Here is a 72089-nt window from a genome sequence, read left to right on the forward strand (position 1 = left end):
TATGCAGCCGTTAAAAGCACCGATCCTTTGACTACGAAAAGGTGGCAATTCTGAATGAGCTCTACATAACAGATTTCCTAAATCAAAGGCTAACTCACTTTTAAAAAAGCATGATTCACTACACTTTGAATTACAGCCAAAGCTAACCTGCTTATTAGATTAAAGAACCTGTTTTTAAGTACCCTTTCACATTCAAAAACCTAACTGGCATGCAAAATAATAATCTTTAGAATTCATGCAAGTTTCTCATACAAGCGGTTTTGCAAATCAACCCTACAGCCCAGTTTACTCAGAAGTCCTCTCCTCTCCCCCCCGCTCCCCACATTTTGCCTGTGGAAGATGTCTTGCCGCAGAAGAGCAGGGCGGTGGAGCACCTCAATCGCCCCATTTTCCCATGCCGTATGCCTCTTTAGATCAGATTCTCAAAGAAGTATATGCATAGGAAAAAGGAACAACGAGCAAGTATGGACAGGAATCCTGCAGCTTGCAACAGAGGTCGCCAAGAAACCTAGAAGAAAAACATACATGAAACACACACAAATATATTCCCTATGCACCCATTTACATTTCCACATGAGGCAACATTAATTTATTTGCAGTGCCCCCATTCACTGCTTCTTTCAACAGCATCTAAAACACAAGAACTAGATATCTCAAAGAAAAGACACTCACATATGGACCAACGTGCGGCAGGAAGAAAAAGACTGAACAAAAAGTGATTTCGTTGCTTTAAAGAGTGGCACAATGCAAGAAAACTCCTCTGTAACCCCAGGAAATCTCTTACTAGTGCCATAGCGTTGCAAGAAAAAGTAGAAAAATCTCCCCAAAAAGTGCCCGGAACACCGAAGGCGCTGGACTTGTCTCCTGCTCCCAATGTGAAGAGGAACTCCTTGCAATGAGTCTTACCTGATCAGTTGCCGGGGCTCCTCTGTGCTCCACGTCCCTCTCCCTCAGAATTTATCCTTTGGCCAAGACCTTGAGGAAGGATTACAAGACAGTGTTGCTGTTTTCCGAAGCGATAACCATCCTTCCCCCTTGCCAAGGCCTCGGCTGCACCTGCAGATGGGGGCCACGCAAGAACTGTGCTTTTCTGAAGGCTTGGGAAGTATCACTTTTGCAAGAGAGGGGAGGAGGGGAGGGAACGCAGCTGGCAAAGGGGGAGCTGATCCGAGCCATGGGAAGGCACAGACCAAGGTGCCCCGTTATCGCCTGTTTTTCATTCACGTACGTCAGCAATTTCTGAAATGTTAGCCTGGGAGAGGACTTTCAGTTCTGGGAAAAGTTGTTTTTCATTTTCTTCCTTTTGTAAAAAAAGAAAGGCCTTTCTTGCTCACATGTCTGTCAAGGCCAATGCTTCCCCCTGTTTTTCTAAGCGCTAGTCAGGATCCCTGAAATGTTATTCTTTATTGCTAATGAAGGAAGACATTCTTTACTTTGCACAGAACTACAGTTCCTAGAGTGGTATAATAATCAACCCCCTTTCCCAGGGAATGCTGGGAACTGCAGTTCTCTGTCAGGAGTAGCGGTCTCCTAACAGCTCTCAGCATCCTGAACAAACAACAGCTCCCAGAATGACTGTTTAAAGTGGTTTCAAATGCATGGCTTTAAATTTGTGTTGTGATTGTGGCCTATGGTGCCCCTACTCGTGAACAGTTGGTGAAGGATTTTAGGCAGTCTGAACGTGACTTTTGTGAATGATATGCAAATTCCAGAAACTCTAATAGTTGGTGATAAAGTGAGATTTGACTAGGAGATCCTTATTACAAAGATATCTTTGGGCTGTGGTTGTTGTTTTTAACCAGCTCTTGAAACATGTTTATGAATTTATATACAGCAGACCCTCCAAGTGTCCCTATTTTCCAGGGATAACCCAAATTTACAGATGCCATCACAGTTTTTGATTTGATCCCAGAAGGTCCTGCTTTTCCTTAGGATGTCCCTATTTTCATTGGAGAAATGTTGGAGGGTATGGAGTTATGTGACCCCAGAGCCAAGGAGATAAGTAACTATACAACCTTTAGAAGATATCTGAAGGCAGCCCTATATAGTTTTATTATGGTTTTAAAGTGGTACCTCGGGTTAAGTATTTAATTCGTTCCGCAGGTCTGTTCTTAACCTGAAACTGTTCTTAACCTGAAGCACCACTTTAGCTAATGGAGCCTCCTGCTGCCGCCGTGCCACTGGAGCATGATTTCTGTACTCATCCTGAAGCAAAGTTCTTAACCTGAGGTACTATTTCTGGGTTAGTGGAGTCTGTAACCTGAAGCGTATGTAACCCGAGTTACCACTGTATATGTGTTGGAAGCCACCCAGAGTATCATCATCATCATTATTATTATGAAATAGGACATCCCTATTTTCATTGGAGAAATGTTGGAGGGTATGTATACATACTTTTCTAATTTTTTTGGTAAGCTGTTATGGGTATTTATTGCAGAAGACCAAGATATATTACCGTATTTTTCGCTCTATAAGATGCACTTTTTCCCCTCCAAAAATTAAGGGGAAATGTGTGTGCATCTTATGGAGCGAATGCAGGCTCCATGGCTTCAGCGAAAGCAAAGCAAAGCCTCCAAAGCACAGCGGGAGCGCTCCCGCCACGCTCCGGAGGCTTCCCGTTGCTTTCGCTGAAGCTTGGAGAGCGAGAGGGTTCGGTGTGCACCGACCCCTCTCGCTCTCCAGGCTTCAGGGATAGCCACCTGAAGCCTCCGGAGCACAGTGGGAGCTCCCGCTGCGCTCCAGAGGCTTCATGTTTCTTTCGCTGAAGCCAGGAGAGCAAGACTCTCCTGGCTTCGCTTCACTGGAGAAGCGCTGCACAGCTTTCCCTCTCTGCGCAGCACCCCTTCAGCGAAGTGGGAGGAGAAATGGAAGGGGCTCCGTTTCTCCTTCCACTTCACTGAAGGGGCGCTGTGCAGAGAGGGAGAGATTTTTTCCCCTTGTACTCCCCCTCTAAAACTAGGTGCGTCCTATGGTCGGGTGTGTCCTATAGAGCGAAAAATACGGTAAATGGCATTGTCATTATTGCTGCAATTATATACCCACTTATCTGGCTGGAACTAAAATGTATTGAACTCTGTGGGTTTTTCTTCTAAGTGGACATGCACAGGATTGCACCTTTCTTTCATTGAGCTCAGGGTAGTGTCCATGGCTCTTTGGCCCCTATTTTGTCATCACAGCAGCCCTGTAAGAAAGGCGAAGGTCAGTAACTTTTTATCCAGCTAGTATTGAAGTGCTTTTAACCACATCTTGATAGGGTAGATGATACTGTTTATCAGCCTGCTGTGGAAAGTTTCATGCAGCTGCTAAAGGCCAGGTGGGCTTTTCTCCAACTTGGCAGTATTAGCTGCAAACTCTATCTCAGAGAAAGACCTACTGAACTTAGGAGAACTTTCTTCTGGAAAAGATATGCATGGAATTGGGCTGGAGAGATTTTAAAGCAGTCAGAACTGCGAAGTCAAAACGTTAATATATGGTGGCTGCGTACACAAAGACTACATAGGCAGAGAAGACTTCCTGGGATTTCAAGCTCTAAAGTGGAAACATGTAGGGACCCTCTGTAACATATAAAGTACGAGAATCATATAGTGCCCGTAATGATCAAGTTCAGTTCTCACAAAAGATGATTTTCAGAACTTAGCTCTGCAACTGTCCCTTCATGCTGTCTTGTGTGCATTGCAGGGTTTGTTTACTTGTTGGTGGCAACTTTAGACATATTAAAATTATGTCCCTTGGAATGCTGGGGGTATTATTCAGCCAATAAGATGCCAAGCTTCCTCCACAGACACCTAAAGGGAAAGCAGAGGTTTCTTTTAGTACCCTTTTAAAAATTACCCCATAAAAGCGGCCCTACTGTTAGGCAGATTGAGGTGGCACCTTGGGGGGCAGGTGCTGGGGGCAGAGGTGGCACTTGCCCTGGCTGTTCCTCCTGATCTCTATGACTGTTCCTTCTCTTGGAGGAGAGACCTGGGTGTGCCAGACAGCCTGTCCTGTGCTCTATAATAATAATAATAATAATAATAATAATAAATTTTATTTATATCCCGCCCTCCCCAGCCGAAGCTGGGCTCAGGGCGGCTAACAACAATAAAACAATACAAAAGTACAACACAAACAACGCTCTAAAATCATTCATTATAAAATTAATTAAGTTCAAGCCACTGGCCACTATTGGGCCAGAGCTCCGCGAAGATTGCCGAGGGAGGGAGTCAGGCTGTGCCCTGGCCAAAGGCCTGGCGGAACAGCTCTGTCTTGCAGGCCCTGCGGAAAGATGTCAAGTCCTGCAGGGCCCTAGTCTCTTGTGACAGAGTGTTCCACCAGGTCGGAGCCACAGCCGAAAAAGCCCTGGCTCTAGTTGAGGCCAGCCTAACTTCTCTGTGGCCTGGGACCTTCAAGATATTTTTATTTGAAGACCGTAAGTTTCTCTGTGGGGCATACCAGGAGAGGCGGTCCCGTAGGTACGAGGGTCCAAGGCATGCTGTCCTGAGGTGCAGGAGAAGATGTGATTCCTTCACTTTTGTGGGACAATTCAGGAAAAGGCCTCAAGCCTCTTAACCAGGTTTGGGAAACTGGGTCCCTTCAGACATTGTTAACCCCCATCAGCCCCAACCAGCATGGCCAAAATGGTCAGGGATGATGGGAACTGGAGTACAACATCTGGAGCGCCACAAGTTTTCAAACCCTGACATAAAGAAAGCTCAGATATTTTAAGTTGTTTTATTCTGCCCTTCCTCCAAGGAGCTCAGAAAGGCATATACTATATGCCACATATAGTTCTTCAAGTCACCTTTAAATAATCCTGTGAGGTTGGTTGGGCTTGCTTTATAGATGACTGGGAATATCTTAGACCGCCACGCGAACTATTATAACCATACCAGCTCTTATTTGGGGGAAGCTGGCACTTTTCTTAGCACTTCCAGGTGCCCCAATGTCTTACCTTTTGATTTCTGCCTGCAATGAACCAAATATTATGGGCTAATTGATTTTTTTAAAAGCATGCCCTATCAGACTGTACATTTTTTTGTGCTGCATAAGGATGGCAAGGTAGTTAAAGGCGGGCCAAAGACTTTCAGCACTCCTGCATTTGTGCACCAAGACACCCGAGCCACAAAGTTCCCAGGAGAACAATAAATCACACCAACACAGAATATTTTAGTTTATGGGTTCAAATAGGCCACAACTTTATTGATTGCAGATGTGCATGGTTTGGCTTAGGCATTGGGGTGAAGCCAGGCTATATCTTGACTCCTGCCCATCTGCAGGGAGTCCACGGAAGGGTAAACCACGGATAGGGGGTGCCCTATAACTTACATCAGATAGTGGCACCACCTCGAGGGGTCCCCATAGGGGCTGTGACATGGCCCTAGCCCACACCCAGGCTTCAGACAGTACTCACACCCCAGATCCCTTTAACAGGGTACCCTTACTGAGGAGGGGCAGGAGAAGGCAACAACCTCCCCTCCAACCAAACAAAGGCATACCCAATGCCTAACCTCACAAAAGTTGTGACGATTGCTACTAGGTAGGTGGGAACCAAATGGCCGGTGCCAATTTGCCAAGTGGAAAAAATTCCTACCCGGCCACAACAACATGGCGACTGACAATTGCCATAGCAAGGTCATCTCAGAGCATAGCATGAAAAGAGGGTGGGTGGGCAGGGAGACCCGACGAAGAGGCAAGGAAGAGGTAGCTGGCTGGCAAGCTGATTGGCTAGGGCTGTCCATCAACACAGGTGAAGCGGCCGGCCGTTGCATGGGGTAAGGTGATGTATCTCCACCCCTACACCGGAAAACTATTGAGGCATGGTCGCCTGTGTGCAATGCCGCCCACTGATATAGAGGTGAGCAGATTTATTGAAGTCATGAGCAGGAAACAGGTTGTGCCCACACTGCCAGTATACTAGGTCTTAAACTGAGTTAGACTCTTAGTCCATCAAGCTCAGTATTGCCAACACTGCCTGGTAAAATCTCTACAGGGTTTCAGGCAGGACTTTTCCAGCCCTACCTGAAGACGCCAGGGACAGAACCAGGGACTTTCTGCATGAGAAGCAAGTGCTCTAACATGGAGCTACAGCCCTTTCTCTTAAATCCAGGTCAGTGAATAGGAGTGCAAACCTAGACTGTGGTAATTGGTCTTAGTTCATTAATTCATAGTTCAAGGGGCGAATCTCACCTGTATAGCACATGATCTTTAAAAGAAACCCTGGAGAAAACGAGACCTTTCTTTTGTTTATGAGAAATGGAAGCCTAGCCAAAGGGGGGAAAATGTGTGTGTGTTTAGAAAAGGCTTCATATCTTTGTGTACATACAGTGTGAAATGTGAGGAGTTTACCAGCTTGAAACTGTTCTTTGTTACATGCTTATCAGAACATTGCTTTCTCACTCTGGTTTTCTGTTAGATCATCTAAAGCTGTGGAGGCATGGAATGCATAAACAAGTGATGCCCAGATCTCTTTGTAAGTAGCACAAATGCAGATGGCCCGGAAGCGCTGGGGGGGAGAAAACAAAACAAGCAAGGTATTGTGAATCTGAAGTGTAACAGCTAGAAGAATGCAAAAATATAATCTGTATTCTCTTCCATCTGCATCCCAGAGAAAGCCTGTACAAGAAAGGGGCAGACAAAAGAAAAGGGGAAGCTCAGCTAAACTGTGCTTTGAAAGAATCAGAAACATATTAAATGCTCCCTGTGACAACGACAAGTTCCTATTAACTATAGGATGTATGTGACTCACTCCTCAATGCATATTCTGGCTAGGACAGTAGTTCCCAACTGGTGGCCTGGGGACCCAAAGGTGTGTTCATGGCACCAATCACAGAGCAAAAACTACGATAGAGATATCAACATTTTCAAAAGTAGGGGGTCCATGGCTTGGCTTTTGAAAAACAAGGGTTCTGCAGTACTAAGTTAATTGGGAATCACTGGGCTAGGATGTTCAGATGGATGCAGTGGTGAGCTTCTTCTTCTATTCCTTTAAATCCTCATCTATGGAATAAGGCATTTCAACAACTTTGGCTGGTCATGCAGCACTGGCAAAAATGGCACAATCTTACCTTGGCTCCTTTACACAACTGTAAAAGACACACAGAACCTAAGGTATCCCTGGCACTAGGGTTTTTTATACCTTGTCTCATTGGGGGCATGGTCCGCTATGCAAGATCAGTACTGCATTGTGCACTGCATTGCATCGGCCATAATAATAATAATAATAATAATAATAATAATAATAATAATAATAATAATATGGGTAGCTTCCAGCATATTAAAAAAAATAGTAAAACATTAAACCTTTAAAGGCTTCCCTATAGAGGGCTGCCTTCAGATGCCTCTTAAAGGTTATAGAATTACTCATCTCCTTGACATTTGATGGGAGGGTGTTCCACAGGGTGGGCACCACTACTGAGGAGGCCCTCTCCTGAATATTACAATTAAGGCTTCAAACAGCTTTCACAGCTCCTTACAGTAACAACTGCACCCTGTTGTCTGAGCTTAAGCAAGAGCCTTTTGTTACTTCTAGGTAACAAGTGTGTAGCCTGGCAAGACTATCCATCAGGCAGATGGGCCAGGAGGTGCTAGTGCTCTGCTCTACATCTCTAGGTAGGACCGGGAGAGACACGTGCTTGAAACCCTGGAGAGCTGCTGCCAGTCAGGGTAGACAGTGCTAAGCGAGATGGACCAGTGGTCTGACTCAGTAGAAGACAGCTTCCTATGTTTCTGTGTTCCTATTCTAAAAAAGGTTCGTGCCACCTCATCCCATCCGCTGCCAGCACAGAAATTGACCCAGCCACCATGCCCCACTGTTCTGAAGTAGAGAGAGCCTTCTTCCCCTTCCAGAGAGGTGTTATGTGTTTGGGGAAGGAAGTGCCATCCAGCAGCTTCTAGGCTAACCTTAAAGGCAGCCCCACACAGGGTGAACTATGATAATCCGATCTTGAGGTTCATAGGTCACTGTGGCTAGGCCATCTGGGTCAAAGAACAGTTGTTGTCTGCACACCAGCAGAAGCTAAGAAAATGCACTGCTTTCCACTGCAGCCACTTGAGAAGGGCTGATGGCAAAAAGTTAAAAGGTAAAGGTAAAGGACCCCTGGACAGTTAAGTCCAGTCAGAGGTGACTGTGGGGTTGCAGTGCTCATCTCGCTTTCAGGTCGAGGGAGCCAGCGTTTGTCCACAGACAGCTTTCCGTGTCATGTGGCCAGCATGACAAAACCAATGGGACACCGTGATGGAAACCAGAGCGCACAGAAACGCCGTTTACCTTCCCACCGCAGCAGTACCTCGTTATCTACTTGCACTGGCATGCTTTTGAACTGCTAGGTTGGCAGAAGCTGGGACAGAGCAACAGGAGCTCACCCTGTCGCAGGGTTTTGAACCACTGACCTTCTGATCAGCAAGCCCAAGAGAGCACTCCCAACCTGTGCACTTGCTCCATTTGGGGTGGCTGTAGTACAACATTGTCCAGAACAGGCAACCACAAGGCTTCCATTTGGCTTTCATCTTGCCAGGTTATGGCTGACCTGTCAGAAATGGATTTCTGGACTAGATGGATGTTTCTCAGAACCCTTAAGACCCATAAGATCATAAGTGCCATCCAGCAGAGACTACGTTTTACTTACTGTAGTTTGCTCCTCACCAAGCTACACTTCCCAGCACCCTTACCACACTACATTTCCCAAGATTTTTTGGAAGAAGCCAGGTGCTTTAAAGCCAGCTGTGATTCCTACAAGGGGTTGGACTGCATGACACTTGGGGTCCCTTCCAGTTCTATCTTTCTTAGATTCTGCAATGTTATAGTTATAAAACCAATGATTCATCTGTTAACTAAATGACATATGCAAAACTTATTTTTGCTTATTTTTGGAAAAATTATTTGAGGGAAAATACATAGTAACTTTCATGGAAGCTGCAATTTTAATTCATAGGAGCTCAAATAAGGAGACCGTTTTCTTCTTTTGACCTTATTTTGAAGGGGAGTTCTGTACAGAGGCGATTTAGCCTTCAAGAGAGAAATCTAAACCGGGGACCTTGATGAGAGAGGAAGAGTTCACATAGCCTTGATGCAAGTTACAGATATCAAACAGGTGGAGGAGGGCGGAAGACACGCAGGCGGAGGGAGAATTATCTTTTAGCTCTTGATGTGGGAGTATCAGGAAAACGAACCTTGGAGAAGGGAAAGCATCTGAGCGAAAACACAGTGACACAGCTGCAGAGTTATGGATACAGCAAAGCCAAAGGCCTGTAACTGATGAAGGTCACTTGCTTCACAAGCTGTGTTTTCGTAAGCGATTGCTGAACATGTAGGCTCCAAAGGCAGTGGGAAAGAGAGAAGAGCTTGTGCAGGGTCTAGCGGCTCAAATGGGGTTGGGGAAACTGTGCCCCTTCAGGTGTTCTTGGACTCCTATCAGCCCCAATCAGAATGGTCAAAGCTCAGGGATGATGGGAGTTGTAGTTCAACAACATCTGGGGGCTGCAGATTAGCCACCCTGGGCTAAAAAGAGAGAGCCATGAACCAGGATGTCCCTGGGTAAAATCTCCCCTTCCCTATGAACACCAGAGACAAGCAGCGATGAGATCAACTCGGGGTGCCTTAAGTTGGATATCCATTTACCATGTCAATGCCCATGTACTTTTTACATGTATGATGCCATGCTCTTCTGTACCTTTGCTAGTAACATCCAGGCACTTGTTCTTCCTCAGCACACAGGCACACGCACACACCGCCACTGCTGTACTGCTGCTTTTCCTGGGAATGACAACAAAACAGCAAATGCGATTCAATGCATGAAGCACATTGCAGTAAATAGAGATGCACACATGCACACACACATCCCAGCTCCACATATACTGTACTCTGATGGGGTCTGTGTTGGTGGTGAATGACCAGGAAAGGGATCTTGGCGTTGTGGTGGATCGTTACGTAGATGCACGTAGGGACTCAGCATGCAGTAGCTGTGGAAGAACTGAAGTCACCCCAAAAGAAGGTATTGGAGCACCCCAAATTGTTTGCTCATGTGCACGCACCAAAGTAGGTCTACTTGAAAGGCAACCCATGAAGGTCTACATTGTTGCATACCCCTGATTATTATTTTTGCACAATAATAAGGTAGAATAGAAGACTGTCTAATCATAAAGGGGATGTGGGTGTGAGGGGGCTTGGCTGCCACTACAGTAGCAAAGGAAGGCAGGGCCAGAGGGCCCAGGGTGCACCGGAAGCTGGGGGGGGGGGATTGTAGGGAGGCAGTGGGAGCTGCAGGGCTGGGAGTTGCTGGGAGTCCCAGGCGTTGCAGGAGGGAGGAGCCTCAAAAGTCCAGCAAAGGAAGTTTTGACGCTATTTCCCTAAAAAGCTCAACAGCTCTCCATCAAAGCTCTGCCCCAGCCCCAGGCAGAGTCCCGCACTTCTGAATTTGGGGGTCCCACACTTCTGAATTTGTCACCACTCTACTATCCATAAACGCCAGGTGTCCAATTGCGGCCCTAGTAAATAGGGAAACAAAAAGTGCTGTGAAAGAAGATACGTTTTTGCTTTTGTTCTTGTAACTGTTGCCAAGGTCTTATTAATGACAAGATTCAACCTATTGGGTCATGCTGCAAATTAGGTGTAAAATGGAAGAAAAGCAGGCGAGTGGGGAGGAACCGAGTCAGTTTAGCTGGATGCGACGAGTGCATTTAAAATAATGATCAGAATGGCCAAAACTTCTGAAGAATAGGATCAAGCAGATAATGAGGGGAAAGTGTCATTAGGAAAATGTGATGAGAATTAAATTGCTTTTTAGCAACGGGCGTACTCTGGAAACAATTTAATACTCAACTGCAATTCCCACCTGACAATCTATTCGCTTTATCTTGCTTGATCCTGCGTCTCAGGATGGTAATTTGAAAATGTCCTCAGCCCTTCTGATGTTTCCTGGACTGGATGTGAGATTTTAAAAGTTAAGAATGAAACGCAGCTGGTCCAAATAACAAAAGCACTTCCCTTGGAGCCTTTCTGATCCATAAATGCAGCAATGCTTCTGAATACCAGTTACTGTAAACCATCGGAGGGGACGGTGCTTTTGTGCTCAGGTCCCGCTTGCTAGTTTCCCACAGCTTTCTAGTTGTCCACAGTAAGACCAGGAAGCTGGACTAGACGGGCCACTGGCCTGACCCAATAGGCCCTTCTTATGTTCTTAATAACAAATATGGTGAAGGCAGAATATGGCTACCCTCAGATAGGTGAATGGACGTTCTGTTCCCAGAGACGAAATAGGCCTTCTCTCCCAAAAGCGTTGCTGATATCCAGGGCAAAAACTGAATGTTTTAGTCACTGGAAGCCAGTGGCCACTTACAGAAAAGCATCTTGGGGATTATTTAGCACAGACAAACAGCAAGTCAATAGTGGGGATGCTCACTCTCCTCCACACAGTACTAATTCCTCTCCAAAATGTGGGTTAACACTGTTGAGAGGAGGAGCTACAACACGGTCTCTTGCTTTTCTGTGTCATAAGAAGCTTGTGCAAGGGTGGGGAACCTGTGGCTCTCCAGACAATGCCAGACTTCAGCTCCCATCATCCCTAGCTATTTACCATGCTGGCTGGGGCTGATGGGTGTTGAAGTCCAACAACAGCTGGTGCACCACAGGTTCCCCATTCCTGACTTAGGATGGACAGTTCCAGCTTTGAGGAGTCTCTGGGCAAAGCACCCTTTGATGTCACCTTCCTTCCCTGCAGGGCCCTGTTGAACTTACTTTGCAATTACGGGCAGCAGAGACAAATTTAAGGCAGCATTACTAATAACTTCCCACTCACCCACCATCAATGTTTGTAATCAAAATTTCAGACAATTGCATTTTATAATCCCACCAAATCCATTTCCATCCTCTTTAACAGGTTTCTTAATATGTTCTGCTATTTCCCCCCTTAAACTTCAAACCCCGCTGTGGACTTCACATACGGAAAGCAACTTCACATATGGAAAGGTTTCCAGTCCTCCTTAAAGGAATCTAAATTTGTGTCTCTTATCAGTGTTGTAGGTTTTGCCATTTCTGCGCACTCCAAGGATTTCATCAGCTATTCTTCCTTTGAGGGTATTCCCTCATCCTTCCACTTCTGTGCATAGAGATTCCTTGCTGCTGTGGTTGCATACATAAATGCAGTTGAAGCATTCTTTGACATAGTGAATTGAGCAGAACGGAAGGCAAAGAGGTAGGGAGTGCTGAATTTTGAGCTCGCATAGGGCGCGGCTGAAATTTGAAAGACGGAAGTCCGCCCCTGTGGGTAGCAGCTGTGCTGGGTGACTGGGCTTACTTGCCATTTTAATTTCCCCATTTTAATTTCCCACAATGGCTCACATAGATCATCCAGGGGCACTGTGGGAAATAAAAATGGCAGCTAGATCCAGCAACATGGTGCTGCTTGGAGATTAGGAGGTTAGTTTAAACTTGGAGGTTAGTAGGTTTAGTTTAGTTAGGAGGTTGGAGGTTAGTTTAAAGGTGGATTATAGAGCTGCTCTCTGTGATTGACCTGCCAGGTGCTGATGTCACCCTGCAGTCAGGTCAACTCAACTTGGGCTAAAGGGTTTGAGTACATAGTCAGTCATGCGACTTCTCAGACAAAGGCTGTACTCCTCCTTTTTTCCTTTTTTTAACACTTCTGCTTATCTGGGAGTAAGCCCAATTGTGCAGGATAGGACTTTTGAGTAAAAATGCCCAGGACTGCATTGCACATACTGGATAATAGCTGAAATTTCAGGTTTCTGTGTGTGAAAGTCAGCATCTCATTAGAAGTTACCAACATCTAAAGTCTGGGTAGTGGTTGTGTCCCATCATTTTCTTCTAGGGCTTTCGCCAATGCCATTTATTTATTTATTTATTTTTAAAAAAGAATCTTATGCTTATTATGTATTAATTTTCATTTACTGATAGCTGCTTTGAACGCCTGTTAGGGCCATGAATATTTAAAATGAAAATGAAAATAAAAGCAAACTAATGAAGAAATGCTAATCTTCCTAAAATGTCTTTCCTTTCCCTAAAGTACCTCCTACACTAGTTTGCATTGTTCAGTACAGATACATCTGAAGATGCCAGTGAAAATTCTCCTTCCCCCAATACGAAGCTACTTCAAGATTGAAAATAAGGGTGCTGATCTTCCCAATCCCTGTGATCTGTCACATGTGTGGTTTATCTTGTGCGGACTAATACATAATTATGACATAGAGTTCAGATCATTTCAAAAGGGAGATGGCAAACTGTGAACAAGATGACCTCTGTTTGTGTGTGTATGTACCAAATTTTAATACACAGATGCATGCTCATAATTTTGATGCCCCCAGTAAGCAATGCCCAACAGCCTTTTCTGTGCACAGATCTACACCACTAATTTCCCTCTCTTTCTCTGTATGTGTTAGTGGTTTTCAGATGATATGTGCACACCATAGCAAAAGAAAAATGGGCATATTGCAGGGCTGGCCCTATCATTAAAGTGAGTGAGGTGGCTCCCTCAGGCAGCTGAACTTGGGTGTCATGAAAAGGCAGCAAATGGTTTGTTCCTCAACTTGTTGTTACTGAGTTTTTATTGCCAGGTTGGGAGAGAAGTGCTTGTGGGTTTTCTGTCACAAAATAGCTTGAAGGGTCTTCTCTACTGTACACCTTGACTTGTGGTGCTGATGGTACTATTTGCTGCTCTGCCTCAGACAGCGAAATGTATTGGGCCAGCCCTGATAGGCCTAGTGTGTGAAGACTGGCACCACAAATAAGCAATGCACAAATCAGCAATTATATAATGTGAAAGTTTGGTCCAATGCCAACTGGTTCAGTTGCATCATTACCCTAAGCACGTCCACTCAGAGGTAAACTACTCTTAGTTCAAAGTTAATGCCATTTAATACTAGGTAAATGGGTATATTTAGATTGCAAAAACACCATGGCATAGTTTGAGGGAAGATCCGCAGGCCACGGGAGCAGATTCTAAAACTGCTAAAACCCAATAAATTTAGTTTATGATTCATGGAGACTCATCCATGAATCTTAAACTGAATCTAAATATCTCATAAACTGAGTCTGAATGTCCACGTGGCAAGTATAGCCTTGATATGTGGTTTGGGAAGCTGTTCTCATAACAACTAACTATTTTTCTTTCTTTGAAGCAGATTGGGAATGTTGCAGTCTAAACTGGCAAGCTTGTATATATTTTTCTCAACTTTTCTCAGATTGTTGTCCCTGGCGCTATCTGTGTTGGCCTGCTTGCATTATCAGTTTCCCAGCGATTTCTGTAACGGCAGAAAAGAGACAGGGCAATTAAAATTCCTGCTTGTATGAGGCTGCCTTTAAGAGTGCAGTTGAAGGCTAGAACTGCAAAAAGCTTGCTTGACAATATTTTTTATTGATTTATTGGTTCTGTATCCCTTTCTCCTTCCTCTAGGATCCTAGGATCTAGGCTCACAGCAACCATAACATATCTGAAACAACAATTAAAATCATTATCAACAATAAAATACAATGCAGCAGACATTAATGAACTCTTCTCCAAAGACCTGAACGAACAAATATGTTTCAAGTTGTTACCTAAATGACAGCAGTGTAGGAGACAGTTGGATCTCCATATTGAAGGAATTCAGTAACCAGGGTGCCACCACTGCAAAAGCCCTGTGGGTACTGAGGAAAACACTACTATAAGTACTTGGGTCCCAAGTAAATCAGAGTTTTGTACACCAGTACCAACACCATGAATCGGGTCTGGTAGCTCTCAGGAGATATGAGTGGCTACAGAATTCATCATAAGGGAACTCCCAGACAATCCAGTTTGAGAGTTCCCATACGGCTGCAAAATTCTTTGTGTGATTTGAAGGTCAGATTGTTTGCATATCTTCCCTGATGGATCCAACCCAAGATTATATAGTCCAGCATCCTGTTTAACACAGTGGCCAAGCAGAAGCCTATGAGGAGCCCAAATACAGGACATGAGGACAGTAGCTGAGTGCTGCTCTAGTAAAAAGGCCGAGGGGAAGAAAAGAGAAGACAAAAAGATGGTTTGCCCCATCATGCTGGGTGCTGATGTCAGGCCAGAAACCCACCATCCATATACAGTGGTACCTGGGCTGGCAGACTGCAGTCCTGAACACCCTCCGGAAACTGGGTTTTGCCCCTCAAGCCCTTCTAAGTCTGGGCTTGGGCCAGGCAAAAGCTATGGTCAGGCAAAGAATATTAGACACCGAGAGACAGCAGGACTGTGCAATTGGAGAAATTCTATAGTCTGCACCGGCAGTATATCTCTTCTTTCTCGTATCTAGGGATGCAAGAAGGGCCTTTACACTTGCCAGAAGCTCGGCTCTTCCCTCGCCGGTCCTGGATGGAGCCTTTAGAAGGGTCCCGTATGCTCAGAGACTTTGCACCTGCCCATTGGGAGAGATAGGAAGCCCAGAACACTTGTTCTTTAGATGTCCCTTTTATAAAGAGGCATGTAGTAAGATCTTGGATCCCCTACTGGTGAGGCTCGCCGACCTACCGCAAAAGCAAAAATTTGACCTTTTGCTGTTAGGCAAAGGTCAGAAGATGACCTGGATGGTCGCCAGATTCTGTGTACAGATCTGTAGGCGCAGACCATCGCCCAACTCAAAATAGTCCGGCATGAAAATCCCCAAACACGGCTCCATGCATGATTCTGAGTCAACTCCCTGGGACAGTTTATTGTTGTACATTGTTGCTAAATTTAGTGTTGTACATTGTTTTAATTGTCTGTTTTAACCATATCTGCACAGCAGTTTCTAATGTTGTGAGTGTCCTCTATTTAAGACACTCTATTTAAGAGTGTCCTCTATTTAAGAGTGTCCTCTATTCTACTCTGCAGCCTCTTATAGTTGTTTTAACTGCGAGTCTTTTAGTTCTTTTGCTCTTACAGTTGTTTTAACTGCGTGTCCTTGTTTGTTTTTAGTTCTTATCTGTTTTAATTATCAGTTTTTTATCCATCCACTATCTGTGTTTAATCTTGTATTTTATCCAGACGTTTTATCCTATGCCTGTTTCCTTGTCCTCATTTGCTCTAACAATTATCGGTTAAAAAAATTCTAACTGCTATTTTATCTATATGCTTTTTTAATCCTGGTCTGAGACCGTAATAAAGTTCATTCATTCATACAGTGGTACCTTGGGTTACATACTGTCAGGGCTGCCCAAGGTCCCAGCTCACAAAGGACCAACGCTGCTTCTTTGTTAAGTACAAAAGTCTTTATTGAAGTTCAGTTTCACTTCCAGAGCCGCAGCGCGCAGCTCTACGTCTCAACTGTTAGACCGCTGATGCTCCGTCTGAGTCTCCTCCCCCCTGACACCAATTTAAGATTCTAGCCTTACTCCACCTCTTCCTCAGTTCCTTCTGCCTCTGGTTCCGCCTGGCCGTTGGGGTCTCTCCCTTTCTAGCCTCTTCTGACGCTGAGTCCCCTGAGCCTTCCCCCTCCCTCCGGCGGGCTTTAGGAGCTGGTTCCCCATCCGGGTCTCCTGCTGTTCCCCGCGCCTGTACATTTGAACTTGGCGCGCGCGCCCAGCCGGTAACTTTCCTCCTGACTGTTTCACTGCTGCTGCTGTCACTGCTTCCCCCTCTGGGGGGGCTAGCTGCAACTGACCTCCCCTCCGTTGGAGGCGTGGTCAGCCCTGACTCACTCTCTCTCCCCGCTGGAGGAGACGCTGGCCCTGACACATGTGACTCTTCCCCCCCACTACGCTCTGGTGGGGAAACTGGTCCCAATCCCCCACTGCTGCTTTGGGGTTCCCCTCTGTCTCCTTGTTTCTGGTGCGTCCCCCCTGGGACCCCCCTTGCCCTGACCATAGGCGCCCCCTTCTGGGAATCTTCTGATTCGCTGGAGAAGCTCATGGAATCTCTCGGGCCACTGTCATACTCCCCTACGCTGCCCTCGGATTCTTCCCCTTCGCTCTCCATTTCCTCTCTCCCCAGAGCTCCTGCTCCTGAGTCCCTGACACATACGCTTCGGGTTACAGACGCTTCAGGTTACAGACTCCACTAACCCAGAAATAGTACCTCGGGTTAAGAACTTTGCTTCAGGATGAGAACAGAAATCGTGCTCTGGCAGTGTGGCAGCAGCAGGAGGCCCCATTAGTGGTGCTAAAGTGATGCTAAAGTGGTGCTTCAGGTTTCAGGTTAAGAATGGACCTCCGGAACGAATTAAGTACTTAACCCGAGGTACCACTGTACTGGGGAAAAACAATATTTTCAAAAGCAACTACAAAACTTTTTCTGACCCTCCCCCCCACTCTCTCGTTCACTAAAAAGAATCATTCAACAGACATACACAGGCTATTGTCATGCCCAAATGCGCATGCATATTTTAGATATGCTTCTAGGAACTAATGTCAGAGACTTCAGCTCAAAACATTGCAACACCTTGAAAAATGGGTGTGACCAGCAATCAGAGCAGGCCACATGTGTGCACAGCAGGGATTAAGTCTCTACAATACAATCTCCAAACATCTGGGAGCTACGGTGCATGCTGAGCCATAATGATCTCTCCTGTGAGCATCAGTGCCGATGCCCTTGACTCCCCAGGGGAAAGACTCTGATGTCGATACAGTTCCAATCATTCTGAAGCATTTCCCTCCAGCTGTTAAATGATTTGTTACCCATTTCTGAAATGTTAACACCAGATATGTTGCAAGACTGCGGGTTATGATGAAAAACACCGACCTCGATGACAAATCTGACACATGCGTCGCAAGAGATGGAGGCCCCATTATCCACTTTTTCATAAGCGCAAGATTAAGAAAGGTTTGAAATTCGAGTGGACTTAAAATATAGCTGGGAAGGGACAGATAAGACAGCAATCTCCCTTGAGGCTTTCACCTACTTCTTCTCCTTCTGAGCTTCAAGCTACCCCTTAATGTTTGGGGCTTAATCTTTAATGTGCTTTTTAGACTCCAGACAGAATGAAGTCCCTGTTCTGTGCAAGATAAAACCCAATTCCACACTAAGAGCAGCTAAATTGACTATATGCAGGTGCACAATTGTGCATCTCTTGAGAGGAATGAAAAGCAGGGGAAAAGGAAGGATGACACAGAAATCGACTGCTCACTTGCCATAGAACAGCCCACGCCACTGCAATGCTCAAAACATTATTTGTGTGTGTGTACACACACACACACACACACACACACACACAATATGAGCTTTGAAGGCTCAGAAGACCAGACTCAAATATTTTGCAAGCGGGTCACATGTGGCATAATTTAAGTCCTGCTCAAAACAGAAGCAAGTTAAGTGAGAATTGCAGTCTGTGGCCTTGGAGGTACTTGGTCCATGTGGGATGAAGCAGGGGAAAACCAGACTTTTCTGAGCTCTTGCATCCGTCTGGCCTTTGCCAACTCCCTTGCTTCACCTCTGTGGGGCGCCCCAAGCCATTCCAGAAGGTCCCCTCTACCCTAAGGTATGTAGGTGCAGGGGGAGTATGGCAGAAAGGAAGAGAGAGGAAAACCCTGTTTAGTGAGTGGGGTTCCATTTGTGAGAAATAAGGCCCAAGCCATTGCCTTTGCTGCAGGCAATCTCTGTGCACACAAAAGAGTGGATGGCCCACCACCAAATCTCAATTTCACTGGAAGATCATCAGGGGGTTTTTTGCCCTGCATTTCCTGCAAATAGTCTGGGCTGATGTACGGATCCTCTCCATCTTGCCCTGAGAATCATTCTTAGACCCTACACAATAGCCACCAGTGGGATGGAGCTGCTCTTGTGGTGCTCTGAAAACGGTCAGGTCTGCTTTCCTGACACCGACACAATGTCCATTTGTTTATTTATCTTACCATTATATCCTGCCTTTCTACAGTCATGGAACCCAAAGGGCCTGTGATTCCAGGCACTGGCCATATGCAGTCATGCTTAGCTTCAGCAAAATGGTGGACCATATCTTGGGACCAATCATTTAAAGCAGGATGGGGAACCTCAGGCCTTGGAAGCCAACACACAGTCAGTGAGAGGTGCGTCCTGGAGAGATGGGGGGTAGCTGGGGAATGGGGGTAGCCTGGAAGGAATCCTAGGGGTCATCTTTGAAGTCCAAGCTACACTCACTCCCCAGCCAACCCCCATCCCTCCAGGCTGTAGCTCTCACTGACTGTGTGTTGCACTCTTCTTGGTTGTTTTTTTCCTGCCCAGATGGTGTCCTTGAGCCCTGATAATGCCTCTTGGTTGCCTGGAGAACAGAGAGGAGTGAGCGAATGTGTTTTAAAAAAACAGCTTGGGTAAAATTAACATTCACCGCTCTGCCTCCTTTGCATCTGGCCCTGGAGACCACTGGATTGTGGCCCCCAGAAGGGAATGTGGCCTTCCGGTTGAAAACAGTTCCCCATCCTTGATGTGAAGGCAAAGCGCTCTGCACAAGCTTTAAAAAGCAAATGTGGCTCCCTGCCCCCTTCCTAAGCACAGGCTGATCCTCTCGCTGCAGTAACACAAGCTTCTGCTTATGTAATTTCAAGCGGAAACAGTGGTGTTGGGTCAGATGCTGTGACACAAGCTTCCAAAAACATTTGCATATATATATATTTAAAAGGTTTCTGCTAACCAGCAACACTTAGTTGGGCATGACTTCTGCCACTGATGAGTCACACAGAAATTTAGCTGGCTGATCCCTGACCCATGGGTCGCTGGAATTGTAATGCTTGGGGGGGTTTTGGTTCTTTTTTTAAAAAAAAATGCTTTCCAAATAAATGGTTTCGAAATGAATTTGTGCTGAAAAGGGTATTTAGAATGGGGGTTGTCATTTTTTGCATTCTGCTGAAATGCTTATAACAAATGGGAAATTAGTGCAATAATGGGTTCATGGCATGATTCTCTCTCTCTCTCTCTCTCTCTCTCTCTCTCTCTCTCTCTCACACACACACACACACACACACACACACACTGGGATAAGGAATTTAATTACATTGTATTGGAGGACAGAACTTGGCTTTAGGGTCCTGTTTTGTTATTATCTTGGATATGGTTCCCCCCCCCCCTCTAAAGTTCTCCAGCTGACACTAAGAAATCAATCAGTTGTGATGGACTGGTGGGCAGCTCACAAGACAATGGCCTGGAGACAAGAAAGGTCAAGGCTGAAATTATTTTTTGGCAGCTGATACGTTTCTTCTTTACCAAACAATATAAAAGGTAGCTTGGCAAAGCAACACGAGTCATTACTTCTGAAACGACCGTGGAATATTTGCCTACATTGTAGATGCTTGCACATAATTTCTTTGTGTTGGTTTGTCAACTCCACCTTTTCTCCAAAGATCTCAGGATGGCATTCATGGCTCCTCCACTTTATCATCACAATGGCCCTGTGATGCTGACATGGGACCTGACTGGAGGACTGGACTAAGCAATGGAGGGCAGTAAACAAAATGGTGGCATTGGCACTGTGGAAGCAGCAGCAGATTGGCTGAGGAGGTGCCAGTCTGCCACCCCCTTCCGATCTGCCACCCGAGACATAGGGCTCAGCTTGGTTAATGAGATAAACTGGACCTATCTCAGCTTAATCTACCTGAGTGGATTGTTTTTATGGTAATGGAGTGGGGGCACAAATATCTAGCTCTGGGCTCCTTGAAAGAAGGACAGGATAAAAACGGGCTCAAAATTGGTTCCAGTGCAGGGTAATATTAAAAATACCCTCAATATATATTTTAGCAAACTGATGCCTTGAAAGGAAAGAGCCAGCTGCCTTTTGATTACAAAAGCTTCCCTGCTTACTTGGTGGAATAACCATTCCCTACTTACTACTGGCAACCAGTAAGGAGGTGGCTGTTTCAGTCCTGTTAAAGTTAGCAGGAATGCTCCATTATTCAGTTCGATTCTATTCCACAGAGCATCTCATAAACATGGTCAATAAACACAGGGAACTATTCGGCAAGAGGTAGTTGGAAGTTGCAGCAGGTTTGTTGAAATCAGTGAGACAGAAGTGTCCAGTTAAATGCTTACGTAAGCCCCACTGACATCAATGCAACTTAAGCCTGTTTCTCACATCATAGGTCCAGATTGGTTCCTGTTTGTCTGCAGCCCATGGTAACTTAACAATATAGAAACCACACAGATAGGGGTAGCGTCATGAGAGTGAGGGAGTTTGTGGCAGTGGGTGAGTGAATGTATGGGGGTGTGGAATTTGTATGCATCTTGAGTGTGTGGAAGTGTATTGGGTGAGTCCAATCATATTTTATTTTATGGATGTGGAGGTTTTATTTTATATACTGTATTTAACTTTTATTGAGTTTAATTTTTGTTTGCTCTTCTTTTTAGACCTTTTCCGGTGAAAAGCATAATATAAATACTTGAAATATTACTACTACTGTTGTTGTTTAGTCGTGTCCGACTCTTCGTGACCCCATGGACCAGAGCATGCCAGGCACTCCTGTCTTCCACTGCCTACCACAGTTTGGTCAAACTCATGCTGGTAGCTTCGAGAACACTGTCCAACCATCTCGTCCTCTGTCGTCTCCTTCTCCTTGTGCCCGCAATCTGTCCCAACATCAGGGTCTTTTCCAGGGAGTCTTCTCTTCTCATGAGGTGGCCAAAGTATTGGAGCCTCAGCTTCAGGATCTGTCCTTCCAGTGAGCACTCAGGGCTGATTTCCTTAAGAATGGATAGGTAATAATAGATAATTGGCACTTGCAAAATTGAGACCACTGTTTCATATTACGACTGTTATGTGAAGCATTTCTTGAACATGTCCTACAGCACTAGATGGCAGTATTAGCTAACTAAAACAGATACTTTCCCTTAGAGTTTATTGTCAAAAATGGAACCTTATCATAATTTACTGTCTTTCAACCATTATTTAACAAGAAGACAGAAACAAGGAATTCGTTGAATCACTTTGCTCTGAAGTCTGGGAACGTTACCGACCACATCCTGAGAATTCAGCCTTGATCGAACTGCCTCATTAACTTTAGCAAGATGTCTGAAAACTGAGCATTTGGGATGGGGTGGGGGAAACATTCCTTTCTCTGTAAGTTTAAACTGAATGCAACATGAGATATTAGATGCTTTATAAAGTTGTAGTGGAACGGGGACAGTATAGGATAAGTTATAGACAGGTACTTGCCATGTGCATTGATTACTTACGTACAAGTAACACATCAAAATAAAAAGCACTTGCTGCTATCAATAATAAGGTGTTTCTCATTCACTCCGTCGGTGAATAATGAAGCCAAAATGGATGCAGCAACAACAACAACACACTTGGAGTTTGTTTTTTAACAAGTAGATCAAGCTGCCAAAAACCCCCAAAAGTCTAGCTTTCCCCCTGTCGATAGCACTCTTGCCAACAAGATGTTTGTAGCTGGGTAAAGATAATGGGTGCCACTACCTCATTTTGCCTCGTACTGTTCCTGTGCCTTTTTAGATGCAGTCTAAACTTTGCAGGAGAAGCTTGCCCAGAGTGGAGAGAAGACATGAGAAAAGGCTGGATTTCTATGTGCCAGGTCAGGAAAGGGGAACCAGGTAGCAACCCCGATAATGGGGTAGGGCTGTAGCTCAGGGGCAGAGGATCTGCTTTGCATGCAGAAGGTTCCAGGTTCAGTCCCCAGCATCTGCAGGCAAGATTGGGAGAGGCTCTGTGTCTGAAACACTGGAAAGTCATTGCCAGTCAGCATTACTGGATGAGATAGACCAATGGTCTGACCTGGTATTCTATTTATTCTAAAATACTCCTAGACTTCTTTAATATTTTTAAGTTCCAAAGTGGTATACAAAGAAGCAAAAACAGACCATGAATAATATAACCAGTTTAAAAAATAATATAATACACAGTTCCAGACTTTCTGCCGTGACCAATAATCTACCTGTCCTATATCATTACTTTGATAATGCATGAGTAAATAAAAAGGTCTTTAGCATATGCTGGAAACATGAAATCATCCAAGGAGAATGTTTTGCATGGCCTCTTCAGATGATCTCACTGTCTAGGCAACTCTTTATGGGAGAAGGTCTGTCTCTCAGGTGTCTCTCAGGCCTACCATTCTCAGGTGTAGACAATGGTAAATTTCCTTTATGTCTTGCTTGACTCAGGCTATGAGAACAGGTAGTTTAAGATCTGTGAGTTTGCTGGTTGATGATAAGGGTTCTCACAGATTCCATCTCCAGATATCCCACCACATGGCTGGACTGGAACAGGCTTAATCTATCAGGTAGAAAGAGCTGAAGATTTGCTCACCCCCTGTCAGGTAGATCCTATCCATACCTTTCTTCCAGAGACTATCTGAAAAGGAAGTGGAATTGGTGGGAATATTAGGATCAGACATGGTCTACTGGGAGGTTATTTCCAGGGCAAGGGCAGAGGTGCAGAATTTATTTAGACTGCATGGACTTGGAATGAGCTTGCCTCCAGTGGACCTACCATACTAGCAGCCCATTTTCTGATACTCCTTTGTCCATAATAACTTCTTCCCAGTTTTACTGTAAAATGTTGAACTTTGACATTTGAAGATAGAATCCTCATGCTGTTCCAGGTAACATATTAAAAATGAAGCTTTAGAAGCATCCAAAAGCACAGTGGAAGTATATGGACTTGTCAATCGATATCTATTCCTGCCATGGTCATTGTTGTTCATCTCACCATCACCACCACCTCAGCTTAAATGATCAAGGAACAGCATCTTCCCTTTTCGTTTTCGTTTTCTTTCCATTTCTTTCACTTCATTTGCCCACTAAAATTTTTCCATAAAATATAAATATTAAGAAATCTTCCCAACAGCCCATTTCCTTCTTTAGATTATTTACTAATAATCACTATGATGAGTAGTCAGATCTAACCATAGTGATGTCTGCCTTGGTTATGCACCTTTGAAGATGGTTTGAAAATTGTGCTGGTACAGAATGCGGTACCTCAAACACATTTGTGAGTTGTGCACTCATTCTACCAATCTTCACTAACATGGTGCCTTCCTGATGTTTTGGACTACAATTCCCACCAGCGCCAGTTATCGGAAGGGTACCATGATGGTGAACGCTGTAGTCTACTTATTCTGTTTTGGTTATTTTGGCTGTCTAGTCATTGACTTGCAACTATTGATTGGCTGAAAGTTGAAGGCGCTGGTTTTTTACTTTTGCCCTGAACAGTTTGGGACCAGGTTATACAAAGGACCACCTATTTGAGTCTTTCTCAGTGATGGCCCCACACATTTGAACTCCCTTTATAGGGAAATATGTACAGTACGGTCTGATCAGTGCTGATCTCTCTCTGTGTGTGTGTGTGTGTGTGTGTGTGTGTACAGTGCTTTTTTCTTTTAAAAAATGTACTCTTATTTTGACTCAAGAAAATCACAATTTTATAGTTCAAATCAGGAAAAATAAATACAGTAAATAGACAAAAGTACAAAGATTCACAAAATGTTTCAGGGTATGCGTACCTCTGTGCTCCCCCAGAAAAAAGCACTGTATATATAGCATATATATATATATACTTTTTTATTCCTCTGTTTTCCTAAATTAGGCTGTACTTAAAGAATAAGTAAATTAGCTGTCATGCTGACATGAATGACTGCATTTTTAATATGATGTGCTTTAGAGACTTGTAAGTACAATGGCACCTCAGTTTAAGAAACTCTGGAAAACCAGAAATAGTGTCTTGGTTTAAGAACTTTACCTCCGTCTACGAACGGAAGCCGAACGGTGGAAGGGCACCGGCAGTGAGAGGCCTCATTGGGGAAAGCGCGCCTCAGTTTAAGAACTGATTTGGTTTAAGAATGGACTTCAGGAACGGATTAAGTTCGTAAACCAAGGTACCACTGTATTAGGATATTGCACCCTGAAAAGCGAGTTGCACATCTTTTAACAAATAAATAAAGGTATAGACTCTGCTGGGATCTTTGGGCAGTAATCCATGCTGATCTGTAGAGTGTTTATGTAACTGTGACCAAGGGAGGTAGGGCACATTTTGTTCCTAAGGATGGCTTCTCCCGCACACACCAAATTATTATTAATAGTACATATTTTATACTCCATCTTTTTCTTGGACACAGCAGCTGTTTCTACACTATCGGAGATTATGTTGGACACCCAAAGAACTGCAGGGATATGGGTGTGCTGCGATCATGGGCTGCTATACTTATTCATTGGGGAGCAGAAAGGCAATTCGAAGCAATTTTGCTCAGCAAACTCATAGTATAATACCAGAAGAAGACAGGAGACCATTAGTTACTGTCTCAAACCCTTAGGGGCATCTCGGAGAATTTTCTTCCTTTCTTTTTCTTTTTCTTGTCTGACTGAACTAATAACATTTGGAAAGGCAAAAAGGAAGGTCAGCTCCTGCCCTCAGCTGCAATATAAAATGCTCCTTATCAGTGAAAAATTGCCAAGCAAATACCTCTGGCTATTAACTACTCAGGGTTGCATTATGTCTTGCTACCACTAATGATCTCTCCTCTTCAACTTAAATCTTTAATGTTTTTATATATATATAAAAAACCCCTCTGTCTTAACTTCAGTTGCATTGGAGACTACCGTGGATGCTACATTTTTAATCAGTTATTCTCCCTATGAGTAAAAGACCCGCCTGTCAGAGTATAAATTATAGCTCAGGAGAAGTCCAGGACATAATTAATGCCTTCTTATGAGAGAGGGAAGAGTTCCAGCCACTCTGAAAGAGGCAGTTGTTCAGAAAGATTTTTTGGATCATAATTATTGGCCAGTCACAAATCTGTCCTCCTTGGTATTTGAGGTAGCACTAGCCATGGTACAACTCTAGATGATTTTGGATGACATGATTTGTCTGGACCCATTCCAATCCAGTTTCAGGCTTGGTTTTGGCACCGAAATAGTCTTGATCATCCTGAAGGAGAGAGAGTTGGTTCTATTAGACCTCTTGGTGGCATTTGATGCCATTGATCATAGTACCTTTCTGGACTTATCTGGGACCATGAACATTGGCCCTGATAATGGGAAATCGTTCTCAGTTTCACCTCAGCGCCCAAGATCCAGCGCTGGCTACATGTTTTCAGATCTATGCCTCCTCATTGCAACAAGGGCAGACCACCTTATTTATTTTTCTTATTCTTACATGTATACCCCACCTTTCTCCTCTCATGGAAAAAAGGCAACATGTATGTGGTATATTGTGAATTGCCCTGAGACCTGTGGGTATAGGAAAGTATCCAAATTTATAATAATAATAATAATAATGATGATGATGATGATGAGGATGATGATGTACCCTGGTGGTTACCAATCCAGGCATTTACTATAGACCTCCTTAGTTTCATCAAGGTGGTGGACCCATGTGCCTTCTGACATATCCTGGGACTTTGATGGTTTTCTTTTTCTTTCTTTTTTTAATTAAAGATTTTCTTGTTTTACAGAAGTATGTGTAATGTCTCTCGTATTTTTTCCATGTAACATTTTTACAAATCAGTTTCATTTGTTGAGACATTAGGGGAAAATAAGGGGTGGAGGGGGGGAAGATGGGTGGGGGTGGAGTCGGGTGGTGATGTTTCTATTTTGCTTAATGTATGTAGGGTTTGATGTCAGCGTTGCTCGTGCAGGTTCTCTGCTGTTCATTTGTGTTTCTTTGGTGGTGAGAGAGGTTGGAGTTGGCCTAGGGTGTGGTTGTTTGTTTGTGATTGGCTGTGGTGATCTTTGTTTTCGTGTTTGAGTGGGGTGGGTGGGTGTTTTGGATCAGGTTAGCCATATTGATTTGTATGCTGTTGGTGGATTATTGTCATTGTCTTGTTGGGCTGTGATATGATAAAGGGGAGCCTTCTTCTGTTTGTCCCCGTGTCAGTTTCAGTTTATTGGTTAATTTTTCTAGTAGGGCTGTTTCCCATACTATTTGGTACCATTGGTCCATGCTTACTCCTGACAGGTCTCTCCAGTGTCTGGATATGGTGTTTCTGGCTGCTGAAAGTTGATGGTTTTCTTTTAACCTTTTTCTCTCTGTCCGCTTTTCTTATTTTCTTTTTATCTGCTCTTATAAAGCAGTTGGCACAATGTTGTTGCTGTATACCATCAGGTGTGCTGGTTGACTATTTGCAGCTGGGGAGAGAGGAGTGGCTGGAGATGGACTACACCAGGGGTCAGCAAACTTTTTCAGCAGGGGGCCGGTCCACTGTCCCTCAGACCTTGTGTGGGGCCAGACTATATTTTGAAGGGGGGGGGAATGAATGAAGTCCTATGCCCCACAAATAACCCAGAGATGCATTTTAAATAAAAGCACACATTCTACTCATGTAAAAACACACTGATTCCCAGGCCACCCATGGGCTGGATTTAGAAGGCAATTGGGCTGGATCCAGCCCCCGGGCCTTAGTTTGCCTACCCATGGACTACACTGAGCTTTATCTTGAGAGTGGAACAGCTTCTGGTAAAAGTTTATAACAGCTCTCCCTTCTGTGGGTGAGTCATGTGGGGTTGTGGGGATGTGGGTGGCACTGTGGCCTAAACCACTGAGCCTCTTGGGCTTGCCAATCAGAAGGTCGGCAGTTCCCAGTTCCTGCCAACGTAGCAGTTCGAAAGCACACCAGTGCAAGTAGATAAATAGGTACCACTGCGGCGGAACGGTAAACAGTGTTTCCTTGTGCTCTGGAACTCTTTGTGGTGTCCCGTTGCGCCAGAAGCAGTTTAGTCATGCTGGCCACATGACCTGGAAAGCTGTCTGTGGACAAACACCGGCTCCCTCAGCCTGAAAATGAGATGACTGCTGCAACCCCATAGTCGCCTTTGACTGGACTTAACCGTCCATGAGTCCTTTACCTAACTCAGAAGAGATTTGCCCCTCTGGGATATCACTTCGGAGACTAACAGGGACTCACACTCCCCCCGATGCCACCCATTGGGAACTGGAATATTGGCCAGCTTCTGAGAGAGGGACAGGCCTGAGACCCTGACCTAGGAGGAGTGCCTCTCTGTGGGAAGTTGGGTATGTGTGGCACCCCCTGAAATGAGAGATAAGGAGAGGCATGTGACTAATTAGCTAATATCTTCTGACTGAGCAGTGGGTGGGATCCATTTGAAAATTGGCTCTTATTTACTACCAGTGGCCCTAATTACTGGATTTTAGTCAGTCTGGAAGAGAATTAATGCCGCTCGCACTATGGCCCCTTAATCTTTATTAATTGTTCCGTGCGGAAAAGCTGGCACTCTATACTCAAGTGTATTGGAAACCTGGCACTCAATGCTTAACGGCAATTGGCTGCTATAAAATATCCGTTAGGGATGCAGTCTGTTAATTGCTGTTATGCTGGTGGATTTGGCAAGAGGAGGGTGCCCCGTCCCTGGAGGAGGGGGGAGCAAGTCATGGGAGCTACAACCTCAGCTGTGATGGGTAGGGGGAGGCATGGCAATGGACGGCAGAGAAGGAGTGTTAGATACAGTGAAAGTATCACTCCTTCTGGCCTTCCCTCCAGCCAGCAGAATATTAACCTCCAACTTGGAAATGCCAGGGACTGAATGGTTTGGAAGCAGCAACTAAAGGAGCAGCAGTGGTACAGTGGTACCTCGGGTTACAGACACTTCAGGTTACATACGCTTCAGGTTACAGACTCCACTAACCCAGAAATAGTAACTCGGGTTAAGAACTTTGCTTCAGGATGAGAACAGAAATTGTGCGGTGCTGGCGAGGCGGCAGCAGGAGGCCCCACTAGTTAAAGTGGTGCTTCAGGTTAAGAACAGTTTCAGGTTAAAAACGGACCTCCGGAACGAATTAAGTTCTTAACCCAAGGTACCACTGGCCCATATAACTTCAGCACAAACAGCTGGGCCTGGTGAGCATTTAAGGTCCCCATCCCTAATCTGTGGATTGCCATCTGATTGGATTTTATTCTGATCCTGATCTGATTTTAGGATGTATTTTAATTGATTGCCTGCTTTTATGTTAATGTGTTATACATTTGACATTAGCTGCTCTGAGCCCAGTTTTGGCTGGGGAGGGCGGGATATAAATAAAAATTATTATTACTATTATTATTACTGCCTGGATGGATGGATGACAGAGAGGTGTGTGTGTCAAAACTGCCTACCCTGTACAGGTAAAATGCACTTTCATTCCTCCATCCACTTTTGCCCCTGGCCCTGCTCAGCATTGGCATGTGGCCCCCAGAAGGGATTGTGGACTCCTAATACCATCAAAAGCCCCTCTTTCGAAAGGATTTCCAGAGGAGCACAGCAAGGCTTGTGCTTGCTTGCATTCGAGCTACCCTGCAAAGCGTTTGAGAAATTAAAGCAGGAGAAGAGCAAATCCCTCTCTTGCTGGAGTCGTTCACATTATGCCAGCCAAGGGATCCATTTATTGGAATTGTCTGTATAAATATCTCATCACCATAGCCCTGCATTTTATTTGGCTCCGAAGTGAAGTTTCCAGCGAATGGAGCGCTCTCTCTCTCTCCCTCCCATAGTTGCATACAATTATTACACCTCAGGCTCATGCCACACTCACCCAGGTTCTGCTCTTAACTACAAGCCACCAGGAAATGAATTCAATCTGTTTGTTTTATTTAAAAGAGTTTCATGTGAACATCTCCTATGGATGTCTCTTGAACTCAACCTAATTTTAAGAGAGAGAGAGGGGGGGAGAGAGAGAACGGGCTGGGGGTGGGAGCTAAGACAAGAAATGTGGCATGACCCTAGTCAAACGACCTAAATAAAAATGAAAGTGCAGCAAAGCAAACCTTTGAGAGGGCAGTTCTATAGGGTTTTTTCTTTAAAGGTTCTGCCAAGTTTAGATAAGGCAGCTATAAGCTGTCAAGATACTCTCCTCCCCCAAACTGTTCCCTCCAATTCTCCCATCCTAAAGAAAAACAGAGTAGTAATTACACTGTTGAACCCAGCAGCAGGGAAGTTAACATCTCACAGCTTTTCCAACTGCACCTTGATTAGCTTTTCAGTGCTAAAATTAAAACTGTGAGAGCTCAAGATAAACTGCCTACTCAGCGAACCCTCATTTTTGTTTGCTTAAGAGAGAGAGAGAGGGATGGAAAGAAGGAAAGAATGAATAAATCACCCTGATCTTAGGAAAGTCCATTAAAAGTTAGACAATATGCAAGATCGCTTTGGGCATTGCAACTGCAAGGCTGATGGGGGGTGAAGAGGAATGTGCTCTCTTTCACAGATTGCATCTTATTCCCTAGCAAAGAGACAGGATATTGGAGCCAGGCTGACAAAATTCAAAAAAACGAAAACAAAATTCCACCCCGCTTTCAACCAATTAACTTTAATTCTGGAATATATGTGAACTTAGTCTGATGCATATGTCAGTGTCTGAAATATGATTCCCCCCTCCCTTTTGGTTCGTAATTCCAACAGCCATTTGTAAAAACCAGGAAACTGTTTCATCAGTAATGGAAACGGTGTGATGTAAAATTGCTTATTGGTTTCCATTATCACATTATATTTGAATTCTCCTTGCGCTGAATTCTCCTTGATTAAAATAAAGAGATTCATTTTATCCCTACATTTTTCTTTTTGTGAAAAGAACTGTGGGACTTCTCCTTACGCTTAACAAAAAAATTCTTCAAATTTTCTGATACACTTTTTTAGACTGCAATATCCCATTAACGTAGGACCAAACCAATCACATTTACGGTATTTGCATTTAATGTGCAGGGTCTTTGTTGTTGTTGTTTTAAAAAAGTAAATAGAGCATCAGCTGGGGACAGGAGTAGGGTAGGGTGGAGGCTGATAATTGCCAGGAACATAGTGGGGAATAAGTTTAACCCTTTCCTCCATGATGCACTCCTGAGGAAAATCCCCTTTCTGAGGCTGCTACTTGCATTGAGAGGAAATCCCCCATTTTTGCCAATGCAAATAGCCTATTCAAGAGAGTACAGCAGGGGAGGAAAGGGTTAAACTGGCCTTTGCCACCTGTTGCAATTCTGATCATTATTAGGCTTCCTACTTGCCAGCAGTTAATTTAATATGCACATTAAATGCAAAGACACATTTAACATCACACTTCCTTCGGCACCCTAAGGCATCTTATTAAAATGAACATGATCCCACCCACTTATGACTTGGCATGGAGTTGCCACCACCATTCCTAAAATGATGCTGACAAAGAGATGGTTACTGGGAAGAAGTTTAACATTGGACAAGGTTTCAATGCCTTGTGGAAGAATTCCCCTTTCATTAAACTAAGGTTACCAGACTTTTTTCAAAGAATCCGGGGACACCTTTTTAAAAAAAAAAAAGAGAGAGAAAAAGTTATTTAAAAAAAAATTATTTTTTTTAAAAAGAAGTAATATCTTCTCTTCTGTGGTCTCCTCTGCCGCGTGGCCCAGGCCTGCTCTCTTGGAGCGCTAGCCACCGTGGAGTAGGCTTGGGTTGGGCCTGGGCTCGGCCACGTGTCCTTGCCTTCCTGGTGCTCTCCTACCTCTTCTCAGCGGCGGCAGCAACAGCAGCAGCGCAGCAAGGTCGGGGTTTCCCTCTTTTTTCTCCTTCCTCTTTCTCTCTCTTCCTTCTCCTTCTCCCTGCATCGGTTCCAGGGTTTTTACTGGCCCCAGAGCGCCGCTGGGCAGTCAACTGGGTGCTCTCGCTCCCAGCTCAATTTGGGTCACGGGGGTGTGTGTGTCAGTGGTTCCCTCTGTTGATGCGCCGGGCATCTCCGGTTCCCCCTTGGCAGTGGCGGCGGCAGCAGCAGTCTCAGGAGCCCGGAGCCAGACTGGTAGTGCAGTTGGCTCTGGCTGCCTTCAGGAGCTGCTCGCTGCTGTGGCGCTCACCATTTTGCCTCACCGGAAGTCCCCATATGATGTGTCTTGTGTCGTTGAACCAATCACGCAACATTCATTCGATACTAATAAATCTACAACACTTAAAATATAAATCCAGGGACACTAAATGAAATCCAGGGACATTCCGGGGATGGATTTTGTCCGGGGACAGATTTGTAAATCTGGGGACTGTCACTGGGAAATGGGGATGTCTGGTAACCATAAATTAAACCAGCCAGTAGGAATTCTATTTCCTTAAGAAATTCCCTCCTCTTCCTGAAGTGTTATAGTCAGTCACATTTGGAGGTGGGACACCACACATGGCAGCTCAGAGCAGACAAAATTATTGGATTTTTATGAACGAGGATTCCACAGAAAGCCTGATCTTACAGTGTTCTAAAACACTGCTCATTTATGAACACTAATGTGCATACTTCACAGAGGAGCAAAAGAAAAAAGAAAAAGAAAAGTAGGAAAAAAAGAAAGCAGGTCCCTGCCCCACAGAGCTCACAATCTGAGAAAGGGAGAAACAAGAGTGAAAGGCGATGAACATCAACTTTCAAGCCAGGCTTGGGCCTTGTTCTAGTTGACAAAGAGGTCTGTTGGGTTTTTTTAAAAAAACTATTGCTAATAGTTGCAATGCTTTTGTAAAATAACCTAGCATACATGTGCCTGAAATAATACATATCATGTGTCAGAGGATGTGAATGACCAGGGGAAATTTATGGCCTTTGAAGACATTTTGGTCACTATGCAAGAATTTATATCAGCACAAGTCTGATATCAATATTGAAACTTGTGGGCAGCATAGATTGTTCCTGGTTTGTAGTGTGGATTTTTTTCTTGGTTCAACCCCTTCACCCAAGAGGGGTTAAGCACTTCAGCATTCCTGGGTGACACAATTGAGACCTCAGAGCATGATTGGAAGCCTCCATTGTGTCATTTAAAGACAGGGCCTCAGCCTTTCCTGTCCCATATTTGCCTTCTCCTCTCCACAAATACATTTGGGAAAGGATAGTTTAGACAGAAACTGAGAGGTGGAAAGGTTAGGGAAGGCTGGTGCTGAGATGAGCTAATGTAGGAGAGTTTGTCTATTGCTTTCAGAACTGAGATTTCCAGCTCCACTTCCCAATTCTGAAATTTGTTGCCACCCCTAATTGAAATTAACAGGACTTGGAGGTGGGGGAATGCTTCACTATGGCTGGATCATTCCTGTGGTGTTTGCACCCTAGAAACCATGAGCCTTAAAATGAAGTGTAGTTTCATGCTTATTGCACAGAAGAATTTGATTTATTCTAGATCCATTGCTTGACTAGGACTTGTCATTTCTAATCAAAGTCATTGGAAAAACCCCAGAGCTCAAATGAACCAAGGTGGCTGCCTTGTTAGAAAGATCCCTGAAGGAGCTGCGATGATTATCAGCCTTTGAAGGGTAAGCTAGTTATTTCAAAATTTTGAGGGAGTGTCAAGCTCAGGGGCAGTAGGCTTTTCCAAGTATCTCTTGGAATTAATGTTGATGTGTTGTTGCGAGGATTGCAGCAGATGTAAACATGCTTCCCAAAATTGATCTGAGCTTTAAATAAAAACATGACAGGCTATCTTGGTGGAATTCCTGTCAGACATAGACAGCTTTGTGTCAAGCGTGTATCTACAGAAGATGTTATCTGACAATTACACAGGATAGAATCTGCTACCAGGGAAGAGCGTGCAAGTAGATTTTATGAAGCACCTCTGGGCTGGTTAACCTTCACTAGGTTAATTTAAACTTTCAACTCCTCTCATACTGCCAGAATCACATGTAAGTAGGTCATATTTGTCTCAACAAGCAGCTGCGTTCAGGACTGGAGCCTCTGTGTCACCAAGACAGAGATGCAACGTGAGTCTGCAAAATGAGGGGAAGCAAAATCATTTGCAAGGTCAAATGAGCAGGGCAGAAACAGAAAACTTGTGGCCCTCCAGGTGTTCTTGGACTACAACTTCCATCAACCCCACCTTATACCCAATGTTTGCACATGTGGGCTTTTGTAAACCAAAGTGCTGCACCAACAAGCACAAATCAACCCTTCTGCTGTGCCACAAATCCAACTTAATGGTGTAACATTGGAAAATGTCAACCACTTTTCCTACCTGGGCAGTTATCTTTCCACATCAATGCCGAAATCCAGCACTGTCTGAGCTCTGCGAGTGCGGCTTTCTCCTAATTGAAGTGCAGAGTGTTTGAGGACCGGGACATTCACAGGAAGACCAAAATGCTTGTTTACAAAGCTATTGTACTACCAACTTTACTGTACACTTGTGAAACATGGACCACTCCATCTCCAACTCCTCGAAAGGTTCAGTCAACGGTGTCTCTGAAAAATTGTACATATCACTTGGAAAGGCAGGCAAACTAATACCAGTGTACTGGAAGAAGCAAAGATCACCAGTGTCAAAGCAATGATTCTTCAACATCAACTTCGTTGGACTGGCCATGTTGTTTGGACATCTGATTATTGTTTTCCAAAGCAACTACTCATTTCCAAACTTAAGAATGGAAAGTGGAATACCAGTGGGACAACAAAATGCCTCCTCCCTACCAGACACTTGTGCTTATACACCTGGATATGCAGGAAGGAAGCACCATGGAGAGCTCCTAGGGAGCTGCCATGTCACAGCATATGTTTATGGCACTCTTATACCACTCAGCTCCTTCCAAAGAATGCTGGGAACTGTAGTTTCTTAAGAGAACTAAGAATGGTTAGGATACCCTTAGAAAATGACAGTTCCCTTGAGCTTGTTTGGAGGTTCTAGCAGGGGAGTGCAGCTATTGTATACCCTTGACCAAAGAACGGTACACTCCTTCTATCTGGGATGGTCATCCTCTTCCACCAAGTGCGCAGCTTCGGGAGGGACGCACATGGAGCGGTGAGGGAGGAAGGGGACACCCGCCTAGCCAGCCAGATCAGCCGAATCAACCCTGGCAATCAATGGGGTGACAGATGTCGTAGCCAGATCACCCTCACATGTGCTTAAAGTATTATGTGGATGTAGCCCCAGACTTCGCTTCCTTGTTGCCCTGCTGCCTTGCCTTGTGGCCTTTCCTTGGAAGAACAGGGCATGTGAGCATCTTGGAGGAAGGAAAGGATAAGATAAAAATATACTAAACTATAGCAGTTTCAGTTTGCTTTTTAACCGGCACTGCCTTGTCCTCAAAGAGATTATGCAGGTGTTAGTTTAATGTTTCTGGAAGATTCCCTGTTAGAGATCCCTGCTCTATAAGCAAAAATATAGTTCTCAGCATTTTTGGGAAGTGGAAGAGAGAAGAAGCTAAGGAGAATCTGTGTCTGTAGCATATCTCTGCAACAAGGGGAAGCAGAGGACAACAGGGCAAGGGCTGTAGAACACAACTAGGTGACATGGTTTGCATGTAGAAGGTCTCAGGTTGTTCAGTTCCCAGCATCCCCAGGTTGGGCTGGGAAGGTTTCCAGTCTGAGCTCTGAAAGAGCTTCTGCCAATCATTGTTGGCAATACTGAGCTGGTTGGACTATTGGTCCGACTCTGTGTAAACCAGCTTCCTATATATCTAAGGCTGGCATTCAAAATCGGGAAAGAAAGATGAAAAGCTACATTTCAAACTAAAGGGTACCATGTGCATTATTGATTTTTCCTTTCGGGGGGGGGGGGACATGACTGAAAACAATGAAGGATGTTATTGTGAAGTAGAGTAATTGGCTCGAGTTACCACTTGATGTCATCCTGGCGCTACAGAAAGCAGCTGAAAGGCATTTGCCAAACCCTGACTTGTGCAGAAAGCATGTTGGGCATGGCTGTTGCAGGCAGCTTGGCATATTTCTTGTCTTAAGGGTTTTTTCTTTAGCTCTCAGCGGAACTTTGCTGTCAGTCTCAAAACTTTAATGAAGACAGCTTAATGGGAAGGCAGGTCTACTTTTCCGGCACAGATTCGGGGGGGGGGGATACCCAAGGCTTTCCCTCGTCTGAAAGAGTATAATGTGGGTGAAGATAGCATTCTGCTGAGAGATTCTTCCTTTGGCTTAAAGTCAGCTCTGAGTATTTGCAGAACTTTGGTTTTAGTTTGCAGAGAAAGGTAGGACGTGTGAGATACTTCAGAAAATATGGTAGCAAAAGGTTAAGGTGCTTCTGAATTCCATGGCACTAACAATCCATTTGTAACTGGAAACTGCCTCAGCCATACTGGCAACCTCAACTTCACAATCAAAGCATAGATACCCAAGCAAGTTTTAATGTCGTCCCCCCCTCCTTTTTTTTGGTCAGGCATTGTTATTGATTTGATTATAATTCTCTTTCTTTGGGCAGTTACTAAAAGAACTAGAAGAAATCTGGGTGGTGATAGAGGGCAATTCTCTGGCTAGTTCTAGTTCAAATATATTTGCAAAAAATCAAATAGGCTTTCATTTCCACCTTCCCAGTTGTGAATGTTGTTAAATTTAAAGACTGGGTGGGTAGGTATTGCTTTTAAAACTATTGAGTGTTATGAGTGTTCAGGTTTTCTTTTAATAAAAAAATATATTCAATGCTAAACATGAAATCCAAAGCTTCAATTCCAAATTCCAAACCTTTGGCATTCCCAAGTATTGTCTATTTTGTTGCATCCAACCCAATTTCACTCAGAACAGACCCACTGAAATGATTTTCATTGAATCTGCTCAGAGCATGATTAATATTAGATGCAACCCTTTAAATTTGGGAAGCATTTTCATCATATTGCAGTCCATCCATGCCTGCACTCAGTGACCTGGAAAAGTACTAGATGATCAAAATAAGGGACACTTTAGTACATACTTTTGCATATTAGATATGTTTACCAATTTTGCAATGATGCACAACTGGTTCAAGGGACACCCAGTTGTGGATGTAGTAACACAATGCACAGTAATGCTGGCCTTGCTGGTGCTAACTTTCCTATATCTTATGCCCATTTTCCTAGCAGCATCTATTTTAACCCACAAGAGTTTATTTTTTAAAAAAGAAGTAGACATAAACAAATCGGGGGATGGCCTCACTTCATGGTAAGATTCATGGTCAAGATTCAAATAGTCTTGGCATGCTTGAACACGATGACAAAAGCTGCAAGATGAAATTCAACAAAAAAATACATACAAAATCCTGCATTAACCCCCCCCCCCCGGCACAAAAATATGGTGGAGGAGGCCTGGCTTGGCAGAAATATATGTGAAAAGAATCTTAGTGTCTTAATTTATCACAAGCTGAACGTGAGCTAGTAAGAGTATGTTGAACCTGCTGAGAAAGCTAATGGAATATGCATTAACAGAAGCACAGTGTCTAGATCAGGAAAAAAGTTCCACTCTATTTTGTCCTGATCAGATGGCATCTGAAGTACTGTACCTAGTCACAGGCACCACATTTTATGGACATTAGCAAACCAGAATGCATCCATGGGAGGACTTCCAAGATGGTGAGGGGTCTGGAATGCAGAGCTGATGAAAGAGCTGGGCATGTTTAGCCTGGAGAAGAGACGAGCAGGGAGACATAATAGCTGGCTTCAAACCTCTGAAGGCTGTCATGTAGATTTCACATTGTCAAAGACGGAACGGATTCCTTCCCTGTTACCTCAGAGGGCGTGACTAGTACTCTCATATGCATCTAGTTGGCCACTGTCAGAAGAGGATGCTGGGTGTAAATGCTTCTCTTTAACTAGGCCTTTGGCTGGTTAACATTCTATCCTTTGTGGGAAGGGAGTTATTAGTTTGTTTTTGTTCTTTTTCTTCTTTTTATTATGCATGTTGTTTTCTCATTTTGTATTTTTATGTTGTGAACTGCCCTCTGATCTTCGGATGAAGGGTGATATACAAATTTAATAAATATTGAGAATACATAATAATTCAAAACATTGGGAGGGCTCCGGGTTGGGTATGGATGCAAAGGGATTGCATTGGAAGGAGTAAAAGTAACCTTGTAGTGGGGGGAAGGAACAGGGGGTTGGGAATTCAGTTGGGAAGCCAGATGAAAGTTGTGATGGGGGATGGAATCAGCTGTACTTCACATTCTGTCCAGAGAATAACAGGAACAGGAAATAATGTGTCCAGGGCTATAACTTTTTGCATCTCAAAAGCTCACCATTCTTTCCAGCTGCTACAATCCATGCATCATCATTACCGTGGTTACTGAAAACTGAAGAGATTTCGCTTTCTCCTGTTGATATCTTTTAGTAACGGTTTTCATCACACTTCATCAAATGACACTTTGTTATTTTCAGCTACCACAGTGATAAAGGCAAAAGATGGGCTTTAATCACTCTTCGCTGAAGGAGCCAGGATTACTTTAAATCAAACTATCTATACAATCCCCATAGTCACAAGATGCCAAATGTACAAAGCATTCATGCTGTAACAAGAACAAGCCAATCTGAATTATTTTAAATTGAGTGCCTCTATCCTTAGATTTCATTTCATATTTGCATTCCATTTTTCCACAGTCAGGTTGTGCTTCAAAGCTGTAGTTGCATACCCTCCAATATTTTTCTGATGAAAATAGGGGTGTCACATTCCATAATGATAATTTTACTATTTACTATTTTACTATTTATACTCTGCCCATCTTGCCCCAGCCACTCTGGGCAGCTTTCAACATTATAAAACATTAAACTTTTTTTTTTTAAAAAAAAAACAACCCTTCCCTATACAGTATTGCCTTCAGATGGCTCGAGGGTCAGACAACTCCATACCCTCCAACATTTCTCCAATGAAAATAGGGACATCCTAAAGAAAAGCGGGACATTTCAGGATCAAGTCAGAAACCGGAACAGCTTAACTAAATCAGTGATGTCCCTGGAAAACAGGGGCATTTGGAGGGTCTGTAGTTCTAACAGCATATAAATAACATTTCAATCAATACAAAATAAAAAAATTCCTTCCAGTAGCACCTTAGAGACCAACTAAGTTTGTTATTGGTATGAGCTTTTGTGTGCATGTACACGAAAGCTCATACCAATAACAAACTTAGTTGGCCTACCTACCTGTAACTATTTCAATCAATATAAGTCAAGAAACAGTATCAGCACCAATATCTCAAGAGCACAATAATAAAGCAATAAGCTGTTCTCTATATCTTGTGTGCACATAAGTGTATTTCTCCATGGGGAATGACCATACATCCTGCACCCATTTATACAACAGGGGCTGACATTTTTTGCTTTTTGCCCTCTCCAAATTCTAATCCTATTGTGATCTATCTATCTACATACACGCTGGCACAGTCCATCTGTAATGCTAAAATGAAATATGGCATAGCACAAATGTGTAGGTGTGTCAGCTCCAGATAGGAGATTGTGGTCACTTTGCTCCTCTGGTCATCTGGTGGTTTTGCTGCTGAGATTTAAACCCATAGTTTGGCTCTGTGTGTCATCCCAACCTGGTCTCATGGTGCACCATGAGCTGTGAAGCCAGAGCAAAGTGGGATAATCCACAAGCCCAGGTTTGAATGGCATGCTAAGAAAAACCATTGCTTAGTTTACAGGAGCAGCAGGATTGGGGAAAGAGCAAGCTGCTCTCCAGCAACTCATTCATTTGCACTAAGCAATGGTTTGGCCTAGCATTAAATGCAAATAGGGTCAAAGTTTCTGTGTAGAAACTCTTCTGTGACACAGCTCTAAATCTTTGCCAGGTTTTAGTCTGAAAATATGTTTCAGTTTCAGAATAGAACCCTGGGCCCCATGAAGGAATCACAGTGAACAGGTGGCCCCTGACCATGTGCAGAATGTTTTCACTTTACAGTTGAATAGCCCTTGCCTGCTCAATCCACATTTGTGACTGAAGAGGTAAGCACCTTGTCGAGAGACAATTCAGCATCCAATCTGGCCTGAACCCTGGCACCAATTAACTTCTAACTATATTTAGAATTGAAGCACTGGTTCGGGTTAAGTCAGGGCTAACACTATGTTAAAGGAAAAGAGCTTTTTTAAACTTCAATCCCTGGAATGGTCAAATGCCTAACAGGCTGCAATCTGTATTTGAATCAGACCTCAAGCGACTCAGATTGAGGTTCCTTAAACTCTCTCCAAGGTGTGAGAGACTGAGTCACCAACATTCTGACCTTTCAATCCAGAAACTGACTTTATAAAGCCACAGTAAGGGGGGAAATACTTCTGAGTGCATTATCTGTTCGCTGTGTCCTAAATCTTACAATTTCCTTCAGAGGGAGGGAAGACTATTTTTAATGGTTGTTTGAGTGAATTCTAATAATACCTGTGTAATGAACCTCACATTTAAAGGCCAAACTATCTTTATTTTTATTTATGGGGTTCTAACCCTGCTTTTCTTCTCCCAGAGGTATGATTGCGATGACTTCCAATATTCCAAAGCAACACACTCAGACTGAAGCAATCAATGAAATAAATTAGGACAGAACAGAGCAAATTCAGCCAAAAGCATAACAAACTGTCTGAAAACGGAGAAGGGGAGAGGGGGAATAAAGCCCAAATAGTTACCTAAGAAACAGCAACAAGAAACGTATTCATCTGAAGCTGAAAATTGCAATAATTGGGGAAAAAAATATGGGCAAAGTGACTAAATACTACTACTACTACTACTAATGAAAGTAAAGGATCATGTTTCAGGAGGTACGTACGTATCACAAGAAAGGAAGAGATGCCTCACACACCCCAAAAGCTCAAGAGGATTCAGATTTGCATTAAATTTGCAAATTAAAATATGTAAATTTAGAAATAATTATTTTAAAAATATCAGAAGAAGAAGAAGAAGAGTTTGGATTTGATATCCCGCTTTATCACTACCCAAAGGAGTCTCAAAGCGGCCAACAATCTCCTTTCCCTTCCTCCCCCACAACAAACACTCTGTGAGGTGAGTGGGGCTGAGAGACTTCAGAGAAGTGTGACTAGCCCAAGGTCACCCAGCAGCTGCATGTGGAGGAGAGGAGACGCGAACCCGGTTCCCCAGATTACGAGACTACCGCTTTTAACCACTACACCACACTGGCTCTCTATCAGTAGCAATACAGTGCATCTCACCATAGTGGAGAATACTGATCAGGTAACCTAGTGTCCCTGCTCAGCCAGCTTTCCAGGTGCTAGCGAGTGAGGGGGTCCTGCTCTCCCTTCTTACTTTATTTTTAAACTGGTTTTGGAGTGGACAGCACCTTAAACAGCCCCTTAAACAGAGGAAAAACAGAATGCATGGCTATCCTAGCCAACACTCTTGGGTTTCCTTAATCTGGGTGCTACCGAAGAGATCCCCCTCCCTCAGACCACAGGGGCTGGGCTGGACCAAACAAGGTGGACACTCCTTATGGTATCTGAAATTAGATATGGTGGCAGCCCATGGACTGATTCCACAAATGTATAACTTGATTTTCCTCAAGTTATTGTTGACTAGCAGCTCAAGAAAAAAACTAATAAATGTCATGTGACGCTATCAAGGTTTTATCTCACATATAAGCCATTACTTAGGAGACACACATGGGCAAACCACTCTTGTCTTATACCATAGCTATAGAGGCCAATCTGCTACATGATGACTGTTGTACACTCATTGTGGGGTTTATGTAACCCCACAAGAAGATGGCAGACTAGCATCTAGTCATGTGCTGAACCAAATCTTCCTTATTTTGAAATGTGGAATAAAAAAGTTTCAGCTATTATTATTTTTAATTCCCACAGTCTCGTGTTCTTTTAAATTTGGCCTTTGGAGCACATCCAGTCTATATTGGTTTCAGACTTTCGGCCTGGCTCTCCCAAAACAGAAAGTTGCCTCTAACAGGTTTGATTTCAGCTTGCACAGTCAAATTCATCTCCTCTCCCTGCATGCCCCTAGCCCCCTGCAATATTCTCTGAAGGTTTTCCCAACCTGCCCCCAAGACCTAATATGGGGGCAACAAGTGCATGCTGGGAGAATAAGGAAGGGGAGCGAGCAGCTGTTATTCCACTTATGCAATGACTTTCTGGATTCAACCCACAGCTCTGTCTGACCTATTACACCTGCTCCTGCTAGGCTCTGTCTTGCTACATGCACAGCACCTCTATGAAGAGGGAAAGCATTTTCTATGGATAATATTATCCCTCCTGTGCTTGCAGACCTTTATCCTCGAATTGCTCTGCGTTTCTAAAAAGATGGCAAGGCCCAGTTGCTTTGTCATTTGAAACTTTCACAGACTCAGGCTTGCATGAAAATCTGTGACGGGCTGAGCACTCCGCAAGCATCTAAGTTAATACAAGAACATACTGGCTTTTGTTGAAATGGTTTATGGCATGACTGAGTGCGCCATCTCACATGTGTGGCTGGGAGCCCACAGCGAGCGGCTGTCACTCACATTGCTGTCTTTATGAGCAATTTTGTCAAGCATATATGATTCCAATGAGTTTTTAACAGCTGCGGAAGACAGATAGAGAAAACAGTGAAAGCCTCCAGGAATGGGGGTGGGGGTGGGGGGAGAACGGAAAGGAGAAATGTGACTGTATTACCATAAGAAAAACTAAGAGAGACAAGCCCAGGATAATTGAGTGTAAAGGGGGGGGAAAGTAGGGATTGATTGAGGTGAAGAAGGTTGTGAAGCGCTTAGGAAGAGCTGATTTACCTTTTCACATTATGCCTCAGTGCATGAGGAAGTGAAGGGGGAGGGAGGGAGAACAGCATTGTGATGGCTGCTGTAGTTTTCCTGTGCATGCATTCCTGGGCCTATGAGCCTTACTTCTGAGGAAACAGGCATAGGATTCAGCTGAAGCACAGAGCTGTGAACCAAGACGTTGGGCCTCATCTGCACTATTCATTTAATAAAGCAGTATCATACTACTTTAGGTAAAAAGGTAAAAGGACCCCTGGACGGTTAAGTCCAGTCAAAGGTGACTTTGGGGTGCGGCGCTCATCTCACTTTCAGGCCGAGGGAGCCGGCGTTTGTCCACAGACAGTTTTCTGGGTCGTGTGGCCTTCATGACTAAACCGTTACTGGTGCACGGAGGGCTGTAACAAGTGCCAAAGTGCACAGATACGACGTTTACCTTCCCACTGCAGTGGTACCTATTTATCTACTTGCACTGGCATGCTTTCAAACTGCTATGTTGGCAGGAGCTGGGACAGAGCAACGGGAGCTCACTCCATCGCGGGGATTCAAACCGCCAACCTTGCGATCAGCAAGCCAAACAGACTCTCCCTGAGGGTGCTGCTACTGGAGATGCCATAGGTATCCTCTCACTAATAGCAATCTAAGGCGCAGGGGTGGGAAGAGAACATAATCCCCTTTCATGTGTTCATCATGTGAAGGAGGAAGGTGCTCAGATGCCAGCACTTTTAACAGAATATAGTTCCCAAGATGTTTTGGGGAAAATCATGGCTCTTTAATGTGGTATGTTTAAAGTGGGATGTGGGTGGCGCTATGGTCTAAACCACTGAACCTCTTGGGCTTGCTGATCTGAAGGTCGGCGGTTCGAATCTATGCAATAGAGTGAGCTCTCTCACAGCTCCTGCCAACCTAGCAGTTTGAAAGCATACCAGTGCAAGTAGATAAATAGGTACTGCTGCGGTGGGAAGGTAAACGGCGTTTCCGTGTGCTCTGGCTTCCGTCACAGTGTCCTGTTGTGTCAGAAGTGGTTTTGTCATGCTGGCCACATGACCCGAAAAGCTGTCTGTGGACAAATACCAGTTCCCTCGGCCTGAAAGCGAGATGAGCGCCACAACCCCATAGTCGCCTTTGACTGGACTTAACCTTCCAGGGGTCCTTTACCTTTAGGACCTGAGCACAAGAGCACTCTTCCCTCCTGCAGTTTCTGGCAACTGGTATTCAGAAGCATTTCTGGTTCTGACCATTGAGATAGAGTATAAGCATAATCATCAACATAGTAGTTACCATTGATTGCCTTATCCCCCCAAAGGATAAAGAAGCAGGATTGCCCCTTAGTTAATCTTAAGGACTTGAATGAATCTCAACGGTTAACATTCACATGGAGATACTCATTAATACATATTTGAAATAATTCCTAATATTCTAAAAAGAGAACGGGAGCAGAAGAATGACAAATTGATATATGAGGAACAATATATGTGACACGGCTGATAAATTATCTTCTAATATGTTAATGAGTTTCAGTTAAAGAAGTTGGCAAGAGAAGATTTATTAAGATTTAAAAAAATAATTAAAAAAATGAAATGAAATGGTATGAATGAACGAATCCCTCTGTACTGGGAGAGGCAGATGGATAACATTTGAAAGAAAGTTTATATCCTTTAATTTTCTATATCCAGGAAAAAGAAACGCTACGCTAATTTTCCAAGCCTTTCAAATATGCATACATGCTTACTTCATTTGACTAATTAAAAGTTTTAAAAAGGTTTTATTAACATAAATTTCTAACAAACAGAATGAAAAACAAAGTCTGTATGATTTGAAATCTACATATTTGATTAATTCTTTATTAAAAGAGATTTATACACACACACACACACACACAGTTTAGAGCTAAACTGAATATTAGATAAAAGTTCTTATCTGAATATTTTAACTGATTAAAATATTCTGTGTTAAATCGTGGAAAAAAAATCCTCTATGAAGTTTTTGTGAGCTTTTATAACCAAACCAAAGCCAAGCAGCTTAATTAATGGTCAATGCATTTATGGAAATCACAAGAAGAGCCCTGCTGGATCAGATCAAAGCCCACCTATTCTAGCTTTCTGTTTCTTACAGTGCCTCTACAGATGCTCATGGGTTCCACTGTCGTCCCCCAGCAACTTGGCCAGCATTTCCTAACTTTATGTTTCCCACTCTCATTTCTAGATTCCAGCTCCATCAGACATTTTGAAGAGATAATGGACTAGTCCAAAGAAATGAAAGTACAACAGGACTTTCTGTTGTATAAGATGATACTGGTTCCATTGGATTTGATAGAACCTATTTCCTTTAGGTCAAGGGTGCCTGTGCTGGAGAAATTAAATACAATTCACACATGCAAATCCATTTTGGCAAAAGGAGATTGTTGTTATGGGACCCAGTCCCGAAGGCCAGGCAACAACACAGTTCAAGAAGAAAATATGTCTTCTGAGTGTGTATGGAGTAGTAGTCTTCTGTTACTGTTACTCTGCAACTGAGCAAATACGAGAAGTATTCATGATGAAAGGAAGCAAGAAAGTTTATCAGAAAGAAGGCTGCTAATATTTGTTCTTGGTTGCATGAAAATAGATGCCCAATGATCTCAAATATTACATGTGAGAAAGAGCTCTCAGATGCTAGCTCCAAGAACTTCCTTTAATTTTCTAGCTTTTTTTTTTATTTAATGCATATGTTTGAGTCACTCTCATAAACATTCAGAAAAGCTACATTAAAGCATATCAAGTATGGAATAAAAATACTGCGAGGCATCTAAAATGCAATACACAAATGAGTTTTTCAAAATAAAATACACAATGCATGAATTCAAAAATGCCTTCCAGTGAATCTGGAACAGCTTTCAGTTCTTGCTCCCTCTCTTGAATTCCCAACTTTGCTTATCGCTCTGCCACCTTAGCACTTACTGTGGTCTTTGTGACATCACAGCAAATTAACCAATGGCGGCACATTCCATGGCAGGCCGGCCACACCATTTGCTCTTATATTTTGCCAAGAGAACATGTTAATTCATGCAAAATGGTTTGAGGAAACCAGCAAGCATTCTGTTTACCCCTGTTCTTCCTTTTTATTTATTAATTGTGAATCTTTATAAGAAATTTGAATAATTATGGCAGTAGGATGAATTCCACCAGGAACTGGCTTATGAGACTGACTCACCATTTGAAGTAGATACCTATCAGCTAACTAGTACATTATCATATTGCAGCATCCAGGAAAAGTAAAGTACAGTGGTACCTCAGGTTAAGTACTTAATTCGTTCCGGAGGTCCGTACTTAACCTGAAACTGTTCTTAACCTGAAGCACCACTTTAGCTAATGGGGCCTCCTGGTGCTACTGTGCCGCCGGAGCCCAATTTCTGTTCTTATCCTGAAGCAAAGTTCTTAACCTGAAGCACTATTTCTGGGTTAGCAGAGTCTGTAACCTGAAGCGTATGTAACCTGAAGCGTATGTAATCCGAGGTACCACTGTACTTGGAAGTCCCATTGATGTAATTGTGAAAGACTATGAGATGAATCCATATTGTTGGTGAGATTCCATAATGGAGCAATTGCTATACCCAAAGCCCTTCTGGCTTACTGTAGACAGAAGGGAATCCCTTTTTGGGAGATGGCAGGGGACACAGAAGGCCTTCCTTGCCCAATTCTGGCCCCCACTGCTGGTGGGACTTCTATGGCTGCAAAGCTCTCTCTGGGCATACTGGTGTTGTGTGTACTCTGGTGCTATAAGTGCCATCCCTCAGGCTGACCTTCCTCTTCATTGGCAGAGCAGCAATTATGCCAGTTTCAGCCAGTTTTAGGAGTGTTCCCTAAAGCATGTCATCAACTCTCCCATCAATGCGACTTTTGGCTGGATAGTGTCCACCCATTGTGGAGATACACCGTGATTCCTAAGGCATCACAGATATGCAAACATTTCTTCTCTGTTATTGGGACAGCATTCTATTGCATCCATTTAAAATTCACTCCTAAGTCTAAAATGGGATGTGGTGACGGGATAGGCAAGAATCTTAATTGCTTCTGAAACAGCAGCAGATGAAACACAAGCCAGTGTAAAATAATGTAGTGGTTAGAGCACACAGTATCCATGGGGAGAGGTGCTCCTTGAGGTACAAAACCATTGATTTTAATTGAAGCTGGAAACTAAGTGGTAGCCAGTGCAGTCAAGTGAGGATTTATGTTGAATACTGAGTGTTACATGTTAACATGAAAAACAATACTGCATATTTGGATTAATGGGAAAATGACAATATACTGGCGGGGAGGAGGTTTAACTTTAACAGTTACAAAGTCCCTTGCAAGTCAACAATAATCTGGTTTTTAAGCTGATAAGGAAAAATCCTGGGGTGTGGATTTGCTTCACTGCCCAGCTCGTCGGGGTGCCACTCCCTGTGGTTCTCTCCGGTCAGCAAAAGAAGGAGTCTCCAGCCAAGTTAAAGAAGCAAACAGCGGTCATTAGACCTGATCTTTATTTGTTGCAAGAAGGTTCAAACGCACAAAGAGTAGGAACCCTGAGCATGGGGTTGCATGAACTTTTAAGACCTCTCCCCATTTTCCATAATACATTTTTCAACAGCATCATCGACACATCACAGATATGTCACAAAGTAGGAGTGTTTGGCATGTAGAAACATGAGCCCTTCACTCACCCCTGTCAATAACCCCAGTTCCCGATACTTTTTAACTACCCACTTCCTTCCAAAACAGTAAGAGTATTTACACATCCCTCTAGCTGCAAGGCTCTCATGTGCTTCTCCTTTGAAAATAGCAGCATTCAATCCACCATCCTGATGGGTTTCTGTCTGGGATATGTGCTGCCCTTGATTGCCTCCTGCCTCCTATTGTGTGCACTGCCAGAGGAAGGGGGGGTGCGGGGGATGAGGTTCGCCCTGGGTGTCATCCCTGAGGGGGGTGACATCGCCGTAAGTGGTGCCCCCCTGGGATGACCTTATGCTTAAGGGATTATAGAGACAGGGGGAGACCTGGATTCCCCTCTTCCAGAGGAGTCATTAGCCATTGGAACCAAGGAAATCTGTCAAACTATTGAATTTTGGCAGTTGTTTGATTCTGTATTGGATAGTTAGAGGAAACAGGACAATACTGTCAGAAGTTCAGCCTACACTTGAGTAGGACCCTGGTAGAGACACATCCCCGACAGGCATGTTCTCTCCCTCCTGGTCGATCGTTCAGGAGCTTCATAAGCTTTCTTCTGCCCGAACATCACAGTGACCGATGCCAACCGACACCGGCACACTTAGGGATCCGCAGAGTTTGCGCATCATGCGTGTGGCAGAACTCAGCAACTCAGCATTTTGGCTAATCTACTTTATTTACATATAAACACACACGGAGCACTGCAACATGGCTCTCTCTATCTCTAGCATCAGACAGCAAAGAGAGAAAGAACAAAGGACAATAGTCCCACTTCACAGAACACAGTAACACAAACATCCTGTCTCCGTCACATCCCACTCTGTGGAGTCAAAACATACACCATCATGTGATAGACAGAAATCCCATGACTGTAACCATGGAATTCTAACAGATAGATGGTATCCGCTTATTGCTACAATTTTATAGACTGTCTTTCTGAGCCTCTTTGCTGTTGTGTATGCATGGTGCCTGTGTCAATGGTCATTATCCTGGCTTTAGTTAGAGGCTGTGGTGGGGACTTGGGATTTTGGAAGTCGCTTAAGTGCCTCCCTATTCCTGGTTTTAACAAAGCAGAAGCTGAATGGCCATCTGTCATGTGAAGCTTTCTGCATTGCAGGGGGTTGCACTAGATCAGTGTTTCACAAAGTGGGTGATACTGCCCTCTGGACGGTGCTGGAATGATCTGGGGGGGCGGGGTAGTAGCCTTGAGTGCAATTGGTGGGCGTTGAATAAAAAATAAGAGGGTGGTGGAAGCATTAAGAAAGAAGAGAATTTTTTTTGGGGGGGGGAAACACATTTGTACATGTTTCATCTGTTGTGTAATGACGCTTACCGCCAGGTAAGGCACTATGGTGAGATGATGACAATGCCTTCCCTGGATCTGGCAGTTGTGCTGAAGGTGAGGGGTTTTCCCCAAGCTTGGGTCGACCCTTTATGGCTTCACCTGGGCCTGGGAAGTGGATAGCGACTTGCCTGCCTATATGACCAATGGCAGGCCGGCTGCAGCGTTGGGCCCGCCCCTGGGGAAGATCTGACTGAGCCAGCAGACTTCACTTGTTCTCTTAAAGAAGGTAGATTTCCAGGGGAGCGCTGAGTTTTCTTTTTTTTCTGAAAAGGGGGGAGCAGGCCAAATAGGTTTGGGAACCTCTTCCCAAGATTCCCAGGATCCCTTCCAACTCTACAATTCTACGATTCTGTGAATTTTATGATTCAAATGAATTAAAGAAAAAAAACCCTCAGAAATTACTATAGGAATCAATACAACAAAGAATCTATTTTTAATAATGAAAAACTTAAATATACTTGGGAAGACAAACCAACAAGACATTTAGGGATAAATCCAAAAAGGAAGCTGAATGATCTATACAGAAATATATAGGAATAATTATGATTCATTAGTTAAATAATGCGTGTTATTAATTAAGTAGTAGGAAAATTACCAGTATATCCATCACTCTTTGACAGAGAATTACTCTAGTTTAAATGACACTGATGCCTAAGACAAACTTTTCATTTCAGTTTCTCACTATTAAATTTTTGGTCCAGTAGCTTAACAGATGGGAGCAACTCTTTCTGAAATTGATCAGGAATAGGGGTGGGAGACAGAACCAGAATGAAAATGTTGGTACTCAGTGATAAAAAGGAAAGAGGTGGACGATTAAGTCCTAATATAACATTATACTGCCATATAAACTGTTGCCAGATAATAATTTAATAATCTAAAATTACACTAATTGGCAAATTGAATATATTGGCTAATAGATTGACGCATTGCAATCTCATTTCTTCTGTTTCTCTGTTTGAAAAAAATCTCTGACCAAACTACATGCTATATCAGGCATGGGAAACATTTGTCTCGCCAGATACTGCTGAACTACAGTTCCCATCATTCCTGGCCATTGGCCATGCTTGTTAGGGCTGATGGGAGTTGCAGTTCAGCAACATATGGGACACTAATGAGCAATATACAGTGGTACCTCAGGTTACATATGCTTCAGGTTACATACGCTTCAGGTTACACACTCCGCTAACCCAGAAATAGTGCTTCAGGTTAAGAACAGAAATCGTGCTCCGGCGGCGCGGCAGCAGCAGGAGGCCCCATTAGCTAAAGTGGTGCTTCAGGTTAAGAACAGTTTCAGGTTAAGAATGGACCTCCGGAACAAATTAAGTACTTAACCCGAGGTACCACTGTAATAGGGTTTTTAAAATTGCTTTAAAGAAAAAGGAACACAAATAAGTGTACATAGGATTGCAGCTGGTTTAGTTGTCATAGGAGGGCTTTCTGAACGAGTACAGTGCCATACCTAACTATTTTAAATCTTGCGGCATGACAGTGTCCTGTTAAAGAATGGAAACTTGATTTTTTTCAAGAGAGTATTTCAGGTTATTTTATATTTTAGAATGCATATATTTATTTTATATATTTTTTTCTGTTATTCTTTTCAAACAAGCTTGCAGTAATCAGATGAAAATGTACTAAAAGAATCAAAACTGCTTTAAAAAATCTATTACAGTGGTACCTCGGGTTAAGAACTTCATTCGTTCTGGAGGTCCGTTCTTAACCTGAAACTGTTCCTAACCTGAGGTACCACTTTAGTTAAATGGGGCCTCCCACTGTCGCCATGCCGCTGCCGTGCGATTTCTGTTCTCATCCTGATGCAAAGTTCTTAATCCGAGGTACTATTTCTGGGTTAGCGGAGTCTGTAACCTGAAGTGTCTGTAACCTGAAGCGTCTGTAACACGAGGTACCACTGTATTGTAAAGACAATCAAGTACAATGGAAAGGCTGCACACTGATTTTCCCATTCATTTCTTTGGAGCCCCGCCTGCAAATATGAGAGTCCCAACTAGTCAGAAATTCAGCCCTGTCTCCTCTCACTCCTCTCATTCATCATTAAGTGTATTGCCAAAGGCAGAGGAAGAAATTCAGCTATGCCTGTTTTTTCCACATTTGTTCTTGCTTCAGTTCCCTGAGAGAAGGTTTGACAGGGCAAGGGATCATTTCCTCTAAAGCAGCTGCAGCCATCCAGATGGTCAGGGTGAAATAATAAGACAATTATAATTAATTATTATTATTACACAAGAATTGGATATCAGCAGGCTTGCCGTAGGGGAATCTGAAAAATGAATAGGTGGACACTGACTGTTGTTTGAGAGGGATAGATACAAAAGCAGGTGGATGGGGGAATGGAATAGCTTGGAGGATGGCACTGAACAGAAACGCTCTGTACTGCAACATTTTGTTGCGGATCCCACTTGCAGGTTTCAACTGCTTGTTCAGGATAACAGTAGGTAAAGCTGCAACCCTGTATATTGTCTCTTTCCTCTTGAATCCAGGGAGTAAGAAGCAGGGCCTGTCAGAGAGGGCTCAGACGGGCCTCAAGCTCAAAAAGAGGTTCGGATGCATGTGACCATCAGTTCAAAGGCTTGGGTTAACCCAGCTGAGCTCTGCTATTGAAGGACTACAGGGACTGGGCATCTTACTTCACTCCTAGGCCCAGACCCACCTGCTGCAGAACGAATCCAAGGGCCTGCTCTGCAGCCTGAGGAGGAAGAGAACCGGTTCCTATCCCATGCTGCTCTGCTTTGCTTAAGATTGCAAGCTGCAGTACACGCAGGTATACTCAGCACCCTGAACACTCGCTCTCACACACATCCAAAACTCAAGAAGCCAGTACATACAATGTATAAAACTTATGAGTGTGCTAAAAAGGCACAAAACCCGCTTTTATTTCTCATACTTCAGAAACGCTCAGCACCATCCGACTCAGAACACGTACCTGTGGCCCCAGCAGTCCAGCTACACCTGGACTCGCAGCTGAGAGGCAGAAGGGGCTGCAAGTCCTCTCAGTAAAGGAGGACTCCATCTTGTCCTGCGCTACATCCTGGGTGGGTGGGTGGAAGAAATCCGCAGTTGATAAAGTCTTGCAGCTTTAGGCACCGCACCAAAATGTGTCACAGGCTCTCAGGAAAGTCCAGAAAAGCATTTGTTAAAGAAACACAAAATTCAAATTATGCCTCACTCTATCTTTGGTGCTTTCATTTGTTTCAGAGGTGTGGTCATTTTAACTTTTACTTGGTCTTAGCAGCCTCAAAAGCTGGAAGTGGACTGGGCCTCACTGGACCTCTGAGGTGGTCTGACAAGGGACGTAGAAAAGATAGCTAAGGGCTTGTTTTCGTTTTCATCCTCTCAGCTTCGGGATAAACATTTTAAGGTCATTTCTCTCCATTTCATAAATTAGTAAAGTCAGAATTAATTCAAAATTTCAAAAAGGGAGACAAATCAAAGCCAAGCATTGAGTGACAGTGAAGATTCCTGGAGCTGTCACAAAATTTGTGTGTGTGTGTGTGTGTAGGAGAGGCATGGTAGTCCATGTGGTCCCTTTTGGCATTGGAGTGGTAGACATATTTTGTTCCCAGTGCAGTTCCCCAGCTACAGGTTCCCCAATAGCCATTCATTCATATGGGGGGGAAATAAAAGGGTGCACCCTGTATTCCTTCGCAACCTAGAATGGAACAGACAGTTAGTGAGGTTGGGGTGGCATGCTGAAAATCAGCTTTCGTGTGACATCCTTTCCTGAACTTATGCTAATTTTAATCCTTTTATTAATTATACAAGCCTTCACTGGCAGTCGCTAGCTGGGACAGATTGGAATAACTTCAATGGAAGCTTTCACTGCCTACCCTCCAAACGATGCCTTTTGTGCAATTTCCCTATTTGTTTCCATGGGTCTTTGATACCAGCAGTGACCGGCGGATGATGCCCGCACTCAGCAACATAAAACATTTTATATTTCACACAGCTAATGTGCTCCGGCCTAATTAGGTTTAATTGTTATACATGGCTGCCTTCATCCCAATTCAGCAGAGGTCAAAGGATGCTCTGGAGTGCAAATTTGCCACAAGCGCTCTGTTTTGGAAATCCTTTCAGCTTCCCGAAGAATAGCATCTGGTCGCGGGGACTCGTTCCTATTTTGGGTGCCCGAGTGTTGCATCATCTGCATTTGAGACATTGTGTCCGACACGGAGAGCAGGCCCTGAAGGCTTTCTGAGGACAAACACCGGCTTCAAGAACTCTCTGTCCTCTTCCAAAATGAAAAGTGTCATATATTTGAGAAGACAGACTTGTGACACTTTCAGCTAGAGATATCTGCAGCCTATTTGGAAAGAATGTGGCTTGGTTATTGTTTGACTGTTTTTTTGTAGCCCAGTCCAAAATAGTGATGGACAAATCTTTCAATTTCAGTGTCTTATTTTTCTGGATTTAAGGTCCCTTAGTCACATTTCTGAATCAGTTTAGGTCTACTCAGAGCTGGAGGGCAGTTTCTTGGATCCCAGTTTCTGGTGGTTTTGAGAATTGATAAATATTTGCTTAGATGCTAGTAGATATGGGTGATGTTCTGTTCTCGACATCAATTTGGGATTTTTTAAAGTCCACCTGAATATCCATCAACATTTTAGTATGAATTTATCCTGATGTACAGTATTTTTTGGTATGCAACTTTGTGAATATACAACACATGCAAAGCAACATTCCCTGATATAATGCATTATTGTCTGTTATTTTCACTAATACATATATTTATAAGCACACTTTACCCTGGTGTATGCATTTCTGTACACATTATTTGGCTGCATAACTGCACTGCAGATTTTTAAGAAGTGTGCATTTCAAAGGATAGCTGGGTTTCAGTTTGCCTGTTGTTCCTGAAAGTGCAAATTAGGCAAATTTGTCTTTAAATGTGAATCAAATCAAATTTATATAGTTAGCCTCTGTGCTCGCCACTGGCTCTCTTCCTAACTTTTCTGGGCATGTGCAGAGGACTCAGGGGAAAATGCAGGGATTTCTGGAGCGATTCCTGCTGTTATTTTATTTTATCCAGACCCCTGTGAAAGTGAGATGAGATCTGGCTTCTGTTTCAAGCCCTCTAGCATGGATAGGAGGATTGAGGGAAAGCCAAAGATTTCTTTCATTTCCTTTGAGATTTGTACAAGGTAGGGAACAGCATGAGTCTCTCCTATGCTCAAGCTGCCTCTTATCTTCTGCAAAGTGTGTGGAAGGGAGAGCTTGGGAGAGGGAATGGCCACCATTGGCCAGCCTTCTCACCTTTTGGTCTGAGGCACTTGGCCCTGGCAAATAGATTTTTGTGGATGCCTGGGCAAGACAAGGTTTAAGCTGCTTTGCTTAGGAGGAGGACCGAAGCATTAATGTGAAGAGTGAATTTGGACTGGGAAACATCTCAGACGTGGGAAAATGAAAGGAGAATTGTGTGCATCCATGATGGCGAACCTCTGCCCTGCTGGTAGCGGTTGTGGTTGTTGTACTCCAAGTTCTTAGATGGCATCTCCAGAGCTGAGGGAGTTGTAGTCCAGCAACACTTGAAGACAGATAAGAATCCTCACTCCTGACATATGCAAACTTCTCCCTTTGGAAGAATGTAGAGGCCATGTTGAGAAAGACATGCAGGACCAATTTCTAATGGGAGAGGAAGTGCAAGTCCTCTGTGCTTCCTCTCTTCCACTGTTCTCATCATGTCTGAAATACCCTTAAAACCAGAAGGCATCACCAGGCCCAATCTCCTAGTCTAAGGAAGGACCTTCTGCTTATTAAGGTAGTTAAAGTTAACAGGGTTCATATATATATACCAACCACACCATTCTTATTACAGACAAATGATTGAAACAAGCAAACCGATATAAAGCAATCAAAACATTCCAAAGATCACATTGAGGGGGTAAAGAATAGATAAGTAAAGCGTGAGTCCTCATTACTTTTGGAAAGAATACATCTATAAATGCCAAACATACAGGATCAATTACAACAGCAGACTTGCAAAGTTAACAACGAGAGTCTTTATGCTTTGGAGAGAGTCTGTGTGACATGATATCTAAATAAAGAAAATCTGAAATATCAAGATAAAGTTCAGGATTGTGTTGCATCTAAGGGATAAACTGAAGAGATCCTACCATTTTCTCAGTTATTCCAGCAGAAATTGCTGGTGGAAAATGTTCCATTTATCTTGCACAGTTGTCTCCAGAGTGCTCTATAAATAGCAGTTGTACCTGGCACCTGCTTCCCTCTTAACTGAGAAATGGAGCAGCTCTGACATAAGATTTACATACAGGTGCACATTACTTTTGGCACTTAATCACTGTGTTCAAAGGCCTCTCGACTGAACACCTGAGATCAAGGTTCAAACTAAGAAGTGAGGGCAGGAAACCCTACGAAAGGTGGGACTGCCTCAATCAGATATAGAAAAGGCGTGAGGGGGGCTAATCTAAAAGATCAAAAAGCAGGAAGGTGGTGGGGCTGCCAAGCCCTCCCCAACCCATAGCTTACCTCTGTGCTGGGGCTGGAAGTGAGACAGCTGCTGCAGGCAGAGAGCCCTAGACGTTCCTCCTCATCCTTTTGCAGGCAGCCATCCTACACTTTATGCCATCTAGCCTGGTGAGACGACTCCTCCCCTCTGAACTGCATTTAAGCCAGGTTGCTGAGGTGTTTTTGAAATGCAATAAGACCTATACCAGCAGACGATACTTCCAGGACACTGGGGGAAGAGACTGACCATCATTGCCTTCCCTGACATTTGTCTTTTGTTGCTGTCAGCTTCTTTTGGAGGCGAGGTGTGGAAACCAGTTGTATGCCATCTGCCCCTCCCTGGCATCCGAAACTTAGTTGTGTGTGTACCTGATTTCTAGTGGGAGGGAGTGCCGTAGTTTTGGGTCCACTACACCGAAGGCATGGCTCCTTGCTGACCCGAGTTGTGCTTCTGGTCCATGGGAAACTACTAATAGTACTCCCCCAGATGATCTTAGTGATCACCCTGGGACATAGGGGATAAAGCAGTCCTTATTGTGCCCTGCTAGATGCTCAACACGGGTGGTGCTGTGGGTTAAACCACAGAGCCTAGGGCTTGCCGATCAGAAGGTCAGCAGTTTGAAACCCCGTGAGGGGGTGAGCTCCCGTTGCTCAGTCCCTGCTCCTGCCAACCTAGCAGTTCAAAAGCACGTCAAAGTGCAAGTACAGTGGTACCTCAGGTTACAGATGCTTCAGGTTACAGATGCTTCAGGATACAGACTCCGCTAACCCAGAAATAATACCTTGGGTTAAGAACTTTGCTTCAGGATGAGAACAGAAATCGTGCAGCAGTGGCACGGCGACAGTGGGAGGACCCATTAGCTAAAGTTGTACCTCGTATCTCAGGTTAAGAACACTTCCACATTAAGAACAGACCTCCAGCATGAATTAAGTTCTTAACCCGAGGTACCACTGTAGATAAATAGGTACCGCTTCAGCAGGAAGATAAACGGTGTTTCTGTGCGCTGCTATGGTTTGCCAGAAGCAGCTTAGTCATGCTGGCCACATGACCCAGAAGCTGTACGCCGGCTCCCTCGGCCAGTAAAGCGAGATGAGCACCGCAACCCCAGAGTTGTCTGTGACTGAACCTAATGGTCAGGGGTCCCTTTACCTTAGATGCTTGACAGACACATGTGTTTATAGTTCCAGACAGTGAGTGAAAACAAGAAAGTTTATTGAGCCCCTCACTGACAGCCTTTTTCAACTTTGGGTCACCAGACGTTGTTGGACTACAACTCCCATCATCCCTAGCCAGCAGGACCAGTGGTCAGGGATGATGGGAGTTGTAGTCCAACAACATCTGGGGATCCAAGGTTGAGGCTAGTCTAAAGGTTTCAGCTGGCTGGAAGTAGTCTAGCATTCAGTCTCCAAAAGTGACTAGCCAGATTCCTTTCAGAGCTCACAAGCATATTGCAGTGGTGATAGCCACCCCTTATTTCACATGCCACCCCCCTACCCTTGCCAGGGTAACTCTCTGCTAATGAGAGCTAAACTGTCTCTGTTCAATTTAACTGTCATGTTTAAGACTGCTTCCCAAATCATCCTGCGTGACTTTGTCAAATCTTTTGGAAAGCCATATAAAATAGCGGCCCTCACCACATGACGTTTTTGTGTTTTCTGCAAGTTAATTACACATTGTGTTAAGAAGTACATTTTCATTTGTCATGTTCGGAAGTGGACTATAAATTGACGAGAAAAGAAGAAAAGCAAAGAGCTCATGTTCTGGGAATAATGTTGTTTAGCAAACCGTCTTTATCATAAGACCAACTGCTGTCACTTTTGCAGATATGACAACTTTGAAATTGACATTCCCTTTTTTTAAAAAAAACAACAGTTTAAACATGATCTACATTAACAGCCTAAAATGAATTCCTAGTAGCAAGATTTTAAACAGAAAGGTGCAATAAATTATTTTGTCAAACAGATCAAGATATTTTTTCTTCTTTGCTTCCTTTTCTATTTCTTTATTCTCATCTCTTGCTTCTCTTCTATTAATTTCTTTAGATCAGTTGGTTTTTATTGCATTTTATGTTGAAAACTGTCAGTAAAAATGGATCTTTTTTAAATAAAAAAAGATCATTTTATATGTATCAATAAAACAAATTAGCTTGACAGCTGTGAATCTTGCAGTATTGTCAAAATGGGTGAAGAAGCATTTTACCAGTGGTGGGGAGGACAGAGTACAAGAATCATTTGTAATATTTAGTTCGGCTTTAGGCAATTATATTTAAGCATAATGGCTTTTTTAAAAGTAAATTTTCAAGATAGCATTAATGGTTCCTTCAGTGTGTGTGTGTGTGTGTGTGTGTGTGTGTCTTAAAAAAATTGACTCAAATTAATTCAATATTAATTTATTTTAGATATGCCAGAAGCATCAGCCTATGCTTATTAAGTTAAAACAGACAGCAGGAAATGGAAAGCCCTTCCTTACCCTGCCAGAATGCATCACTGTGTGTATCCAGAAATCTGTGTGAGATGTTGACAGAACAAGGACAGAGAAGCAAATAACAGCAACTCTTTCCTCCTCGCAGTAAATGTTGTCATTTATATTCCAAGTTTAAAAAACAACAACAACCGCAACTTCCTCGCTTGTCATTTGCTAACTCACTGAACTCTGATTTCTGCTGAAGACCTAATTGAGAGAAAAACGGATTACCCATTATTAGGAACATTACTATCAGATGTTTAATTCATACGCGAATGCTAAAAACCGTGCTTGTTATGGAAAGCCAAGACGCTCTTGCTGGCGACTGATTGTGAATAATCATGGATTGCAATGTGCAATTCTCTCTCTTCGATGAAAGAAAGAAAGTAGCTTTCAGAGTGGGGGCTACTTGGGGTGAAGGGTAACTTCAGACATTGCCTTATGCAAAGTCAAGACTACTGGTGCATCTAGCTCAGAACCAACTATGCTGACCAGCAACAGCTCTCTAGCGTTTCAGAAAAAGTGTCTCTACCATATGTGGAGGTGCCTGAACCTAGGATCTTCTGAAGGCAAATTGGATCCTCTACCACCATGCTATGCCATTCTCCAATGAAAATAGGGACGTACTATTTAATAATAATAATAATTTCTATATATAACATATAGAAAAACAAAATAAAACATTATATAAAAAGTCCCTATACAGGGCTGCCTTCATAGGTCTTCTAAAGGTTGTAGAGTTACTTATCTCCTTGGCTTGGCGGTCGGATAACTCCATACCCGCCAATATTGCTCTGATGAAAATAGGGACATCCTAAGGAAAAGTGGGTCCTTCTGGGATCAAATCAGAAACCAGGATGGCTTCTGTAAATCCTGGAAAGTGGGGACACTTGGAGGGTCTGCTATGCATATCATTGTTTTCTAAGTAGGCTGACTGCAGTCCCCTTCTCAAATGTCTTTTGTGTGACTTTCCCCCCATGCTGTGAAGATAATGTCAGGAACCCACATGGTGGTTCCTCCCTATGCCAGCAATGCTCCTCTTCTAACAGATACTAGGTCAACCAAGACCAAGGAGGGGAACCACAATAGGAGTCCCTCCTCTGTGGCCTTGTGCTTGGGTGAATGGGCTAAGCAGTCATGGAGTGCTAAGTTGGGGAAGAAAAAGGATGGAGTGGGTATGGAGTACTGCAGGGGTGAGGAAGCTCTTTTATCCTGGGGGTGGGGGTGGGCAAATTCCTTTCTGGGTGGCCTTCCAAGGGCTACATGCTAGTGGTGAATGGGCCAGAGAGAAACAGTGCATTGTCAGAGGCAAAGGTGGACAGAACAACAAATGTGATTTTTTTTACTATTGTACAGTTGGCTAAATTCTTCACACTTACAGGACCCTTCCTATCCTCCATCCAGGCAAACAAGAATACATTCCAACCAGGCAAAGCCACCCAAGGAAAGTGGGTGCTGAGGGTTGTGGCTTAGGAAGGTTTGTAAGTGTCCCCTGGTGTAGCAAAAAATCAACGTTTGAGGGTGAAGGAAATCTCCACGCGGTGGTGAGAAAACAAAGGGTATTTATTGTAGGGTATTTATAAAGGCTCAGTGGGATCACTCTCCAAAAGCTGAGCCTGCCCCAAAGGGTGGGGCCTGCTTAATATACATAGCTGTTGTCTGTTAAAGCAATACATATGCATAAACTTCCTCCAATCTAAAGTTACAACACAATACTAATTATACCATGTATGGTCTTTCCTTCATTACCTATTCATTAGGCAAGGAAACAAAGGACTCTCTCTCTAAGCAACCCCTGCTGCACGTGGTCTCTTTGCATTCCTTTCTACCTGAGAGGGTTAGCGCATCTGAGCACAGCACGTGTCATTGTCAAATGTAGACATTTAGAAATGTCGTTTACAGCCTTGGGACTAAAGCTGCTCCTAGCACAAGATAAGGCACAAGGCCTCTAGACTGGCTAGTTAGCTGAGCTTATAGGTCTCTATGTGCATCACTGGGAGATTCCAGAGGGCCAGACAGAGAAGCTTGGAGGGCCAAATTTGCCCTCCTGGGCCGGAGGTTCCCCATCCCCGGAGTAGGGTGTAGCTAGCAGGATTTCTGAAAGGGAATGCTCCTGATGGAAGGTGAGGATAACACTGCCACATTTCGTTACAGGTCCCACTTAGAGCGGGGAAACCTGTGGCTCTCTGGGCATTGTTGTACTCCAACTCCCATTGGCTCCAGCCAAACGTTAGGGATGATGGGAATTGTAGTCCAGCAGCATCTGTAGGGCTGAGCATTTAGAGGGACACTGCTGCTGTGATATTAGGAGACTTTTAATTTTGGGGAGGAAACTGTGAAGTCTGACTGCCAGCAACGTTAATACAACAAGGCAGCTGGGGGGGGGGACTTTCAGTTACAAGTGAGAGCAGAAGTGGTGTGGTTAATGGGGGCTTGTTTTTGTTTTCATCCTCTCAGCTTTGGGAGAAGCATTTTAAGGTCAATTCTCTCCATTTCATGAATTAGTAAAGTCAGAATTAATTCAAAATTTCAAAAAGACCCTGTAAAGGGAGACAAATCAAAGCCAAGCATTGAGTGACAGTGAAGATGTGTTTATGTAAAATAAACACCTTGGGCTCCAGTATTAAAGCTGAGGAGAGGAATCCCGCTTCCTTTGATCAGAATGCGCAGAAGGGTTACCAGATCAAAATTTCAAAAATAAGGAGCCGTCTCGGAGCAGAGGTGTCTGTGCTGCACAGCTGGGTTCTGAATAAAAGAATCCATTACGGGCCAGCAGGGCCTTGTGCTCTAAAACAGACCTGATTAAGAGAGTTTCCCAAAGAGCATCTCAGGCAAGCTGATAGCCAGATATCCTTTGGCAGGAGGGCCTCCGGGGAGTGGGTGGGATGCAGAAACAGTGCCAAAGAGTCCTAACATAAATATATGCAAATTAATACATCTTCAGTTATTTTAAACACAGTAGCCTAATAGGTTTTAAGTGTGTTTCTTCAGAAGGAACAGCTGAGTAGAATACTGCCTGCATGATTTCCCTTTTATCTCCCCAGGTAGTGCTAGAGACTTATTTTTCCCTTTAAAAAAAAAGAAGAAAAGGAAGAAACTGCAAAATTCAATAATTTTATATATATATATATAAAACGTGGAATAAAATAATGACAGTGAACCAAATTGCAATCTTACTTCTATGAATTGCAGAACTGTAGAGTTGGAAGGGACCCAAGGGTCATCTAGTCCACCTGCAAAGCAGGAATCTCAAATAAAGCATCCATGACAGATGGCCGTCCAACCTCTGCTTAAACACCTTCAAGAAAGAGAATCCCCTACCTTCTGAGGGAGATCATTTCAATGTTGGACAGCTCTTACTGTCAGAAAGCTTTCTTGATGTTTAGTCAGAATCTCCTTTCTTGTAACATGTTATATAAATGTCAGGTGCTATTTAAATGCTATTTCCAGCAACTGGTGCCCAGAAGCACTGCTGCCTCAAGTTGTGGGGGCAGAGTATGTTGTTGTTGTTTAGTCGTTTAGTCATGTCCGACTCTTCGTGACCCCATGGACCAGAGCACGCCAAGCACTCCTGTGTTCCACTGCCTCCTGCAGTTTGGTCAAACTCATGCTTCGAGAACACTGTCCAACCATCTCGTCCTCTGTTGTCCCCTTCTCCTTGTTACCTCAATCTTTCCCAACATCAGGGTCTTTTCCAGGGAGTCTTCTCTTCTCATGAGGTGGCCAAAGTATTGGAGCCTCAGCTTCAGGATCTGTCCTTCCAGTGAGCACTCAGGGCTGATTTCCTTAAGAATGGGTAGGTTTGATCTTCTTGCAGTCCAAGGAACTCTCAAGAGTCTCCTCCAGCACCATAATTCAAAAGCGTCAATTCTTTGGCGATCAGCCTTCTTTATGGTCCAGCTCTCACTTCCATACATCACTACTGGGAAAACCATAGCTTTAACTATACAGACCTTTGTTGGCAAGGTGATGTCTCTGCTTTTTAAGATGCTGTCTAGATCATGTATTGGCATTGGCTAGTATTGGCATTGAGGGTCTTCCCCGCCATGAATTTGTCTACTCTTTTAAAGTGATCCAAGTTGGTGGCCATTGCTGCCTCCTGTGGGAGAAAGTGCCATAGTTTAACTATGTGCTGTGTGATGATAAACTTTCTTTTAGCTGTCCTGAATCTTCTAATGTTCAGCTTCTAGCCCCCTTCCTGCCTTGACCATGTGTTGAATACATGGACATTGGCAAAAGGAAAGGCTGTGTGTGGACAACCTCCAAATGGGTAGACTTCCCCAAAATATGGAACCTCAATCACGCATGGTTCCTGATCTTGTAGAGATATATGCATGTGAGCTTCCTTTTCACAAACGTTGATCCTCAATGTATGGAAGCAGTGGGAAGCTGAGCCACTGGCAAAGGTGTATTGCCTCTTACTTTTATGGAACTCACTTTATATCATGAATGCATGAAGGTGGCTTGCTTAAGAACCAGATACCTGACGAAGCTTACTTTGTGCAAGCCTAATACATATTGTGAGATCGCTTAAAATGTGCCGCTATTTCTATAATTTATACTTAACATACATTAAAAAAAATATGGGTTGGCATAACAGAAGGTGGTATGAAATAATATCATTCACAGCCCTGAAATGAAACAATTCAAAACTGACCATTTTGCTCCTTTTTTTATGCACCAAAAAAAATAATTACTCTTGGAACTGGACTATAGAAGAGCAAAATGAAAATCAAGTGCATTTACTGTTCCAAATAACTAAGAGATAAAAGTGTTTGGCCAATCATTCAGATGTTAGCCACTGGGAGTAATTTATTTAATGGATTACTTACTGGAATTAATTTGAAAGCGGCTGTGGTGTTTTTTTTTCACCTGATGCAAATAAAATTATTTAGGGCTGTGTTCAATGAAGGAAAAATACAGTCCAAATTTCAGTGACAAAACTCTACCCCCTCAAAAAAGACTTAAGCCTCTTTCTTATGTTATCCTACTAATTATATCCCACCTTTTGTCCAAAGAAAGTTCAAGCCCACTCAGTTTTATCCTCTCAACAACCCTGTGAGGTCGATTAGACTGAGAGACAGTGACTGGCCCAAAGTCACCCAGTCTGTGGACTTCATGACTGAGTGGGACTTTGAACCCTGGTCTCCCAGGTTGGAATCCAACACCCTAACCACTGCACCCCATTGTCTCTCATGATCCAACTATAAGAATGTCACTGTAGCAACTTTAATACCCTGCAGCACACCTGCAGGAGTGGCTGTCATGTGGGAAAAACAATTCTGTGGCTTCTCCCTAGGCTAGCATTGCCTGTTAAGAAGCTAGGACAGCAGTGCTATAAGGAGTCAGTGCCTGGGCATCCCATATTGCCGCAACAGCACAGAAAAGGACTGCAACAGCTCCCATCTCCATGTCCTCTGTGGAAAAGCATCCCTAGGGACTTTCCACATGGCAGTGCACAACTGCAAATATCTTTGGTGTATGGCAGAGATGCGGAGCCTGTGGGTGCCCAAAGGTTATTGGACTCATATTGGAATAAAAAACATATCCATCATGGGCATTTTAAAACTTGTGGTAGCTGTGGCAATTTTTATTTAATCATTTTGAAATTCGGCACATTTTTAGATCTACCTCATCAGGTAGATCATGTCTGCCAAGTTCCTAGTGAAAGTACCATTCTTACGTGCTGTAGAATCTAGAGGTTTATATTGGTTTTGACCCCCTTTTTAATTACAAAGACTTAAAAAGGCATTTCACAGTGCAATCTGTAGGGAAATCTCATTGTTTCTATTGCAGCTTACTTCCAGGTAAGTGTGTGGATGTATAGGACTGCAACCTTAATTTTTTAAGAAAGGCAAATAGCACAAGACTCCCAATAAAATATTCAGAAGCGCTAATCAATAGTAGCCAAGACTGTTGCATTCCAAGGGAAAATTAACCAACTGCTTTTTGCAGCAACCGATGGGAATGAAAGCTACTTGGAAGTTGTGAGAATGGCCCCTTGAGTGTTAAATTAGGCTGCTCCTCAAGTCTGTCTGCAGGGAACATAGGCGCACAAGGGAAAAGAGATCATTTTATTATCGCCACGGCCAGTTTTCTGCAAACTGAGTGAAAAAGGCAAGCAGCATCTTGATGGCTGTATCTTAGCAACGAGAAAGGGGATCAAATTAATTTTTAATAAGCAACAGCTTAAATTTTCAGTGTGCCAGAGACTTCTTGAAGGCAGAAGCTTAGAAATACATTTCTTCTTTGTGGAAGCTTAAGCTGAAAGGGAGCCCAAGGGTGATTAGGTGAGAACTTCTCTCCTGATCAGAAAAAAATCTACAGCTGCATCATTCCTGGACAGGTGCCTTCTTCCAGCTTTTCTTTATCCCCCTCCAAGGAAGGTGGTTCTGCACATGCTTCCCACAGGCAGGTAATTATGGTGCTGATTTATTCTTGCAGGAGGGAAGCTTGTCCACGATACTTAACCTCATTTTGCCATCTTCTATTTTAAACCACTCCTTTGTGTCCTAAGAATGAATACAGTATGGTGAACCATTCCCCTCTCTCTGATCTCAAGAGCATATCCTCACTTTACATACCTGCTTCTTAGGGCCAGTCTATATGTTCAGCAATATCTTATGGTCAAACACTCTTTTAGAACTGTACACTAATTCAAAACTGTGTTTTCTTTTTATGTGTGTGTGTGTGTAGTAATTCTCCTCTATCTAAAACATTCTTTGATAAAAGTTTTCAGTAGACTTCAGTTCATAAAACCCAAATTGAATTGTCTTGTTGTGCTAGAGCAGAGATGGTGAACCTTCAGTAACTAGTAACATGTGGAAGGCTACAGGTTCACTTTCCCTCTGCAGTAGCTCAATGCTTCTGACTCCCATGCAGTTGGCATCTCTGGTACAGTTTCAAAATTAATTTAGCTACTGCTGGCTGGACGCATGTGGCATGCACTGGTTCCTCTTCTACTGGCATCCTGTTTCAGGATATTTCAGAGCATCATTTGTGAAGACTGTTTGGGTGTAGCTTGGGCCTCATGCCCAAAAGTGTATATGTCGCTGTCAAGAATAATGAATAAAATAAGATCAGATCAAAGGGGAAACAAACTTGTCAACAATCAAAAAGAGAAGGGAGGCGAATTCTAGTCCTGCTAGAGTGGGGGGACATACCACAATACCAGAGGGATTATATAGGCTTGTAGTGTTAGCAAAAATGTCAGCTCTCCATTTTGCTGCTCGGATGTCTTTATTGTGAAATGAATTATAGGGAAATGGCTGAAAAGTTCAAATTCAGAAATGATTAAAATTGTCTCAGCCTTAGAAAACTTCAAATTCTCCCACTTCATCGCAAAAGAAACAGAAAGAAACTGGGGGGAAATGTAATAAATTACGCATTGTTTGCATATTTTCTGGATCGGTTTCTGTTCTGGACATGAAACAAATAAGCAAGCACTTGGATTTTCCACTCCCGTTTCCATCAGAATTCTCTGACATCCCTAATGGACACACATCAGGGACAAAAATCCAGGGAAAATGAGGATAACATTTACATGTAGAAACTGATTCTCATTCCTACAACAATTCCCTAACAAGGGGAACAATATTTCGTGTAACTTTCCCAATTTAGAGCTTGGCTGGCCACTGTAGGAAAAGGGCTGCTGGGCTTGATGGGCCTTTGGCCTTAATCTAGCAGCCATCTTCTAACGTTCTTATGCTGCTGTGGAATTGGATTCAAAAATGCAGCCTAAGGAACAGGTTGTTGTTTTTAAAAGGTGGCTGCTGCAGTTATACTAAGCCCAATAGAGCAGTCTCCAGTATTAGTCTGTTATTTAATTGAGTTCATTCTCTCAGCAGTTTCCCCAGAACTGCTGAGCAAATAATGGATGAAGGCTCGGCTGACAAGTCTGGTAGATTTATGTATTAGTAAACCATCCAGATCAGCATTCCTTGAAATAGGTTTTTTAAAAAGAAAAATCAGACACTTAACATATTCACAGTTGCACACAAGTTTTTTTTTGGCATCTGGTTTGCTGCATCAGGCAGTGCAAATCTAGGGTTCAGCTAATATGGCAGTTGCTTTCTTTGCAGCTTAAAGTATCTGGTTAAAGTATATCTGGTTCGGCTCCTATGTGTTCCTAGTGGCACTGTCAAAAGCATGGATGGGTTCCTCCAGATGGTGCTGAACTACAGCTCCCATCATCCCTGACCACTAGCTATGCTGGCTGGGGCTGATGAGTCCAACAACATTCAGAGAACCACAAGCTTCCCACCCCTTATCAAAAGCATGATAATAGAAGTAGAAAACAGAGCTAACAGAGCAGCCCATGATAGACTTGGTAGGGTTTCTATCAATTCTGCCACCACCTACATGCAATGATGTTGCTCCTGATGATTGTTGCACTTTAAGGATTCACAGAAGACACTAATCAATAAGCAGCAATATGCAGTAACGCCATGATGATGCCCCTTAATCCATTCTATGCCCCTTCTACTTGCTGCCAGGAAGAGTTCAATGCATAGCTGATGCTGTAGTTCAGCCATTAGGATATATGGTACCCATCAGAACTCCCTTCAGAAAACAGTTAAAAATTCCCAGACACTCAGGACACAAGTTGGTGCTGTGGAACAGGAAGGAGGAAGTGCAATTCCCAGCTGCTTCTTCTTATTTAAAGCAAGAGTGAGGACAACCAGGACAAGTTCGTTTATCACAACACTGCTGGCTACTGCTCCATACAAAGCCCATTGAGTCCTGGTCTATGCAGCTAAATTGTGATTTGGGGGATTATAAAGTCCATACATATGTCTTTTACTTGCTTGTTCCTGTAGCAGGCCATTGATGTGTAGTGAATCAAGTACAGTCAAACCTCGGGTGTTGAACGTCTCGGCAGCTGAACGCCGACAACCTGGAAGTGACTGCTTCCATTTTTGAATGTGAGGCGCATTTCTCATTTTTAAAAAATTAGATTTGCCAACCTCCCTTTGATCCTCGGTTTTCAAACGTTTCGGAAGTGGAATGGATTACGTTCGAAAACCAAGGTTTCTCTATACTGTATAGGCATTAGCCTTTGCCTCCAACCTTCGTTACTTTTTTGTATCCAGTAGCACTGTGGATTGTTATTGCTAGGCAGCCAAAAAGTGGTCAGTTCAATGTTTTCCCATGGCAGGTATGTCCTGCAGCTTCTTAGCATAGTTCTACTCTTCCTAGTGCATCACAGAATCATAGAATTGTAGAGCTGGAAGGGAGTTTGAGTTTCATCTAGTCCCCCCAACCCCCACAATGCAGGAATCTCAACACATAGCCCCACATCCAATTTGAAACCATACCAAACCCTGCTTAGCTTTGCTATTGTCATCTGGCAGAAGCTTGCTCCCCAGTGCAATGCTATTGTTTGAAGTGTTTCCATGACAGCCTCACTTCTACAACAGGACTCCAGCCGTTCTCTGCAGCACCAAGGGGGTTTACAATCATGCTTCTTCCTGACAGAGTAAAGGCATGCAAGTTTTTCAGTATCAACCTTCCTCAAACTGAAGCACCCCAGAGATCTTAGACTACCACCCTCATCAGCTCCAGCCATCAGGGCAATGATCACAAATAATGTGGAGTCCAAAAAATAAAAAAATACAAATCTGGAGCATGTGTGTGGAAGGAGATTGGGAAAAGCCACCTGTTTGCCTGGGGGAATGATGGCTATTTTCTGACTGTGTTTTTGCAGCCAGGTGATTTGAACCCCTGTATGCACATAGTCCTAAAGTCTGTTAGTTGCATAGCTCCTGTTCGCTATACCACGGAGGTCTATCCTAAGGAGTATTATGGTGTCTTTTAACTGTTGCATTCTGTTTTGCATATGTGGTGTGCAGGGTGATGGCCTGAGTTTGTTCTTCTGTCACCATGCATTCATTGATTGGTTCCTTCCATGCATACCTGCCAATGTTGCTGCATTATCACTTGTTTCAACTGGCATTGTTTGACTGGTTTGCCTAGCTGTTGGCAGTGCACAGGATCAATTGACATTATGTAGACATTATGTTTGGACTCATCTACACAGCTGCAAATAGAACGTTTTAAGTGTTGTAAAGAGCAATATACAAATGTGACACCAGATGGTGACAGTGGGCTATGCAAAATTCAATGTATTTTTCAAAATGTTAAAAAAAAGCATTTTCACAGTGTTTTTTTAATTGTGTGTAGATTCCATCTTGGTATAGCTGATGTAGTGAGTCTGTAGTGCCGAGCCTCCTTTCCATGTCTTTGTCCGGACTTCTCTCTCTCTCTTTCTCATCTTTCCAACTTCCTTTGGCACCTTGCATTACCCATTCTTGGCGATCTTATTCATGTTCATAGTTTTGACATATTTCGACAAGTTATTAAAAAACTCTTTTACCACTGGTGGTAACAATCATACTTCAAACATTTCTTTTTTTACTAAAACGTATCTTAAGATTTCTGTCTGATGCTCTGCCCAGAAGCTAGTCAACCACATTCATATTTGGATGACATAACAACGCATGTGTCTTAGTTAAAGCTATCACCAATTCCCTTGCAGCAATTGGCATTTATATGCACCTATCAAATCCACTAAAGTAACCAACTAAATTTTACTAGCCAGCTTCCTTTACATCTATTTGTGTCAGCCATTTAAAGAGAACCAACTTTTGTAAGGTTTTCTTGCTTGGGCCCTGTGGTGGGAGACGAAGCAAGTGAACATGTAAGTTGTTATTTACATTAGTCTGCTCCATCTGGAGTAGGGCTGCCATATTTCAAATAGTAAAAACCAGGACACCAAAAGAACAGAAATTCCCCCCAACGTCAATTTCGCCTTTGAAGTCCTGGTAATGACCAGGAAAATCTGGACATATGGCAGCCCTAATATGGAGCCATGCTTGCAGTTCTATAAATATAAAGTCCAGAGCATAATAATCTTCATTTTGGTGGATGGGTGGATATGAAAAGTAGCGTATTTAAAAAGAGAGACAACCATTACTTTATCAAGTAAAAATATATTATAAACAAACAAATTCTAATGCATTCATGTAGATGTATAGTTTTATAGATAAACCAGAAACCCATACTTGATATTTTGAATATTGTGTGTATAGTATACAATACCACATGAAATTACTTTGCACTCTGAGTACATCTTATGATTTGCAAATAGATATTACAAAAGTTACTCCACATTTTGGAGAGCAGGCAATTAAACTTTTTTTTTTTTTGCAATAAACTTTGTGCCAAATTAGTTATATAAACTATTGGAACAAATGGTTACAAAATACAAACAAGACCAATAATTGTGTATTGATGAAGGGTATTTTTTTTAATAAAAAAGTAAGTGGCTCATGATTTTTGTGATTAAATGGACACTTGTGTACTTCTTGATGTCTACTGTGTAAAATGGGATTATTTTAGAGCCCTCATTTGTTTGCATTGGAGATATGAAACGCTTAACACTTGTATGAACAGGTTAAACGGCTTTATACCCATGCACATGATGAATGTCTTACTTAATATAAAGACCCTACATAGAGGGAGCCATAACAGGGAGCAGCCTTGAGGCTCATTTAAGTGAGATATACTTTTTACAATCATTATTTCACAAAAAAGATTTTAAATTATATAATGGGACCACTTCAAGTCATCTTTTCTTCTAATATATAATTATTTCACTGTATGAAAAGTTATAGAAATCAATCCCACTGTCATGGAGCTAGATAGAAAAATAAAAGCAGTCAACAAAACCTGAAGGTTAGAATAATACCATTTCAGTTACACAACCCTTTTTTTTGTTATACATCGGTTAAGGAATGGTTTTCTGTCAAACTCCATTTGCTTATAACTTTGAATGAAGAGAGACAAATGAGTCATCTCGGCTATACAAGTGTAAATCTGAAATAACTCCATTGAAGTCAGTGGACTTGGACTGGTGCAATCAAGTTCATTATTGTAGTTAAAAGCCAACACTAAGCCTATTGCCCCCAAGTACACTAAAGAGTGTCCGCCATTAATGCAATGGACTTCTAGTGTTAAACCCCAGAGAAGAAAACTCTGCTCTTCATATCAAGTTGGATGCAACTCAGAGTTTATGAGAAGTGCTTGAAAATAAATTACTGCAGGACATTAGAAAACAAACAAACTGCCTCCCCCCACAAGTTACTAATGCCAGTCAAAGGAATGATTAATCATTCTGTAAAAATTTGCATTGTGCTCTCTGAAGTAGGAGTAAAGTTGCTCTAAAACAGTACTGTTGACAACAGGATGTGGCCGTCCTTTTGATTCATGTAAACATCTCTCTCTTCCATCACTCCTAATGCAATAGAACCCCTTGGTCTGGTTAAAATAAAAATTTGAAGACATAATTCTGGATGGCAGGTTCAGAAATCTTTCAACTTTTTGTAATTCAGGAAGAGGGTCCTTGATCAAGGTATTTCCATCTACTATGTGAATCTGATCCAAATGGAAATGTTTAAGCCACCTCTCCATGTGGATGTCATACAGACTTCTCTGGATAGCCTTGTATTTGGTATTAAGTGCTCCATTTTTAATAACAATGTCTTCAAAGAGCTGAACAGGCTTGTGGCTTTCCAGCCTGTTGTAATAGACTTGGGTATAATCAGAGATAACTCTCTCTGTGGGGTCTCTTAGAATAAGCAGCAGTTTAATGGAACTATTCATATCATGAATCCTTTCGGGAGCCTGTGGCGAGGTAAAATAGCCTGGTGTTTTCTCAATAGTTATTTGATTTTCATATGAAAACGGCATCAGGCCCCTGTACCAGTCAATTCCTTTCACGTAATTCTCATCCCAGTCGAAGAAGTGAACTTCAGTAGCCGCTACCACAATGTTTGGGTGAACATCCAACATTTCCAGTAAGGCCCTGGTCCCTCCTTTGCGAACTCCGATGATGATTGTGTGAGGTATTCGTCTGCTCGTTCCGGGAGGTCTCACTTGTGCTGAATAGTGTTCACTCTTATTGCTGAACAGCATCACTTGGGACTTCAGCGTCTCCATGAGAGCCCCGTTCTCAACTGGAGCGCCATGGGCATGAGTCAGCAGAAGGTATGCTGACACCAGTAGAAAGGCCATGTGGAGAAGAAGGAACTCTCAGTGCAAAATGCAGTTGTGCTGGTCTGATGAAACAATGAGCACGTGTCTCTGCAAGGAGGCAGCTGATGGAACCGGGGCCAAAGCAGCAACAAATTTCTCAAGCATCTGTGGGTCAGAAAGAACAGGACAGCAATCAGCATCTTGTTTACCTGAACTCTATAGCAAAAGACTTGACAGAAAAATACAACCCAACATACATACATATAGAAATAGTGAGGCTTGTGCGTTCACCTGCAAGTTTTGAAGGCAAGTGAGGCTTGGTCATTTTGTTCTAAATAGCACCACTTCACAGACCAGGGATGGGGAGACCTTCTCAGCCCGTGCCACATTCCCTTCTAGGCAGCTTTCTGAGGGCCTAAAGTCAGGCTACAGCAATAAATGTAAATTTTTACCATTCTACAGTAAGCTAGTTTCTATACACACTCACAAACCACTTTCTTGGCTACACTGAAACAAGCAAGAGGTGTTATTAATGTTTAAGGGCACAGGTCAGTTGGGCAAAAGTATTTGGGGTGTGAAACAGGGTTTGTGTGGCCTAGAGAGTGAGTTCTGAGGCCAGATAGAGAGAACCTGAGGGCCAAGTTTGGTCCCTGGGCCCTGAGCAGCTGACAGAATGAAAAAAGGCAAAATAAAATTATTCATTTATTGGGAAATCAAGAACCCTGTAAACAGGTTGAAGTGGGGCTGTTCAGCAAGTCTTACTTAGTCTTCCTCCCCAAAAAACTTCCTCCCAAAAAAGAGACCAGAGTAATTATTTTCTTCCTTTTGGATGGGAGACCTCCATATCATATCACAAACAGCTTTCAATCATCTCCAAAATATTAAAATTCATTTGCTCTGTGGAATGAGGGAGGCTGCCGTTTAAGAAACAAGCTCAAGCTCCCTTGGATGTGTTGAACTAGTTGTGCAGTCCCCATCCAGAGTTTGTAATTACAAAGTTTATCATCCAGTTTGATGTTCAGCAACTGAGTCCTTTCATATATTCACGTGTTTCCTACTAAATATGTTCAACATATGAAAGTTATAGACATATTTGTTTTGTGTTCTATTGTTTTGTACAGTTCATCCGTTCACCAATTCTTTGTTCCCTACTATGCTAGAAATCCCTGGGGAATTGTTTCCACGCCTTATTGAAATTTAGACTTGCAGTGTATGAACAAAGTTATGAGCACCTTGAACTGTCAAGACAATACTCTTTAGGAGAGTCGGCTGTATTCTATTGTTCATTTCTCCTATTATTTTCAACCTCTATGATCATTAGAGTTAACATTGCAATAGAAGTTCAATGGATGTAGGCCCCCAGGAGGATATAACTGTCTTTGGCATTGCAAGTTGGTAGTTTTTAGAAGTTTCTCCATGTGGTAGGTCACAGGCTCAGAGAATAAGACCCACACAAAATGTCAACACAAAGAATCCCTCATCTGTTATTTTGGGAAGGTTACATTTTCAATTTCAGCAGGTCAGGTTGAGACTGTAGCTCTGTTGAAGGTGTGAAGCAAATGATAAAATAGCAATAGGTAAAAGCTAACTTGGTTCCAACTAGCTGAACAATAGTCCAAAGATAATGCCAGCTGTCAAGCAGTGAATCTTTTGTCTGTGCAGCTTGAAAATTTGTATATTTATGCAAAATGAAAGGCACTTCTTTGAAATGGAAATAAATGCCATGTTCTAAAAAAATAATGACAATTTTCCAAAGGAAGATGGAAATGCCATTGAAAACAATGTTCAATCATTGACTTTAAGTGTAAACAAGATCTGGTTTCATATTGATTCACAATGTCCTAATTAAGTCTATGGAAAGGCAAATCATTACACATGGGAAAACAGTTCCCTTTCAATATCTAGCACTATGGA

The 72089-nt window shown here is 43.2% G+C and overlaps 1 protein-coding gene and 2 long non-coding RNA genes across 5 annotated transcripts in view; 1 reads left to right on the top strand and 2 right to left on the bottom strand.

The window, feature by feature from the left end:
• Positions 1-1313, bottom strand: part of LOC310763222 — a 1887-nt gene extending 574 nt beyond the window's left edge. The window contains exon 1 of the long non-coding RNA XR_014548544.1: positions 907-1313. This is a non-coding gene — a long non-coding RNA (uncharacterized lncRNA). The remainder of the gene's footprint in view (positions 1-906) is intronic.
• Positions 1314-5863: 4550 nt separating this feature from the next.
• LOC310764008 lies at positions 5864-44770 on the top strand. The gene is made up of 3 exons (XR_014548966.1): positions 5864-6088; positions 6395-6512; positions 44378-44770. It is a non-coding gene; the product is annotated as an uncharacterized lncRNA (long non-coding RNA).
• A 22513-nt stretch (positions 44771-67283) lies between these two features.
• LOC310763971 (heparan sulfate glucosamine 3-O-sulfotransferase 1-like) overlaps positions 67284-72089 on the bottom strand; it is an 83569-nt gene continuing 78763 nt past the window's right edge. For all 3 annotated transcript variants that reach the window (XM_083617069.1, XM_083617071.1, XM_083617070.1), the window contains one exon: positions 67284-70340. In XM_083617069.1, coding sequence (XP_083473195.1) covers positions 69285-70214 — 930 coding nt within the window. In that variant the 5' untranslated portion in view covers positions 70215-70340 and the 3' untranslated portion in view covers positions 67284-69284. The remainder of the gene's footprint in view (positions 70341-72089) is intronic.

Source organism: Podarcis filfolensis (genome assembly GCF_964270895.1).
Source record: "Podarcis filfolensis genome assembly, chromosome: 5".
NCBI lineage: Eukaryota > Metazoa > Chordata > Lepidosauria > Squamata > Lacertidae > Podarcis > Podarcis filfolensis.